The 60,948-nt window shown below is 52.6% G+C and overlaps 4 protein-coding genes across 5 annotated transcripts; 3 read left to right on the top strand and 1 right to left on the bottom strand.

Moving 5' to 3' along the window:
* Positions 1-341: 341 nt before the first annotated feature.
* LOC103124169 (opsin 1, long wave sensitive) lies at positions 342-5,791 on the top strand. The gene is made up of 5 exons (XM_007534857.2): positions 342-638; positions 1,935-2,103; positions 2,979-3,144; positions 3,927-4,166; positions 5,669-5,791. The coding sequence occupies exons 1-5, from the start codon at positions 407-409 to the stop codon at positions 5,777-5,779; spliced, it is 918 nt and encodes a 305-aa protein (XP_007534919.2). The 5' UTR covers positions 342-406; the 3' UTR covers positions 5,780-5,791.
* Positions 5,792-6,003: 212 nt separating this feature from the next.
* Positions 6,004-23,467, bottom strand: TEX28 (testis expressed 28). The gene is given in 12 exon segments (XM_060182886.1): positions 6,004-6,203; positions 6,206-6,277; positions 6,280-6,327; positions 6,375-6,402; positions 6,704-6,741; positions 6,744-6,838; positions 10,769-10,892; positions 20,536-20,541; positions 21,418-21,559; positions 21,995-22,409; positions 22,411-22,601; positions 23,450-23,467. Coding segments are annotated over 12 exon segments (1,377 nt in total).
* Positions 23,468-23,693: 226 nt separating this feature from the next.
* Positions 23,694-25,526, top strand: LOC103124168 (protein CDV3 homolog). Of its 2 annotated transcripts, XM_060183451.1 has the most exons (3): positions 23,694-23,937; positions 24,222-24,450; positions 25,373-25,526. In XM_060183451.1, the coding sequence occupies exons 1-3, from the start codon at positions 23,694-23,696 to the stop codon at positions 25,524-25,526; spliced, it is 627 nt and encodes a 208-aa protein (XP_060039434.1). The 2 variants fall into 2 exon arrangements, with proteins under 2 accessions (XP_060039434.1, XP_060039435.1); XM_060183452.1 differs by lacking the exon at positions 25,373-25,526 and having other exon boundaries at positions 24,222-24,553.
* A 15,631-nt stretch (positions 25,527-41,157) lies between these two features.
* TKTL1 (transketolase like 1) lies at positions 41,158-57,111 on the top strand. Its single transcript, XM_060182575.1, has 13 exons — positions 41,158-41,312; positions 45,296-45,413; positions 46,200-46,297; positions 47,403-47,594; positions 47,680-47,807; positions 48,447-48,640; positions 50,898-51,062; positions 52,933-53,089; positions 53,682-53,812; positions 54,292-54,375; positions 54,894-54,990; positions 55,106-55,225; positions 56,413-57,111. Exons 1-13 carry the CDS (start codon positions 41,161-41,163, stop codon positions 56,586-56,588), a joined length of 1,812 nt encoding a protein of 603 aa, XP_060038558.1. The 5' UTR covers positions 41,158-41,160; the 3' UTR covers positions 56,589-57,111.
* The last annotated feature ends 3,837 nt before the right edge of the window (positions 57,112-60,948 follow it).

Raw genomic sequence — 60,948 nt, 5'->3', positions numbered from 1 at the left:
CATCACAACACGCTGAACCCAAGGGGCTGTACTGATTCTTGCTGGGGCTTCTGGGAAAGCTCCTGGAAGGCAAGAACATCTGAGCCGAATTTCCAGTGCAGGAGGGAAGAGGCTCCGGGGACAGGAAGATAGTAAGCCGAGATCCTGAGACAGAAAGGGGTGGGGGCAAGGTGGGAGCCTCTCCAAGAAGCATGGATCGCTCAGACAGTGGACCTCCACTCTGCTCAGTTTAAGAATGACGGGAGGATGGCGTGGATGGACAAGGCTGGTGGACGGCTGGGCAGAAGGTTGAAGGAGGGCAGCCCACCCCCAGCACCTCCTCATTCTGTGCCCCACTCCAGGCCCCTTTGAAGGCCCCAATTACCACATCACCCCCAGATGGGCGTTCCACCTCGCCAGCGCCTGGATGGTCTTTGTAGTCTTTGCGTCCGTCTTCACCAACGGGCTGGTGCTAGCTGCCACCATGAGGTTCAAGAAGCTGCGCCACCCACTGAACTGGATACTGGTGAACTTGGCGGTGGCTGACCTGGCCGAGACTGTCATCGCCAGCACCATCAGCTTGGTGAACCAGATGTTCGGCTACTTCGTGTTAGGCTACCCTGTGTGCGTGCTGGAAGGCTACACTGTGTCCCTGTGTGGTAAGTCACCCAGGCAGGGCTTGGGGGCACCGGCGGACACCTACCCCCACGTGTGTCCTGTACAGTGCCGAGTACCGTCTTCAAGAAGTGGGTCCATGGGGGAAGCTGGGCAGCTGATCGTGACAGCTGAGGTTTCTCTAAGGGTTCTGGAGGCTTCTATGTGGGCTTCAATTTGGTTTGCTTGGGTACAAATGCCCTGAGCACCTACTCCAAAATGGTATCTTCCTGGGACAGCCAGCATGGGGCCACACAGAAAAATCTGGAAGCTGAGGGCACAGGCCTCGGAGGCGGGGAGGTTTCCGCCGGGGGATGAAAATGGGCCCGGGGTCCTAGTCCCCAGTCCCCAGCTTGTCACAGCCCACAGCTGCACCCAGGTGCTAGGCTGCGCTGTGTGCCTTGGGTCCATCTCAATCGGGGTTGTGTCACTGCAGTCTGAAGTGGCCTTGTCGACACTGAAGGGGTAGGTGGCAGAGAAGACGCAGACGGAGCGTGGGCAGGGAGTCTGGCCCGAGTCCTGCGACTCGGAGTGTGCACCCTCCTCAGCTTGCAAGGAGGAGCCACAAGGGCCCTGGTGGCAAGGCGACTCTTTAGCGGAAGCCCTCCGGCATGGCCCTGGCTCCAATCCCATGCCACCTAGAAGGGCCAGTTATGCTCTGGTCTCTCAGAACTGGAGATGAAAATGAAAGTTGCAGAAGAATGAGGGGTGCGGCTCTTACTGAAAACCAGGTGGTCTGACAGGTGCCGACACTGCTGGGGTGGTGGCCACGGTCACAGAGGAGACGCCAGGCACCAGTCGGGTGTCTGTGGGCACAAAGGAATTTTTCTCCATCCTGTGTCACTGGTCCTGGGCTCTCGTCTGAGAAGCTCAGAGAGACCCCGTCTGCCTAGAGGACAGTGGGGAGCAGTGGTCTGGGACTGGGTGGGCGTGCGGCTCCATGGGCAGCTGTGTGTGTTGCCAGACTTCCTCGGGGAGTGGGGCAGGGCCAGCGGCCTCCGGGGCTCGCTCAGGACTTTCACGTGGTGCAGAGCGCTGCGTGAGGGCCCCAGCTTCATGAGTCCATGCTGGATGGTCAAGAAAGAGGGGAAGACACTGAGACGATGAAGAGGTAGGAGCCAGGGGCCAGGGAGAGGCGGGTACAGCCCCCACATTCTCTCTGGAGATCAGGTTTCACAGGCAGGCGGGAGAAGCCTGTTGACTGACTGACAACTGCCGCTGGTCCCGGACCAGTGGGACAAGTGCTGTGGAGGGCTCTCGTGGGTCCGCTCCAAGCCCTCTTGTCTGCTCTGCTCCCCCAGGCATCACAGGGCTCTGGTCCCTGGCCATCATCTCTTGGGAGCGGTGGCTGGTGGTTTGCAAGCCCTTTGGCAGCCTGCGGTTTGATGCCAAGATGGCCATCCTGGGCATCGCCTTCTCTTGGATCTGGTCGGCAGTGTGGACTGCCCCGCCCATCTTCGGCTGGAGCCGGTGAGGATGCCAGGGGTCCTTGGGATGGGGGCAGTCCTTGAGATGACACCGTGACCCAGGGGGCAAATTGCCTCCAGTCCTCTAGCCTCTGTGTGCCCACAAGGCAAGCAAGGAGGCCTGGATCTCCCTGGGCACCCTAGGGTGGGCGATGTCTGCCTGGAGGCGTTGGCCTGGTCTCCACCAGGGGAAGCAGCCTGGGCTTTGCCAGCCTGTGAAAAGCAGGTTCTCTGGGCTGGGCAGCAGCTTTGGATGGGGGCATGGCTGGAAGCAAAAACCACACACTTGCAGACTCCAGGCTCCTCTCACCTACTCTGCTCCAGGCCTCTTTCTGGAACGTTCTGAGGAGAGTCCCTGTCAGAAGTAGTTTGGGATACAGATGATCTGTCCTGAATAGGTCACATTTTGAGGGGATGGAAGACCCTGTTTCTGAGCTATTGGGGAGGGGTGGGACCAGGCGCTGTATGTCTGTGCTCTCACAGAAAGTGCTCAAGTAAGTCTGCATGGTGTTTGGGGCAAAGGTCTTGGGAGGAACTTCCATCATCCTGGAAAAGCATGCTTGCAAAAAAGCCTCTGTCTCATGCCCCTCACTGCACAGCACCATCCCCTAGCCAACACAAGCAGGTGTCATCAGGCAGGCTCATGTGAAACCCACAGAGTCCATCCATTAACAGGTGACCCCGTGTGAGCCCAAGGCTGTGCACCAAGCTCCTTCACGCAGTGGCAGTGAGATGCCCCCAACCAGCCAGGTAGTCACAGTCGTCCACAGGCTCAGAGACAACATCCTCATCACTTGGGAGAAGGGCTGTGGTGGGGGGCTGCACTGAATGCCACCCCAACCTGAACCTGGCCAACGGCCCTCGCTGTCTCCCCCCCAGGTACTGGCCCCATGGCCTGAAGACCTCCTGCGGCCCCGATGTGTTCAGCGGCAGCTCAGACCCGGGCGTGCAGTCGTACATGATGGTGCTCATGGTCACGTGCTGCATTATCCCACTCAGTATCATCGTGTTCTGCTACCTGCACGTGTGGCTGGCCATCCGTGCAGTGAGTGTGCCCACCATCCTCATCCCATGGGAAGAGGTGCTGCCCACCGAGTCCAGCCCAGAAAAGATCCACAAGGGAAACCCATCTCTTCCTGGGACCACCGGCAGAGCCGGGGCTGCTTGGCTTCTGTGTGGCATAATCCTTTCCTCCCTGGAAGGGATGCTGGGCACAGCCAAACCCCCCCCCCCCACAATGCAGAGCGGGTTTCCACTGGGAGCCCCTGAGAGCAATCGGAGCTCCCCCTTGTGGCCCCTGCACACAGTTCGCAAATGCACTTGGCCATCAGATCCTGCTGAGCCCAGCATGGCACAGGCACCAGCCTGCCTACTTTGCCCTCACAGCCGGGGCTCACAAGCGCGTCACTGTGCACCTAAGCTCCCTGACAGGAGGACACAGTGGGCGGTCAGCTCCGAGCTCCTCCCTACCTGCAGCCTGTAACACACACCCCCAGGAGGCCCAGGAGCAGAATGGACTGAGGGATTTGGGCCCTCAGCTTCCTCCTTCCCCCAGCAGCCATGTCTGGGAGCTGCACAGCCCCTCCCACCTGAGCACAGGGAGAGGCTCCTCCAACCTCTGAGGGGCATCCACATGCCACCTCCAATGGCCCCAGGCCCAGGGCTGCTGGAGGCAGGGGCCCTTCTTCCCCGACCACCTGCCTGAGAGCCAGCCTCCGTTTGCCACCACCTTGCTGAGGGCTGTCCAAGCAGTGACACGTGGAGAAACAGCCCCAGGGACACCCCCTAGCAGCACCTGGTGCCCCACTGACTCTCTGTCTCCCCCAGGTGGCGAAGCAGCAGAAAGAGTCTGAGTCTACCCAGAAGGCGGAGAAGGAGGTGACGCGCATGGTGGTGGTGATGGTGCTGGCCTACTGTGTGTGCTGGGGGCCTTATACCTTCTCCGCCAGTTTCGCCGCCGCCCACCCTGGCTACACCTTCCACCCTTTGCTGGCCACCCTGCCGTCCTACTTTGCCAAGAGCGCCACTATCTATAACCCAGTCATCTATGTGTTCATGAACCGGCAGGTAAGTCGCACAGCTACTGACGGGGAAGGCAGTCGACCCTCGAAGAGCCTAGTGGTGGCTGCCACCCGGAAATGTTGGAACACACGATGGGACAGTAAAAGCAGGCACCCACGCCAGTGGTCTCCCGGGTACTGTTTCAGCTTCAGCCCGCGGGCAGCACTCCAGGGTGGCCCAGTGCCAGAAGCGGGCCTAGAGCTCCAGCCCCTGGGCCTCCCCAGCCCCACCCCCCGGCCATATCTTCCCCTCCACAAGCCCCCTGCAACAGGGCGACAGAGACAGCTGCGATGCCACTGGATAGTGCCTGGAGGGTCAGGCCTGACCTATCCCTTCTGAGCTCCTTCGCCTCTGCTCTCCCAAGTCACTGAGGCCCTGGGACCCCTGTGGCCCACCTGACTCCATCCCTTTGGCTCAATGAATTAACCAGAGGGCCAGTCTGCTCAGGGTCTCCAGAGAGTGTGCTTCCACCAGCCCAGCCTGTGCCCACTCCCCCCTCCAGGACACTCTGCTCACGTAGCTGTCGCACTTGAAGGCCTCGCCAACCTTCCCAGCATGGCTCTCGGCCTCCCCCACACTATTAACCCTTCCTACTGTGTTCTGAAGGAATGTCCTAGAGTGCGGCTCCAGGAAGACAGGGACTTGTGCAGCCTGGCAAAGAGCGGGTATTGGATGGGCTGCTGCTGAGTGAACGTGCAGGGCACAGCCCAGCCTCACATGCACGCTGCGCGGAGTCTGTCCAGCTACCCCGCTAGTCGCTTATTAATTGCTCTCAGAGGGTCAGAGGGTGTTTCTTCTTGGTGTCAGTTCTGACGGTGGAAGGAGCTGGAGGCAGTGAGGGTCTTCGATCATCTCAGTGATGAGACCACATATGATGAGTAATGAACACAGCTCCGCGCTGGGGGGGAGGGACCAAAGAGTAAGACACCCCCCCCCCCAGTACCAAACACACTCTTACCCGAAGAACTGTAGTAACAGCTACGCTATAGCCAACCTAGTCTGAGTCCTGGAACTAGAGCAGAAACAAGGTGACCATCTCTTCCTGAACATTCTGGAGTCAGGGCAGGGCCCTTCAGCTCTGTGCTCACCAGGCCTGTGCTGTCCTCTGGCCTGCAGGCCATAAGTCCTCAACTCAGGCTGCCCCAGAGGCCGGGAGAGAGGCCTGGGACACACCCACCCTCCCTGTGAGCCTGCAGCCCTGGGGACCCTCATCTGGAGTCACCTCCCCAGCCCACTCTTCTGTGCTGGCCCACTCTCCCGGCTTTCCCAGTGCTGGCTGTGGCCATTGGCTCTAGACAGGTCTCAGGGCAATGTGTAACTCAGTCACAGCCTTGAGGCTGCAGCCTCGAACCCTTGGTTGGGAGCTGAGCTCCTCTTTGGGGGGATATGGCCTGGCCTGCAGACATCAGCGCCTGCTAGCAGGTGGAAGTCTCCGAAGGGTCTGGGGATGGCAGGGGGCACCCCACCTTGCCACCTCCTAAGCAGCGCTTTGCTCTTCTCTCCTGCAGTTTCGAAACTGCATCCTGCAGCTTTTTGGGAAAAAGGTGGACGACAGCTCAGAACTCTCCACTGTCTCCAAAACAGAGGCTTCATCTGTCTCTTCAGTGTCCCCTGCTTGAGTCTACCCTGGAGGACAGCTGTGAGGCCTGCCTCCTCAGATTACCCCTCCCTTCTCCCTTGTCCCTGCCCACCCTGCCCCGCTTTCTCCAGCCCCGTGGAACCCGTGGAACTTTCTCTTGGCCTTGGGCACCCACCCGAGCCTGCTGTGTTCACATACTTGGGCTGTGGGGGACTGGAAGGGGAGGGCAGGAGCAGGCAGCGCCGGCAGCTAGAGGGCCAGGCTTCACGGCCCCTCGGGTGGAGACTTGGCGTCCTTGGAGTGGAGCCTCCACCTGAAGGGGAGCCAGGCCTGCCAGTTGGTGGCAGGGAGGGCGTGCCGCCTCTGCCAGGCCAGAGCCCCCAGCAGCACCAACAGGAGTGCAGTGCAGATGTGCAGGCGTGAGCCCAGGAGCAGCGGGGGCCAGGCGCAGGCAGCAGACACAGCAGCAGCAGGACGGTGGTGAGCGAAAGCAGCAGGCTGGTGAAGCGCAGCAGCAGGGCTCGTGGCTGCGGGCATGGGCTGCCAGGATCTGCAGCTGGTGGCTCCGCTGAGCGCTCTCTAGCTTGTCTACATGCAGCCGACAGACACAGGTCACCAGGCAGTGTGGCACCTACCCAGTCCCAAAGCCTGCAGCGTGCAGGGCTGGGAAAGGGGACAGAGGGAGCTGGTGGCCAGCCCAGGCCATCTCCAACTCGCCAAGAACAAGGCTAGGAGGGCAGGGGCTGGGAGACAGCATGGCTAGTGTTGCCAGAAGCCCGGGCCAGAATCAGAGGTCTCTAGGGACCTAGGTGCCCCTAAACTGTGACCCGCAAGGGAGGCAGAACGCAATCAGCAGAGGGGCAGGGCCACGTGCCACGTGAGTGAGGAGAGCCCAGGGTGTGACTGTGGCTGAGCCCCAATGCTCCTCCCAGCTCCCCGCCCTTCAGCATCTGGCCGTGCTCACCCAGATCTCTGCGGTGCACTCATAGGACAGGTAGACCACTTCTCCTTCGTGCAGGCCGGGTCCTGCTTGAGGAGGGACAGCTTGTCCAGTTGCCACTGCAGGTGCATGTCCACCTGGTTCTCCGGTGATGCTTGTCTAGTGAGCAGAAGGGAAAGTCAGCCTCCCTCAGAACCCCACCCTGAGCTCCTGCCGACATCTAGACCACACTGGGGTTCAGATGCCGCCTTCCTCAAGCCTACTCCAGGCCTGCCTGCGGACAGCCCACATGCACATCACTCTGGAATCACTCGTCATTCTTCCTAGAGATAGACTAAGAGCTGTAGAAATCAGAAGCTGCGTCATTTCCAGCACACATTCGCATAGCCAGCGGCTGGCAAGCAGGCAGGCAGGCAGGCAGGCAGGAGTCTTCCAGAAAAACCTGTTAATTACTGGGATGGAGCAGTCACAAAAGACCACGTGCTGCAGGCATCCACTTCCATGAACTACTCTGACTAGCTAGTCCCGAAGACAGATGGGTGGGTTCAGGGGTGGGGGGGGACTGCTAATAGGAGTGGCTTTCTATTTCGGTGGCGACAGTGTTCCGAGATCAGTGCCAAGGGTCCTGCAACTCTGTGAACACACCCCAAGACACTGAATTGGTCGAGTTGGAGTGCTGTGACTGGTTCTCTATAAAGCTGTTGTGAAGGCCGCAGCACGGTGCGGGAGTCCCCTCCCGCTCGGCACACTAGCTCGCCTCACCATGCCGTGTGACTGCGCAGCAGGGGGAGGGGGTCGAGACGCTCTCACAACGGTCACAGCAGAGGACAGCAAGGTGCTGGGCCGCTCCTCCTTGGCAGACCTCGTGCCCCCATCCTTCAAAAGCTTCAGGCAGGTTTGTTGGGTGTGATTTCTCAACAAAACAATAAACCGGATGCAGTACCCTTTAGGATCTGAGAAAGCTGCAGTGGTTACAGCACTGGTTACCTTGCCAGTCTCTGGTATCCGCCCTGGCTTTGAGATGGGACATGCTGTTAAAACCGTGGGCAGCCCAGGAGGCGGTGCAGTGGCTAGAGCAGTGGCTGGATGAGGTCTGAAGCTCAGTCTCCACACTGCCACGCGTGTCAGGGGTGCTCTGCTTCTCTCTCACTGATTTTGATTCTGTCAGGTGGTCCTTTGTAGGTTACTGTGTCAAAGGTGTTCAGCTAGATATTCTTTTTGTTTTTTAACGAGTTTTCCTTTTTAGAGTTTTATTTATGCTTTTTCAGATACAGAGAGACTCTGAGAGGTGAGGGGGAGATCGAGAGAGGCAAAGAGACACCTGCAGCACTGCTTCACTGCTGGTGAAGCCTCCCCACTGCAGGTGGCGACTGGGGGCATGAACCTTGGCCCTGTGCCTAGTAATATGTGTGCCCTCTATCAAGTGCGTCACCACCTAGCCCCAAGATTCCCATAAGGCTGCTTTGTGCCTCCCTTCCCTTTGGCCCCTGGGCAGAGTCTTGGCAACGCCACAGCTGCTACCATCTCTCTTGCCCTTGGAAAAGGGCCCCTCTCCGGCCAGCTCCTCCAGGCACAGTGGCAAGTAGACCATTCTGGAAACTGACAGTATGACAGCCAGCCAGTCAGCCCATGCACCTCCCGGTCTCGTGAAGCTACTAAGGCCCCTGTCCAGGACTTGTCCTAAACCGTACTGTGCTTCCAAAGAGAAATCTTGCCATTTCTGAGGACTGACGGTGACAAACTGAGCTGGAGGCTGAAGGGCTGGTCCTCAAGGATGGCTGGGAGGTAGAAACAGCCAGGAGAAAACAGCAGGCCGGGGATGGGGGAAGCCCACTCCAGACAACAGCCCTGGGCCAGACCTCCATGAAGGGGCCCAATGTGGCAGAGAAGGTCCTAGAGGAGTCATCAGGGATCCAGGGTGAGGAAGTATCTGCAGGCTTCAGGTTGAGAAAAGGAAGGCCCCTACAGGACCTGGCCCTCAATGTGGATCAACAATGCTAAGGACTGCCCCACTCTCTGAAGGGAGGTTTGATCAACATCCTCTCCCGCTCGAGGAAGATGGGTCTGGAAATGAGTGCAGCCTAGAACGTTCCCAGCTATGACCACAGAATAGGAGCTCAGATCTACAGGGATGCAGAGGTTACACAGGCTTCTGCACTGAATATGGGCCCCAGACCAAATCGATGGGTTAATGTTACAGTTACAGTTCATGGTATTTATACATTTTCCCCATGTTTGAGAGCTACTCTCTTTCCTGATTTAGCTTCCTAGTCCTGTTTCCAACTCTGACACCATCTCCCCAGATAATACCTTTGGTCCACCTGCTTGTTAGCTGCCAGGCTCAGGCAAAAACTAGTAAAGTCCTGGGCCCCTTAAGAATAGACCTAAAGTAGACTTCCTAGCTTCTTCCAACATGAAGACCCCAAATCTCATCTGCTCTATTCTTGCCTTTAGGTTCCTGATTATTAAACAGTTTGTCCTGCTTTATATCGTAATGCTTTTCAGCCACCAGCTTGCAGCAGCTACCATGACCCCAACCTGACTTCCCTGGGCAGACAACCCCACCAATGTACCCTGGAACCTCACCTCCCAAGAGCCCTAGCCCAGTAGGGAAAGGTAGAGACAGGCTGGGGGTATGGATCGACCTGCCAGTGCCCATGTCCAGCGGAGAAGCAATTACAGAAGGCAGAATGCCTACCTTCTGCATCCTTTAATGACCCTGGGTCCATGCTCCCAGAGGGATAAAGAATAGGAAAGCTCTCAAGGGAGGGGGTGGTGGGAATTGTATGGAGTCGTACCCTTCCTGTCCTATGGTCTTGCTGATATTTTTATTTTATAAATAATTTTAAAAAGAGAGAGAGAGAGAGCCCAAGGAGCCAGGTGGTGGCACACCCACTTGAAAGCACATATTCCCATGCACAAGGACCCAGGTTCAAGCTGCTGGTCCCCACCTGCAGGGGGGAAGCTTCATGGATAGTGAAACGGGGCTGCAGGTGTCTCTCCCTCTCTATCTCCCCGTCTCTCTCAGTTTCTCTGTCTCTATCCAATAAATAAATGACAAAATATTAAAATAAAGAAAGAAGGAGAGCCCTCCAGGGACAGGAAGGAGGCGATGAGACGGCAGGCAGGATCGGGCATGTGAAGCAGAAGTGGAGGCTGGTCAGTGGGAAGGGTTTCCAAGAAGGCGGGCTTGAGGGGCCTGAGCGACTCTGCAGGGTTGGGGGGAGCACAGGAGAGTGACAGGATGGGGAGCAGCAAGGAGGCCAGGGTATAGGGTGAGGGTGAAAGCTGCGGGGACTGCCAGGCCCTGCTTCCCGTAAGTCAGGCACAGCCTGTGGAAGCTGCTGGCAAGAGGGCCTTTGCAGCCAGGACGGAGGAGAGGTCGTGGAAGGACACAGGACATGAGGCTCAGAGGAGGGGCTGGAGGTCAAGTCGCCCCAGCCCCAAGTGTCCTGACAGACTCAGTAGGAAAGCCATATGACTTGTCCATACCAGAATAGGAACGTCAGTGAGAAAGCCCCTCAGGCTAGAAACTGCCAAGCACTGCCACAGAGCTGCCTGCTATGTGACAGCTGCCGCCACACTGATCCGCAGCAGCAAGGCCAAAGGTCTGAGCACCTCAGGGAGAGCCAAGGCGCGGGCAGGGCAGACAAGCGCTGTGGCTGCAAGTGCAGGGGTGGGGGATCGCAGAGCAAACAGCAGGCGCGGGGGGATGCTCAGCGAGTAGGCGAGTGAATGCAGAGGAAGGCAACACACTGGGCTGAGCGCCCACAGTGCTGGCTGCAGCCCGCACCCTTCAGAACCACCTGGATCTGGACAGCATTTGCAGACGGGTTAGGCGACCGCCTTTGGTCCCCACAACAGTGTTCCGCGTGGCTTGACAGCAGCAGGGAGACTACAGTCTCAGACACCCAGAGGTGCTCATTTCAGGACAGGTGCAGACCAAAGCCCCTCCTGTCAGCCCGAAGCAGTCATCTCAGCAAGGTGACTGGTCGTGGGGACAAGGAACAGAGACAGAAGGCATGCAAAGAGAGAGGGAGAACAGGACTCTCTCCCAGGCTGCTGGCATGGGCAACTGCTCCCACTCACTGCGGTGACAAAGACCAGAAGGTGTGCAAGGCGGGCAGGGAAGCGAGCAGAGCTGCCCCTGCGTCTGGGCCGGGGGAACTCGAGATGCCGGAGCACTTGCCGGCCTGAGCAGTGGACGGCGAGACTGCGGCATGCAGGTGGCGGTCACGGGGCCAGAGCGTCACACCCACAGGCACGGGCTGGCCAGGGGAGGAGAAATGGGTAGGGATCTGAGCAAACCAGGGATCGTGGAGCCACGATTCACAGATGCGGAGCAGGGCTTTTTGCCAGGCAGCTCAGCTGAGCTGAAAGTTCCTGAGAAGTGACAGAGAAACTCACTGCTCACTCTGTCTCTGGGGAAAAGCAGATTCCAACTGCTCTGGCTGCCCAGCCGCCACACCTCAGGCACTCTTAGTGGGGCTGGCAGTTGGTGCAGTAACTGTGGAAAATGTTGTGGAGACTCCCCCACAGCCCACCCCCAAATTGTACAGAGAAACATCACGTGACCTGGGCAAAGAGGGCAACAAGAAGAGTGTCTCAACACGGGGAGACACCCCGACATCCGAGGCAGCATCGTGTGCAGTCAGCCGGGCATGGGAGCATCACGCTTCTTAGCAGGCGAATAGTAAGCGCACAGCCACGCGCCACACAATGCCGGCCCCGGGGCATGACAGAGGTGCTTTCTCAAAGCTGAGGTGCACCGTCACATTCTCTGAGGCTCACACGGTGGTGGGCTGCCCAGTGGCGCATATCCCAGAATGCACCCCCACGGTCTGGTGGCACACGACTACACAGTGGGAGATTACTCTCTCTGCCTTAGAAGGACTAGAGCCTTGAGTGGGCATCGAGGGCAGGGCAGACAGGGCAAGTACTGCATGGTTTCACTGTCCCGTGGTATCTAGCCAGCTGAGTCCACAGCACAGGGGAGCACTGCGGCTGCCAGGGCCTGGGATGTGGTCACAGGGTGTGGACCCCGGCTCCCGGGCGGACCAGTCCTGGGGCATCATGTCCAGCACCGGGACTGTGCTTCACAGCGCTGTGCGCCAGGCACTCGGAAGGTGCTGTGATGGTCAGCCATACAGACGCCCGGCACAGAGACAAGACAGTCATTCCAGGAGGCGAGGGATGGTACCTGAACTTATCGTGGTGATCATTTTGCAGTGCATACAGGTGTCAGACCCGGGAGGTGGCGCACTGAGTAGAGGGCTGAACTTGGAAGCGTGAGGTCCTGGGTTTGATCCCTGGGATCCCATGTGGTTCATACTCTCCCAGCACTCTCACTGATAAATGAACCTTTTAAATGAGTAAATAGGAAGTGTACACAGATGTCACTCCACAGCGCCCTATATCTGAAATCTCCACACTGTCTGTCAATCATGTCTCACTAAAATTAGGAAAGTAGACAGGAATGAATGAAAGGGTGGCTGTTTCTCTCCCACACAGAGAGGCCGGGGTATGTGGGCCGCCGAGTACAGGGCCCATGGCTGGTGGCAGGTGGAGGTCTAAGGGTGACTTTCTGATTTCTTCTCTTTCTTGTTAAGATGGAAGATGTCCCAAAATTTTGGCAAGAAACTAGGCATTCTGGGGCAGATCAAATGGATAGTAGAGAACGGAAAAGCAGTCAGCTGAAATTCAAAGTCAGGGACAGGCTCAGGAGCAGTGAGACACAAGTAAATAAAGGCTCAGTGACAGGGCCGGGTGGTGGCGCACATGTCAGAACGCACAAGGACCAGGGTTCAAGTTCCTGGTCCCCACCTGCAGGGGGAAAGCTTTGCAAGTGGTGAAGCAGTGCTACAAGTGTCTCTCTGTCTCTCTCCTCTATCACTCCCCTCCCCTTGATTTCTGGCTGTCTCTACCCAATAAATAAATCAAGATACTAAATAAACAAACAGACAAACAAGGCTTAGTTATGTGGAAGGCAGTCGGGAGGAAAAGACTTGAGGCAGAGGCTGAGAGACAGGAGGCGGCAGGGCACTGGGGGAGGGGGGGACAGGGTGGGCAGAGGAAAGACCCCAGAAGGCATTGAGAAATCCCAATTCTGACAAAAGACAAAAGACACTTGAAGCCACGAAGTCAAGAAGCGGGAGTTGGGCGGTGGCGCAGTGGGTTAAGCGCAGGTGGCGCAAAGCGCAGGGACCGGCGTAAGGATCCCGGTTCGAGCCCCCGGCTCCCCACCTGCAGGGGAGTCACTTCACAGGCCAGACGGTGAAGCAGGTCTGCAGGTGTCTGTCTTTTTCTCCCCCTCTCTGTCTTCCCCTCCCCTCTCCATTTATCTCTATCCTGTCTAAAAATGATGACATCAATAACAACAATAACTCTAACGACAATAAAAAATAAGGGCAACAAAAGGGAAAATAAATAAACTTAAAAAATTCTAAAAATTAAAACAAAAAAAGAAGTCAAGAAGTAGTAAGAAATAGTGCGGCCCCGGCAGGATAAATGCAAATGTCCGACCTCACAGCAGAGCCACTCAGCCAGGAAAGGAGGGGGTGGAGAGGGCGGAGAGGGCAGGGGAGAGGAGGGGAAGGGAAGGGGAGGGCAGGGGTGGAGACAGGTGGGGAGGGGAGGCATGAGTGGGGAGGACTGGGGAGAGCTGGGGAGCGGAGGAGAGGGGGGGACTGGTGTCAGTCAAAGGAGCCACACCCAAACGGACAGGCCTGTGTGTACGAATCACGGTATCTATTCAGAGAGGGACACCCTCCGTCCCTTCCTCTGGGGACTCAGGGTGGGTGTGGAGACACCCTTTGGGCTAGGGAGCAGGAACCCAGGGAAAAGAAAGGAGAGCCCCAGGGGGCCAGGGCCGTAGGGGCCCAGCTGACCGGCCAGTGCCGCTGGCCTGGCACCTGCCTGGGGCGAGACAAACCTCCCCCAAGCCAGACCCCCAGGAATGAGCCTGGGGACGTGGGGGAACTTGCTGGAAGGAAATGTGGGCCTTGCCCTCTGACTAGCCAGGTTGCTCTCAGCACACCCCCAAACGCCTTCCCCCAGGACTCCCTGCCTGCGCTTGGTGCCTGGAGCACCGGGCGACAAGAGGGCTTTGTGATGGCGCCTCCCTTGATCTGCCACACCTGTCACTTCTCCCCCAACAGCCGCCTGCACACAGCCCGAGCCCACAGCTCTTGGAATGTCTGGGGAGCAGAACCCATAAAATGAAGCCCCGCTGTGGGGCAGCTTGCAGTCTGAAGCGGCCGGGAACAGCCAGCTGCGGCCCCTGCTGTCAGAGATGAGAGGACCAAATCTGCCCCCACCCCAGCCTGGACACCTGCAGCTCCTTGGGAGGCTCGGTCTCTGACACCGTCCAACATCAGCCCCTCTGCCAGCCATTTCCGTGGCTTCGGCCGTGTGGGCACCATGGAGACAGGCGCATGGGTCTGTGCAGGACACAGTTTGGCAGGGCGTCCTGCAGCTGACATCCCCCCCCCACCCCCACGCAGGGTCAGGTCTACACCATGGGCCACGGGGAGGCAAGCCACTGTGTGCCTCAACCAAGCCAGGGCACAGGAGTCCCCTAACTGACGGCGCTACAGATAACTTCAGAGGACTCAAATGCCATGGGGTTGGGCAGCCGTCCTGGAGAGGCGTTGAAAACAACAGTTAGAACAAGAGCAAATGAAGCCAGAGACACAGTGAAGAAACAAAAGGAGATGAATAGCTAGGAGAGAAAAACTAAAAGCCTTCAAATAGCAATCGTAGACATGAAACACGCTAGCCGACATAAAGACACGGCAGGGGAAGACACAGCCGCGAGGTGGGAAGCACAGTGGTGGAAACACCCCCAGACACCCAGACGAGCAGCAAATGGAACAGGTAACACCATGCTGAGCCCCGCGGGGCCGCCTCCAAAAGAACAACAGCTGCATTCGCAGACTTTCAGAAGAAGAGAGGGAACGGAGAAGTCCTTTGTGAAGAAAGTGAAGTGTATCTCCCAACTACTAGGAGGAACTGAACAACTGAACATCCAAATACGGAAGACTCAAGGGGTCCTGAACAAAATAAGCCGCACCCTAAGAAGACACACCCTAAGACATTCGGATTACTGCGTTCAAAACAAAAACTAGGACTAGAATCCGCCACCACCGTGGGGACTGACACACAGGATAAGACCGCCAAAGCCACACAGGACAGGAGGAAACGGCAAGCTGGCCAACACTCTGAAGGAAAAGGGTTCTCCAGCAAGAGCACGTGAGTCTGTCAGCGTCTCGTCTGGGGTAGAAGGAAGGATACAGAGTCTTTACAGATGGGCCGTAAGGCATTTGTTATCCCCAAGCCTGCCTCCCCAGAAGTCATAAGTTACTGAGTCTCCACAAGGAGGGAGCAGAGGAAATAGCAAAGACGTGCGGCGCCAGAACGAAGCTGGCGTCAGTCCACAAGAAAAAGCTCGCGCGTAGAGAGCAGCTATTTCTCGCAGGTGTCGCTCCCCTCTTCTCCTTCTACCTCTTATAAAAAATCGCCACTGGGGAGAGTGGAGTCATACAGGCACTGAGCCCCAAGAGAGAGCCCTGGTGGGAAAACAACACTCGATTCACCTAGAAGGCCACAGGGATAGGACTTTACATGTAAACCTCAGGACAATCTTAAAGCAAAATCTATGTGGGGCCGGGCCGTAGCACAGTGGGTTAAGCGCACATGGCGTGAAGCACAGGACCAGTGTAAGGAACCCGATTCGAGCCCCCGGCTCCTCACCTGCAGGGGGGGTCGCTTCACAAGCGGTGAAGCAGGTCTGCAGGTGTCTGTCTTTCTCTCCCCCTCTCTGTCTTCCCCTCCTCTCTCCATTTCTCTCTGTCCTAGCCAACAATAGCAATAACAACAACAACAACATAACAACAACAGCAACAAACTGGAAAAAAATATGGCCTCCAGGAGCAGTAGATTTGTAGTGCAGGCACTGAGGCCCATTGATAACCCTAGAAGCAAAAAAAAAAAAAAAAAAAATATATATATATATATATATATATATATATATATGATGGAAAAATATATGCAACCAAAGGAAAAACTCAGACAGAATACAAAAGGATCAAGAACACACCTGAGTTCCAATAGTAATAGTACATACTGGTAGCCTGATAATCTTTTCAAATGTCAGTGGCTTGATTTCACCAATTAACAGAAACAAAGTGGCAGAATAGATCAAGAAACAAAATCCAACACATCTCATGAGATGCTTGCAAGATAAATACAGGTTCAAAACATAAAGTCAGAAAACAATCCTAAGAGCTAATGATACTTTTAAAAGACAGGTACAGCTGTATTTATAGCCGATAACAGCAACTCCTGGCTAAGGTGATAATGTAGAGCCAGGGATAGCTATCACGTAGTGTACTACATGCTTGACACAATAAGATTCGAAGCATGTGTGCGTGTTTGCCAAGTAAAGGAGCACAGAAATGCATTAAGTCATTGTTAGTAGAAAGGGTTATGTCAGGGACAAGGCGGTGGAACAGATTACAGCGTGCAAGGACCCAGGTTTGAGCCCCCGCTCCTCACCTACAGGGGGGAAGCTTCACAAGTAATGAAGCAAATACTACAAGCACACCTCTCTCTCTCTCTCTCTCTCTCTCTCTTCCCCTCCCTCCCCTCCCCCTCCCTCCCCCTCCTTCCCCTTCCCCTCTCAATTTCTCTCTGTCCTGTCAAATAAAGAAAAAAAGGGGGTGGCAGATTTGTCATGTAGATACTGAGCTCCAGAGACCACCCTAGTAGAAGAAGGAGAAGAAGAATTGAGGAGGAGGAGAAGGAGGAAGAGGAGAAGAGAGAGTGAGAGAGGGAGAAGGAGTGATATCAACAGTAACATAAAATGAGAGGTTTTAAAATAATTTTATCCGTGTATTTTAACATATTTGAAACATCATTTTAAGATTTGAGAAGAGAGCATGAGAAAATTGGAGCAGAGGACTTCCACAGCGGCAATAGAAGGGATTTTTAGCAAACCCACCTACAATCATGGCTAGATCCACTAAACTGAGAATAATTAAGGAAATAACAGCTTTAAATCATGAACTAGAACAAACAGTCTTATCACACATCCATAGAACATTTCAACCCACGACAGCAGAAGTCACATTTTACTCAAGCGCACATGGTGTGTATGCTTAAGAACAGGCTACACGCTGGGACACAAAACAGGTATCAAGAAACTCGTGCAGACGGAAACCATACCAGATGCTTTTACCAATCACAGTGTTGTCCAATTAGAAGATCAACTACGAAAAGAAAAGCTCAAAAAAAAAATCTCAAACATGTGGAGACTACACAGCATGTGTCTCAGTAGCCACTGAGTCAAGGAGGAAACTGCGACAGAAACTGAAAACCCCGGAGGCTAATGAGGACAAAGATGCAAGTCCTGAGGCTTCACGGAAAGCAGCCAAAGTGGTGAAGAGGGGGCAGCAGTGACACTGGTTTCACAGAGAAACAAGAAAAGCACAGACAATTGCACCCTACAGCTAAACTAAGTGTAGGAAGAGCAACACGTAAACTCAGAAGTTAGCACGGGAAGGCAATCAGCAAATCAGAGTGGGAATAAATAAACTGGAAACAACAAAATATCAGTGGACTGGGAGGGAGCTTTTTTCTTTTTTTTTTTTCATTAGTGATTTAATATTGATTTACAAAATTATAAGATCACAGGGGAGCAGACAATTCCACCCCATTCCCACCACAGGAATGCTGTATCCCCATTCCCTCCACTGGAAACTGCAGTAGTCCGCCCAAGGTTACAGATAGGGGTTGACTTTCAAAATAAATAAAATCAATAAGCCTTTAGGTAGGTTTATGAAGAAAAAAGAGAGAAAACGCCAAATTTCTCAGAAACGGAAGAGGAGAAATTAGAACAGAGAGCATGGAAATACAAAGGGTAGTGGTCCGGGGGCAGCGCAGCGGGTAAAGCCCCGGAATCTCCAGCAAAGGAGTATAAGAAGCTATGTGCCCACAGGACTGGGTACATTTTACATGAATATGACCAAGACTGAAACGGGAGAAACAGCAAGCTGCCTCCACTGACCCTAAGTCGGGACATTTCAACAGTAATTAAAGAATACTCCATGGGGGCATTTCACCCAGCCCGTTCTTGGACTTCAGTACTGACGTGACATAAAAACTCATTACATGGGGGCCAGGCGGTGGCGCACAGGGTTAAGCGCACATAGCGCGAAGCACAAGGGTCCTCACCTGCAGGGAGTCAATGCGCAAGTGGTGACGCAGACCTGCAGGTGTCTGTCTTTCTCTCCCCCTCTGTCTTCCCTTCCTCTTTCCATTTCGCTGTGCTGTCCGACAACAGCAGCAGCAGCAACAACAATGGAAAAATAAAAGAATACCCCTAAAAAGCAAAAGTCCTCGACTGGAAGCCTTTACCAGTGAACTGTGCCTGGAAAGAGGAACTCGAGCCATTTTCCCTGAACCCCTCCATAAACTCAACCAAAGTGCCCGTTAACAGGCGATTAGAAGCAGAGGGTGCGGTACACTGCAGCCGTTCAGGCATCAAAAAGGCAACGAGGAGATTTTGCTGTCAGCAGTGAGGAGGAAGGAGCTGAAGACGCTGAAGCCAAGTAAGGCACGTGGGGGGGGGGGGTAAGTGTTGGGCGGTGTCCCCCAAGGGCCGTCTAAGGACGTCAAACAGACGAAACAGAATAGAAAGACAAATCAGTGCAAAGGACCGGACCGAGAACCAGGGCAGGGAGGGTAGAGCACTGCTACGGGAGCAGAAGCGCGGGGGACAGGGTTGCCACCACCAAGAGCAGGACAAAGGACGACAGCAGCTCGGCCACTGCGCCTCGTCAGAACTCCCTGTGATGTCACGGCTGCGGTTCTTCGTATCTCACTCACTGTCCGTGAGAGGGAGCACTTGCCATTGCTGAATCAGTGTGCATCCTTGCAGTCCACTTTGCCTCCTCATACAACAATGGTCCCTTAGTGCTGGTCCTCCATTTTAATCCTGTTTACATGATCAACATTGGAATTCAACATTTCTCCTAGGCCCTCACTTAGAAAAAGAATTCAATATGCAACTCAGGGGTCGGGTGGTGGCGCACCCAGTAGAGTGCACACGCGTTTCCACGCTCAAGGACCCAGTTCGAGCTGCCAGTCCTCACCTGCAGTGGGAAAGCTTCACAAGCAGTGACGTAGTGCGCAGTTCTTGTTCTCTTTCCCCACCTCCATCACTCTCTACCCCCTCCCTCTCAACTTTTCTCTGCCTTATCAAATTAAATCGTTTTAAAAATCTAAAAAAAGGGGGGGGGGGCGGTAGCACAGCGGGTTAAGCACACATGGCTTAAAGTGCAAGGACCAGTGCAAGGACCCTAGTTCGAGCCCCCTGGCTCCCCACCTGCAGGGGGGTTGCTTCACAGGCGGTGAAGCAGATCTGTGGGTGTCTCTTTCTCTCCCCCTCTCTGCCTTCCCCTCCTCTCTCCATTTCTCTCTGTCCTATCCAATAACAGCAATAACAACTATAACAAGGACAACAAAATGGAACAAATGGCCTCCAGGAGCAGTGGATTCACAGTGCAGGCACCGAGCCCCGGCAATAATCCTGGAGGGTACATATATTTGCAAACTTCACTTTCTTCCTTTGTGGCAACTCTTCTCAGAAAACATACTGGGCCAGCAGAACAGCTCACTTGGATAGTGCACTGCTTTGCCAGGCTTGATCCCAGCTCCCACCACACTGGAGGGAGAGTCACTGCTATAGGATCCTTCACTCTCTCTGCTTCTCTGGTGCAAAGAAAGAAGGAGGGAGGAGAGGGAGGTGGAGGAGGAGAGAGGAGGAGGGAGGAGAGGGGGAGGAGGAAGGAGGCAAGGGAAGGGAGAGAAGAGGAGGGAGGAGGAGGGAGGAGAAGAGAGGAGGAGGGAGGCAGAGAGAGGAGGAGAGAAGAGAGGGAGGGGAGGAGGAGAGAGGAGGAGGGAGGAGAGGGGGAGGAGGAAGGAGGCAAGGGAAGGGAGAGAAGAGGAGGGAGGAGGGAGGAGAAGAGAGGAGGAGGGAGGCAGAGAGAGGAGGAGAGGGAGGAGAGGGAGGAGGAGAGGGAGAAGGAGAGAGACGGAGAGGGAGAGAGAGGAGGAGAGAGAAGGAGGAGGAGAAGAACCTGATGAATATGCACACTGTTTCTGATCTTCTGCCTTTCAAACAGTGAGATGGCAGTCAGGCAGTGGTGCAGCGGGTTAAGCACACGTGGCACAAAGCGCAAGGACCGGCATAAGGATCCTGGTTCGAGCTCCCGGCTCTCCACCTGCAGGGGAGTCGCTTCACAGGTGGTGAGGCAGGTCTGCAGGTGTCTGTCTTTCTCTCCCCCTCTCTGTCTTCCCCTCCTCTCTCCATTTCTCTCTGTCCTAGCCAACAATGATGACATCAATAACAACTACAACAACAATAAAAACAAGGGCAACAAAAGGGAAAATAAATATATTTTTGAAAACAACAGTGAGACAAGAGTCAAAAGGCTCTGAAACCTCTCTAAGCAGGAATTTCAGCAAACACTTTCTAAAGGGCGACTATGGAATTCCTGTAAATCCAAAGGACTTGTGTGTGACTTTTAAAATCAAATATATTTATTTGTTTGCTTTTAGTAAATATTCTTTATTTTACCAGAGTACTGCTCAGCTCTGGCTTGGGGTGATGCTGGGGACCAAACCTGGGATCGCAAGCATGAAAGCCTTTTGCATCACCATTATGCTGTCTCCTCAGCCCCTGTATGTGTGAGTTTGAGAGGTTCTTCAAGTCTTTCTTCTGCAAGAGGGGAGGTGTGCCATTCTGACACACCGTTACTGTGATGTGATTTTTAGGAACCAGAGCAAAGACGCACCTGGATCTGCGCATTCAACGGTCACTCAGAGAACAGCCCTCGCAGGCCAGAGAGTCTTGGGCGGGGTTTCAGAGAAGCAGATCAGATGGTCTGTGGCAGCAAGATCACACGAATGAGGCCTCCACTAGTGGGCACCTTCTAGACAGACAGGAGTGCCTGGAAAGGCAGCATGGGGTGAAGAGAAGGAGCCCAAATAAACAAAGAGTTCTGAGAAGTCAACAGTGAAAAGACAGGCAACTCAGCTGGAGCACGAGAAGCCTCAGCTCTACAAAGGGAGACATGGGAGAGCTTGTCACCTCCCTAGTCAGCGCACCATGCCCAGTCAGACCTGGGGTGCCACCCACCACACCTGCCTGTATCCTGGGGCTAAGACAGTGGTGCCAAGCAGGGCAATCTGCCCTTCAGTAGACAGTGGACAGAGTCTGGAGATATTTGGGGTTGTCACAGAGGGGGTGGAAGGATAAAGATGCCCCCCAGAAGATCCACACCCCAATCCCTAGAGCCTGGGAATGACCTCGTGTGGGAGAATGCCGTGCAGGTGCCTACTGCTACTACTACTGCTGAGGGGCCTCTGCAGAAGCAACCCTTTCAGAGGTATGGAGAAGCAGGGCCTCCCCCAGCCCAGCAGGCAGCCCTAAGCGCCCCACACACCTCCTCAAAAAAGGGAAGCGGGACACCCAAGCACAGAGGGAAGGTCAAAAGAAGACAGCAAGCAGATCCATGTGAGCACAGGGTCTCAAGGTTCGGCCTCAAGCTACCTGAGGCCCCCACATTAGGGTGCTCTGCTAGGTGCCGGCAAGTGCCCTCGGAAATATCACTTCCCCAGAGGGGTGTGGAAGAGTCCCCGGATGTTGGATTTGCTTGCACACGCTATGAAATCACCACCCAGAGAGCCAGCGTTCTGTGGGGCTCTCTTCCCTGACTCCAGGTTGGCCCTGATGTTCTTGCAACGCTCTGTGGACAGGTCTGGCAGGAGCGGGCTGGAGGGAGCTCCCTGGAGGAGGACAAAGTGGGCCCCATCCTCCTGCCACCAGACAGTGAGGACTGAGGGGACAGCAGAGCTCTGCCATCAGGAAAGGGCTGAGGAGCTTGCCCCTCTGCTCAGAGCCCTTCCTCCAGGAGTGGAAGGTCAGGGGAAGGACTGGAGTTCAAGGCCACGGTAAGCAGCAGTGGGGCCTGGGCAAGCAGGCAGGGGACAGGGTGCTAGGCACGTGCACGGTGCTGCATGTGCAGAGGCACCTGTGAAGGTGTGAGCCTGCCCCAGGCAGAGGGATCTCCCCAGCAGGCCTTTTCTGGAGCCCCCGAGCTGGGCCTCAGTTTTGGATGGGCTGCTTCCAGGCCCCACACACCATCCCAGCTCCCTGACTGACCCTGGGCTGGCTGTGTTCTAAGAGCCAGAGTAGGGCCATGGTAGAGGGGAGCCCAGCTGGAGCCCCCTGCCAGCACAGCCCCTGCTCACCTGTATTTCTTCTCTTGCAGTGTCTCCAGCGCCTCCTGCGGGTCTGCCAGATGCCTGGCCCTGTGGCTCTGGTGGCCCTGAGGCCACTTCACTGAGTCCCAGGGGAGCCTGGGTCACCTTGCACAGCAGTGGGGCTCCATGCTGGCTCCCCCACTCTGACTCTGAGGATGGGCCTACGCAGGAGCTATTGGAAGGGCAGCGCCTGGGGCTGGGAGCCGGCTCAGGGGCCAAGGCTGGTGTGGGGGGCTCACAGCAGTGCAGACCACTGTCCACCTTTAGCTTGAAGGCCTGGGGCCTGCCACCCCACTCCAGATCCTACAGCTGCCGGTGGCACAGGCAGAGCCCGTACTCGATCTGCTCCATGGTGGCCGACGCGCGCTGGTTGAACTTCCCAAAGGCCTGGCGGATGTGGGGCCTGATGGAGGTCGGCTCTGGACACCAGCTTGAAGTAGCCCGCAGTGTTCTTGGCCCGGATGGCCCTCTCCACATGTAGCTGCTCCAAAAGGTAGTGCATGCTATGTCTGACTCTGTCTTGCAGGCTGCAGGCCAGCTCCCTCTCGGGCAGGCAGGGGTGGCCGCTGGAACTGTCCTTGCTGGCTGCCAGGGCCTGCTAAAGGCGATGGTGTTGGGGGCGTGGGGCACAGGCTCCTGGCCTGCACCGGCTGCAGGAGGAGAGTGGACGTCACCAGCCGCAACTCAGCGAGCTGCAAGGGGAAGGGTCGGGTGAGTGCCTCTCTCCACAAGATCTGTGCACCAACCCAGCATCACTGCACCAGGACCCCAGGAGGTAAGCTCCACTCCACACCTGCCCTATCTACCCGAGAATGGCCAACCGTGGGTCTCAGTTGATAAAGACTCTTCCAGTAAAGTCTGGATGAGACATTCTGTGAGCCCGAGAGGCTTCCACTCCAGGACAGATTCAAGAGGCAGGCACAGCTCGGGGAGATAGTTCACCTGGCAGAGCACATACTTTGCTGTGGAAAAGGACCTGGCTTCTAGCCCCTGGTCTCACATGGGAGCACCAAGCTCAGGGCAAGCTATATGGGTGGTGGGTGCTGGTGTCTCTCCTCTCCTTGTCTCTCTCCCTCTGTTTTGCTCTGAGATTGAAAGAAAATGAAAATCAGCCATAAATGGTAGAATTGCACAAGTGTAGAGTCAAGGCAGAAAAAAAAATAAAAATAGGCAAAAAAAATAAGTTTAAAAAAAAAACAAACAGAGTGGTGCAGGAGATGGCGCAGTGACTAAAGCGTTGGATTCTCAAGCATAAGGTCCTGAGTTCGGTCCCTGGCAGCACATGTACCAGAGTGATATCTGGTTCTTTCTCTCTCTCCTATCTTTCTCATGAATAAATAAATAAAATCTTTAAAAAAAAAAAAAAAAAGCCAGAGCTGAGTAGTGCTCTGGGGAAAACAGAAAAAACCAAAAGGAGCGCCGCCACCGCCTGGAGTCCCACACTCCCTCCGGAGCGTCCATCCAGTTCGTGCAGTGCCGAGGAGCGGGCGGGATCCTGCGAGGCAGCAGCGGCAGCGGTGGTCTCCCCGGCCGCACCCCTTCCCGACACGGGGGGGGGGGGGGGGGGGAACCTCCAGTGCCTCGAAGACCCGCGGGACTGAGGAGCCGGCGCGACGGGCAGCGTGAGCGCGGAGCCCGTCCAGCCGCCCGGCCCCAGCCTAGCGGGCGGGCCACGGAGGCGGCGGCCATGGCCAAGACGGAGAAGCGCAGCCTGGACGACTTCTTTGCCAAGAGGGACAAGAAGAAGAAGGAGCAGAGCGGCCGGGCGGCCAGGAAGGATGAAGATGAGTGGAAAGAATTTGAGCAGAAAAAGGAGGATTATAGTGGCCTTGGGGTTCAGGCGATGCAAATAAGTGAAAAGGAAGAAGAAGATAATGAAAAAAGAGAAGATCCAAGTGACAATTGGGAAGAAGGAGGAGGTTGTGGTGGTAGTATAGAAAAATCTTCAAGGAGTCGGGCAGTAGCACAGTGGGTTAAGCGCACGCGGCACAAAGCGCAAGGACCGGCCTAAGGATCCGGGTTCGAGCCCCCGGCTCCCCACCTGCAGGGGAGTCCCTTCACAGGCGGTGAAGCAGGTCTGCAGGTGTCTGTCTTTCTCTCCTCCCCTCTGTCTTCCCCTCCTCTCTCCATTTATCTCTGTCCTATCCAATGACAACAACAACAATAAAAACAAGGGCAACAAAAAGAAAATAAATAAATATTTTTTAAAAAGAAGAAAAAGAAAAATTTTCAGGTCCCTGGAATAAAACAGCTCCGGTACAAGCACCTCCTACTCCAGTAGTTGTTACAGAGACCCGGGAACCGGCAATGACTAGTGGTGTGTATAGGCCTCATGGGGCCAGGTTAACTACAAGGAAAGCGCCACAAAGACCACCAGAAATATACAGCGACACACAGTTCCCATCCCTCCAGGCCACTGCCAAGCATGTAGAAAGCCAGGACAGGTACTTAAAATGAATGCCAACTGGAGTTAAGTGACCACATATGGCACATACACATCTTTTTAAAGGGACTTTAAGTAAATAAAATGGAAAGAAATACAAATGACATCAGATGGAAATATTTTCTTGGGGTGACTTTTAAAGTGAATCCCTGTCTTTGCCTCTTGGAGAGGACAGCTGGCTTGAATTTAATCCTCCACTTGGACTTGCTCCTCTGCTCTTTCCTATAAAATAAGGGGCCTCTGGGGGACAGTGATTCATCACCACACTCAGTTCTGTTTGTCTGATCTACTTCCATAAAATAGAAGTGAGAAATCACTGAATAATAATTAAAACTCTTGAATGAAAATGGTTTCCTTATTTATGCATAAAGCAAGAATTATTTGTCTGATTTGCTGAAGCAAATAAGTCTTAGAAGAAAACACAAAGTCATCAGACAGCTTTTAGATTTTCCTGTTGTATTTAAGTTCCTGAAATCGGTCTACACTTTGTAGGTTTGCTACCACAAAACAGGAGTGTTGAATTTCAGTCTTGTGTGCTTTCTATTCAGCTAAAGCCTTAAAATGGTTTGATAAGGATTTTCTTTACCGGTTTTCCCCGTCTGGCCTTCCCTCAAGATGATTCTTCTATGGGTAGATTTTTTTTTTTAATTCTAGGAAAAAATATTTTCAAAACAACCCTAGTAGGCAAAATGTTTACTGATTACATTTCTTTTCCCTTAGGGGGTGGGATCGACCTTTGGATTTTTTGCATTGGATCGACCTTCTCGTGGTGCATCCCGTGAGTCCCCATTCATTGGGGGAACTGATGATCCTTCCTAGCCGACTGAATCCACATGGATCCCAGTCACTTTCAAAGCCAGCAACAAGCAGCTCAACCTGACACTGTTGACTGGCTACGGAAGAAGGGCAAACGCTAGAAGAAGAAGGGCTAAAGAAATGGAGAAGAGCTTTGAAGTAGTAAGGTACAAAAATAGAGGTAGGGTTGAGGCTTCAAAAAACCAGGCCCTTAAACTTCAGCCAGACAACCAATATGCTGTGCTTGAAAATCAGAAAAGCAGCCACACACGGTACAATTAAGGAATGAATGGTCTTTGTTAGTCCCTCTAAGGTAACGAGGCCACAGCTACCCACCACCAACAGCCATTCATCATCTGATCTGTGCAGGATCTACAGCAGCTGACGCAGACCACTCAATCTAAGTGATCGATCCCATTGCACTGTGGAAGTTTACAGTGTCGCAACTGCTCATGTACATTGGATTTAGGGGAATTTCGTTGTTATATCAATTTGAGAACTAGGTTCTGCAGTGTTCTTGCATAATTACTTTGCAAATTCAAAACCTGCAGCCAGTGGTCATTTCAAAAATCTTTTTATGTTCCGATACTGAGCCTTCAGAAGGGAAGGGTTGACTACCTCAGATTTGCTGCACTCATTGTGGACTTCTTGTGGATCACAACTTCTGGATAAGAAGGTTACTGCTATTACTAAGTGGCAGGTGTGAAACTTGAAACCAGCTCTACTGGATTCCTATCAGAAATCCTACAGAATGTCAGCCTTGTAGGTTCTGATCAGGAAGTGATCAGGAAGTGTGGGGCACAGGACAGGTTAATTAAGGCCACTCAAATCTTCGGTCTTTAACAGCAGATCAGAACCTACATGGTGGGTTGTAGTTGTGTTAGACTTCCTGGAACATGCCGCTCAAAAGTACTGATGTGTTAAGATAATTTGTGTAGGGCTGTGATTTCTAATTTGAATTTTGAGTTGTATTCTGAGGTGACTACAAACTTGGATTTGCCAAGTGAGAAAGGGGGTGGGGGGAGGGTGGGGAAAAATCTAATTTCTTTAGTTTTTTTTTTTTTTTTCTGGGGGGCAGGGTAGTGTTTTCCTTGTGTTCCACATTATGGCCTTTCCGCTTTGACTTGGAATAAGTTCTTTGACAGAGTGAGCATATTGCTTGGTTGATTGAATAACCGGAAATAGAAATTTGGGTTGCAAAATGTCTGGTGACTTTACCAATCCCCAGAGTGGAAGCAAATAGCCTTTTGTCAGGGGCAGTGGATGCAGGGGGCTCTACTTCCAGTGCTGCTAAGACCTTGAGTCAGGTCTAAATTGTAGTAAGCTGCAGTGGAAAGTGTACCGTGTTTGCTTCGGCCAAGGGAATTACTGACATGTCTATGAAACAAAAACCACGAGCAGAACTTCACCCTAAATCTCGTTTTGAGTTTCTTACAGCTCACACACTCTTTGACAGGGTTTTCAGATACTCTGCCCAGAATTGTGTTGTGTTAAACATACTATAGATGCAGTGTAGCTCTGTTACCAACTTCGCACTGTGTCTTTGCCTCACATTTGAAGAGCTGGGGGCAAAAGAAAGATGGTGTAGCATTTGTGTTTTTAAAAACTACACATAAAATATCCAGTAATGTTTAATACTTAACAAGGAGTCAAGGGAGTTACCCAGGCTTGCTGAAAAATTAAGACAGTCTGGAAATTTACTAGTTTTCTGTCTTTGGTTAAAGTATTTGCAAGTGGTACGTAACCACTTGATGCAAGTCTGGCTGATTCTCGGTTAAACTGAAGATCTCACTTGAGAAGCAAAAATCCCAACAAATAACCTTTTGGACCGTGAGCCACACGTTGCCCCTGAAAAGCGCATGTTTAGCAAAGGCTTGAGGAATGAACTGGAATGAGTATGTGGAAGTGTTATTTAATGGCATAGCGTACTAGACATCTGAAGGCCTGTAGCAGATTTAAAATTCCGACTTGTTAAAACTTTTTAAAGGATTGTGAAATTTTCAAAATGCATATGAATCAGGTTTTAATATACTGGATAATGGGTGGATGCGGCTGTCCATTGTACCATTTCTTTCTCTGAATTTTTGGGCATGGTTTGGCAGTGCAAGAACTCTGTAACATTAACAAATCCTATAAAATAAATACACACACAAAAAAAGATTGGTATATTGCACCAAAGTAAAAGATTCTGGGATGGGTGAGGGGAAGAGTACAGGTCCAAAAAGGATGACAGAGAACCTAGTGGGGGTTGTATTGTTATGTGGAAAACTGAGAAATGTTATGCATGTACAAACTATTATATTTACTGTCAAATGTAAAACATCAATCCCCCAATAAAGAAATTAAAATAAATAAATAAATAAATTTTAAAAAATTAAAAAACAAAAAGAGGGGCTGAGTGGTAACGCACTGGAGTAAGCACACCAGGTTAAGTGCATATAGTGTGAAATGCAAGGATCCGAGTTCGAGCCCCCGGCTCCCCACCTGCAAGGGGGTCACTTCACAAGTGGTGAAGCAGGTCTGCAGGTGTCTATCTTTCTCTCCCCCTCTCTGTCTTCCCCTCCTCTCTCCATTTCTCTCTGTCCTATCCAACCACAACAATAACAGCAACAACAACAACAATGGAAAAAGGATGGCCTCCAGGAGCACTGGATTCATAATATAGGCACCCCGAGCCCCAGAAATAACCCTGGAGGCAAAAAAAAAGAGAGACGTGGGCAGGGAGATTCACACCCCACCAGGCTCGTCCTTCCCACTCAGTCATGGCTTCTGCAGTGTAAAGGTTAGCAGCTGACTCCCGAGTGCCTACCTGCTGCTGCAAAACAGACACATTCCTTGCCCCCACAGAAGTGAGGAGCCCAGAGCAAAGTACTATACTAGCACAAACAGACGTGTCTTCACTGCAAACATTGTCATGGATGGCAAAAAGAGCACTGCTTGAGGTAGTGTCCATCTTGACGTAGCTCCCAGGTCACTTCCCAACTCAGCCAGCCTGGGCTCTTGGGTGAGTGATGAACCACTCAACTCTGAAGGTCAGATTTTTCATTTGTGAAATAAACATGACCACAAGAAGATGGCATTTCACATCGGTTAGAATAAACTGCATCAGAATGACTGGAAACAGATGTTGGCAAGGATGTGGAGAAAAAGGAACTCTGCTCCACTGTTGGCGGGAATGCAGACTGGTGCAGCCCCTGTGGAGACCTGTATGCCCTCAAACAAACCAAATGCAACTTGCAGGGGCCAGGCAGTGGCACACCTGGTTGAGCGCACACATTACAGTGTGCCAGGACTCAGGTTCAAGCCCCTAGTCCCCACCTGCAGGGGGAAAGCTTCACGAGTGCTGACGCAGGGCTGCAGGCATCTCTCTGTCTCTCTCCCTCTCAATTTCTGACAGTCTCTATCCAATAAATAAAAAGATAATAAAAGGGAGTCGGTGGTAGCGCAGCGGGTTAAGTGCACGTGGCGCAAAGCACAAGGGCCGGCGTAAGGATCCCGGGTTGAGCCCTGGTTCCCCACCTGTAGGAGAGTCGCTTCACAAGTGGTGAAGCAGGTCTGCAGGTGTCTGTCTTTCGCTCCCTCTCTCTGTCTTCCCCTCCTCTCTCCATTAACTCTCTGTTCTATCCAACAACTACGACATCAACAACAACAACAAACAATAACTACAACAATAAAACAAGGGCAACAAAAGGGAATAAATAAAATATGAATATATATAAGATAATAAAAATTAAAAAAATATATTTTAAAAATGCAATTTGCTTATGACCCAGAAATCCCGCTCCTAAGCATATATCCAGAGGATTTGGAAACACTTATTTAAAAGGATATATGTGGGGGCCAGGTGGTGGCACACCTGGTTGAGCACACACATTACAGTGCGCAAGGACCCAGGTTCAAGCCCCTGGTCCCCACCTGCAGGGGAAAAGCTTCACGAGTAGTGAAGCAGGGCTGCAGGTGTCTCTCTGTCTGTTTCTTTCTCTATCTTCCCCTCCCCCCATCAAGTTCTCTCTGTCTCTACCCAATAATAAAATATTTTTTTTTAAAAAGGAGATATGTGGGCTGGGGAGACAGCATAATGGTTCTGCAAAAAAAAAAAAAAAAAACCTCCCATGACTGAGGTTCTGAACCCCCAGGTTGAACCCTCAGCACCACCATCAGCGAGAGCTGAGAAGGGCTCTGCTCTCAGTAGGCATGTGTGTATCTGTCTGTCTAGCCATCTCTCATTAAAATAAAATAAATGAAAAAATTTAAGTTTATAATAAAGAAATAAAAGGATATATGCACCTCTATATTCACAGCTGCATGATTCCCAGTAACAAAAATACTGAAACAACCTAAATAGCCATCAACAAACTATAAAGTCACTGCTCCTGGTGGCCAATTTTTCCTCTTTTTTACTTCTTACTTTTTTTCTGAATAGAACACAATAGAGAGATATCAAGAGAGAAGGGGAAGACAGAGGGTGTGGAGAAATATAGACACCTGCAGAAAGATCTGCTTCACCATTTGTGAAGCAACCCCCCTGCAGGTGGGTTTCAGGGGCTCGAACCCAGGTCCCTGCACTTGGTGATATGTGTGCTTCACTCAGTGTGCCACCACCTAGCCTCCAACAAACTTGTAGATTTGAGATGGAATACTACTCAGTCATTAAAAATGATGGCATCTTGGGCCAGAGAAATAATTCTCCAGGTATGACTTGTGCCTTGCCATTCGTGCAGCTCATGCCTGAGCCCAGGCACCACACAGGAAATGCTATGGCACCCGAGGAGGCTTCGGTGCTGTGGTGTCTGCCCCTTTCTGTCTCTCTCCTTCTGACTCTTATTCTGACTACCTGAATGATGAAGACAGGAACAGTGAAATCACACAAGTGTGAGACTCTGGCTCTGCCAAAAATAAAGGTGACACGATGCCTTTAGGGATAAAGTGAATGGCTTTTGAGGTAACTGTGTTAAATGAAATTAAGTAAAAAGGTAGCGGAGCTGGGGGTGTCACAGTAGCTAGAGTACTGGACTTGGGGGGGTTGGGTTCCCAAGTTCAATTCCCAGTATCACATGCACTGGAGTGATGTTCTGGTTCTCTCTTGTGTTGATAAACAAGTCTTGAAAAAATAAACGGTGAAAGACAACTACCAGATGGTTTCATTAGAATGTGCAATATAAATAACTGAAACAAGGAAACTGGCAAAAAAAAAAAAAAAAAAGAAAGAAAAGAAAAAGACAACAGAACTCTTCAACTCTGTGAAAACTGGTAGTTACTGGAGGGAGAGAAGGGCTGGGAAGAATGACTAGAGGTATCTTTGGGGCAGTGAAGTGAGTCTCAAACATGTGGAGAGGCGAAGCATGTTTTCAGGTGTCTATCTTTCTCTCTCTTTTTAAAAAAACATTTTAATTAATTTATTATTATATAGAGACAGAGAGAAATTGAGAGGGAAGGGAGAGATCGAGAGGAAGGACACCTGCAGCCCTGCTTCACTACTCATGAAGCTTTCCCCATGCAGGTGGGGACCAGGGACTTGAACCTAGGTCCCTGTGCACTTAATGTGAGCGCTTAACCAGGTGCGCCACCACCTGGACCCCGCTCTCCCTTTTTATCTCCGTTCCCCTCTCAATTTCTCTCGGTCCTGTCAAAAATAACAAGAAAGGGGGGGGATAGAAAAAATGGCTGCCAGTGGTAATAATAAATAATAATAAATCAAATAAATCAGGTTCCTCGAGAGACCACAGCAAGAAGCAAGTGAAATAGTAGACATCTCTACTAGACTTGGGGGGAGCTGACAGGGATAAGCAGGAAAGTGCAAGGTGTCAACTCTAGGGAACAGAAAAGGTTGGGAGAGAGAAAAAACGAAATCAGAATGGTCACCAGTGTGTCTGCAGACTTGGTAACATAAATGGTCAGGAAGGATGGAAAGGGGGCACTTTCTATACTGAGAGGCCCACTGCTAGGCCCTGCAACACAGAAAGAACCAGCAGTATCAACTGTCTGGAGAACTGGAGGCAAATGCCAACAGAAACAACCAAGAAGGTGGATAGCTGAGTGGGAGGAAGCCTGAACTTGCTTTTGCTCCATCATAAGTCTTGGAGAGCCACTTCACCTGGAGCCAGGAGTCGGCAACCTTATATAGGGCGTGCACGAAGAACGCTGTCTCAATCTCCATTTATTGAGAGAAGGACTAGATCACTACTCGCCATTCTGTGTTCTGCTGGGATGAACCCCGGGCCCGGCTCATGCCGGGAAAGCACTCTACCGCTGAGCTGGTTCCCAGGCCCTACACTTCCAGATGGCTGGAAGATAAAACAGCTGCTGGGAGGGGTTTACTGGGTAGAGTGCATTCCTCCTATACACGAGGCCTTGCTCCATTCCTGGCACTGCATATGCCAGAGTGGTGTTCTGGTCTCTCTCTCTCCTTTTCTTAAATATATAAATCATTGTTGTTGTTTTTTTTTTTTTTTTAAAAAAAGCATAAAACTCAAATCACTTCCTGACACTTGGAAATTCCATGAGACTCACAGTTCCATCCCCACTAACTGCTGAGTGAGGCAGCCACGGCCCTGGGGCACAGAGGGCCTACAGCAGACTTGGTGGCAGCAAAGGCCACGCTGCACAGCTGCCATGGGGACGACTCGGGCTCAAACACTGATTATCTGACCCTTGACAGAAACAGCCAGCTGCCTCCCCCACACACAGCTCTCATAGATACCCAGTGATCAAAGAAGTCAGTCACCGTGTCAACAGGAAGCGTGGAGTGAGGGAAACTAGGCCAATGTTCCGTGAGGCTGGGGAAACTGATGAGTGCAACATAAAATTCAAACACAGAAGAATATGGTGGCTAAAAAAATCAAAGGTAGGGAGTCGGACGGTAGCGCGGCAGGTTAAACGCAGGTGGCGCAAAGCACAAGGACCGCATAAGAATCCCGGTTCGAAGTCTGGAGAACTCTCCGAAGGCTAGAAATGGACCTACCCTATGACCCTGCAATTCCTCTCCTGGGGATAGATCCTAAGGAACCCAACATATCCATCCCAAAAGATCTGTGGACACATATGTTCTTGGCAGCACAATTTGTAATAGCCAAAACCTGGAAGCAACCCCGGTGTCCAACAACAGATGAGTGGCTGAGCAAGTTGTGGTCTAGATACACAATGGAATACTACTCAGCTGTAAAAAATGGTGACTTCACCGTTTTCAGCCGATCTTGGATAGACCTTGAAAAATTCATGTTATGTGAAATAAGTCAGAAACAGAAGGATGAATATGGGATGATCTCACTCTCAGGCAGAAGTTAAAAAACAAGATCAGAAACGAAAACACAAGTGGAACCTGAAATGGAATTTTCTTATCGCACCAAAGTAAAAGACTCTGGGGTGGATGGGTGGGTGGGGAGAATACAGGTCCATGAAGGATGATGAATGACATAGTGGGGGTTGTATTGTTAAATGGGAAACTGGGGAATGTCATGCATGAACAAACTATTGTATTTACTGTTGAATGTAAAACATTAGTTCCCCAATAAAGAAATAAATTTAAAAAAAGAAGAAGAATCCAGGTTCGAGCCCCCGGCTCCCCACCTGCAGGGGGTCTCTTCCCAGGCGGTGAAGCAGGTCTGCAAGTGTCTGTCTTTCTTTCCCCCTCTCTGTCTTCCCCTCCTCTCTCCATTTCTCTCTGTCCTATCCAACAACGACAACATCAATAACAACAATAATAACTACAACAATAAAACAAGGGCAACAAAAAGGAATAAGTAAATAAATAAAAATTAATTAAAAATCAAAGGTAAACGAGAGGGCCAAATCAAGTGCATACTATTACAATAGGAAGCAAGGGACGAGAAAGTGGAAATGATTTAAAAAAAAAGGAAAAGGGAGTCAGGCGGTATAGCACAGTGGGTTAAGCCTACGTGGCACAGAGCATAAGGACCGGTGTAAGGATGCCAGTTCCAGCCCCAGGCTCCCCACCCGCAGGGGAGTCGCTTCACAGGCAGTGAAGCAGGTCTGCAGGTGTCTATCTTTCTCTCCCCCTCTCTGTCTTCCCCTCCTCTCTCCATTTCTCTCTGTCCTAGCCAACAACAATGACATCAATAACAACATCAATAACTACAACAACAATAAAAAAAAAACGACTTTGCACCAAAGTAAAAGACTCTGGGATGGATGGGGGGGGTTACAGGCCCAAGAAGGATGACAGAGGACCTAGTGGGGGTTGTATTGTTATGTGGAAAACTGAGAAATGTCATGCATGTACAAACTATTGTATTTACTGTCAAATGTAAACTATTAATCCCCCAATAAAGAAATTAAAATAAATTTTTTAAAAAAGGGCAACAAAAGGGAAAATAAATTTTAAAAAAGGAAGGAAGGAAAAGTGGGACAGTCTGTTCATATCAACTTGTAGATTCAATGAAATCCAACATGAAAACCCATGAGATGCCCTTCCAGGGTGGAGCTATGGCCACTTCGCCTCCAGAAGTTGGCTCTCCCTGGGAAAAAACAAACATCACAACAAAATAATACAGTGAATTTCTTCAGAGTACAACTGAGGTTTCTGGTAAAGAAAAGAACGTCACTACCTGAAGGTGGGTGACTGTGCCTGGACAGCCAGCGCAGGAGGCGAGGGAGAGAAGATTCAGGCAGAAAGAAAGCATAGTGTGGCCGCCATGTTTGCTATCGCTTTGGATGCACACGGTGTTTAAAGGGCCTGCACAGAACCGCTCAGTCACCTAGCTCAGGACTGGCATTTAGAAGTTACAGGCTCAGGGGGTCGGGCGGTAGCGCAGCGGGTTAAGCGCAGGTGGCGCAAAGCGCAAGGATCCGCGTAAGGATCCCGGTTCGAGTCCCCCGCTCCCCACCTGCAGGGGAGTTGCTTCACGGGCGGTGAAGCAGATCTGCAGGTGTCTATCTCCCGCCCCCCCCCCCGCGTCTTCCCCTGCCTATCCAACAACGAACGACATCAACAACAATAATAACGACATCAACAATAATAACCACAACAAGGCTACAACAACAAGGGCAACAAAGGGCGAAAAATGGCCTCCAGGAGCAGTGGATTCATGATGCAGGCACTGAGCCCCAGCAATAACCCTGGAGGCAACAAAAAAAAAAAAAAAAAAAGAGGAAGAACAAGTTACAGGCTCCTGAGCAAATCCGGGGGATTGTTCAGAGGCGCCAGTGAGTGAACACTAGCCCCTTGTGGCATCAAGGATGTCTACTAAACTCTAAGATGTGTCCCAGATACCATAGAAACCCTGATGATCAGGGTCCCCCCGCCCTGAAGGCAAGAAAAGTGACTCTGACATCATAGAAGAGTTCCTACTTTCAGGAATCAGTCTGGAAAGTTAAGGAGGTCTGGGATGTCTCCCTCTCACTCCTCAAGACTAGGGCTCTGTTTACAGGACAGCAGGTGTCTAATAAAATATCACTTATTTAAAGCTCCTTCCCTCCTTCTGCAAAGCACCTACAAAGCAGAACCCAGCACCACCTGTGACCAAAACCAGAAACCAAAACAGACGAGGAAACTAGGAAAATGCTGGTTCTGCAAAACCAGGGTAAGGGCCAGAAACCTAATGGTGCAAACCCACAAGAGCCATCAGAGAAATAATTTAGGAAATATGTTGTCGGGAAATTTGAACAAATACAGACAAAGCTCTCGACTTAATATGGAGAAGGGGCTTAAGAAAGAAATCAAGGTGGGGGAGATAGCATAATGGTTCCATGGGCCCAAGTTCAATCCCCTGAACCACCATAAACCAGAGCTGAGTAGTGCTCTGATAAAAATAAATAAGGGGGCCAGGCAGTGGAGCAGCAGGGTAAGCACACATGGCACAAAGCGCAAGGATTGACGTAAGGATCCCAGTTCCAGCCCCCAGCTTCCCACCTACAGGGGGGTCGCTTCACAAATGGTGAAGCAGGTCTGCAGGTGTCTATCTTTCTCTCCCCCTCTCTGTCTTCCCCTCCTCTCTCCATTTCTTTCTGTCCTATCCAAAAACAACGACAGCAATAACAGAAATATCAATAACAACAAGGGCAACAAAATGGGAAAAATGGTCTCCAGGAGCAGTGGATTCATAGTGCAGGTACCAAGCCCCAGCAAAAACCCTGGAGGCAATAAATAAATAAGAAGCTGATAAAATCAAAGAGTCACTTGGTAGGAAAATGGAAAACTTGAAAACAGTTACAACAACAATTTTTTAAAAAGGCGACAAAAGGTAAAATAAATAAATAAAAAATAAATAAATACATTTTAAAAAGAAAAGAAAAGAAAAGAAAAGAAAAGAAAAGAAAAGCTAATTAGGAAACCAGGCAGTGGCACACCTAGCTAAGCGCAAGGACTGAGGTTCAAGCCCCGGTCCCCACCTGCAAGGGGAAAGCTTCACGAGTGGTGAAGCAGATGCCTCTTTCTAGCTCTTTCCCTCTCTATCCCCCTCCCCTCTAAGTTTCTCTCTGTATCTATCTAGTAAAATAAATAAAAATTAAATTAAATTTTAAAATAAAAGAATGGGGAGTCGGGCGGTAGCGCAGCGGGTTAAGTGCACGTGGCGCAAAGCGCAAGAACCGGCATAAGGATCCCGGTTCGAGCCCCCGGCTCCCCACCCGCAGGGGAGTCGCTTCACAGGCGGTGAAGCAGGTCTGCAGGTGTCTTTCTCTCCCCCTCTGTCTTCCCCTCCTCTCTCAATTTCTCTCTGTCCTATCCAACAACAACAATAACCACAACAATAAAACAACAAGGGCAACAAAAGGGAAAATAAATAAAGTTTAAAATAAAATAAAATAAAATAAAATAAAATAATGGGTAGCGGATGTCCAAGCAAAGAATGGTGAGACAAGAATGATATAAAGGCTCACATGTACTTATATTGGTCTGATTAGAAATGATTTATATAGAACTTTAATGTATAACACATCTCTACAATACAGTCCTCTATGTGGCTTTTTATTTTAGTTAATTAATTATTTATCTAATTTACCAGAGCACTGCTCAGCTCTGGCTTATGGTGGTGCGGGGGATTGAACCTGGGACTTTGGAACCTCAAGCATGAGAGTCTCTGCGTAACCATAGTGCTTGAGAGTCCGATGCTTTATCCACTGCACCACCTCCTGGACCAAGTAACCATAATGCTATCTACCCCTGCCCGCTCCAGGTAGTTATAATTTTTTATTATCTTTATTTATTTGAAAAAAACAGTCAGAAATTAAGAGGGGAGAGATAGAAAGGAAGAGAGACAGAGAGACACCTGCAGCCCTGCTTCACCATTTATGAAGCTTTCCCCCTGCAGGTGGGGACCGGGGTCCTTACGCATTGCAATGTGTGCACTTAACCAGGTGCACCCCCACCTGGCCCCTTCTATGTATTTTGAAATGATGTCATTTTTCTCCCCAGTTCTTTTTAATCTTTCTCATCATTTTTCTGTTTTGTTTTGTTTTCCTCGTCCTTACCACAAATCCTTGAGGCTCTTTAGTTTGGTCTCGTGTTACGATGGCGTCTGTCTGTCACCAAATGGCCTGGGTTTCACTGAAAGGCAACTACTGCGTGGCTGCACTCAAATTTGCACTAGAAAGAATGGAAACCGGCGCTCTCTGGCTCCCTCCCAGTCAGCTCTGTGCCCACTGCTCTTCGCCTGCTCCCTTTTCCCCAGAAGCTGCACTGCGCCTCGAACATGTGGATCTGAACACTGGTAACTAGTTAAAGGACTCACAGCCCCATGCCACATGGCTAGCCAGTGGTATCCCTTTGCTTGTTCTGCTACCTCAGTGCCATGTACCTGCGTAACTCGTGTTGTAATAAACCTCCCGCTTGTTACCCACCACCACCCAAAAAACCTTTAGTCCATGAGGTGGCGCAGTGGCTAAAGCACAGGGCTCTCAAGCATGAGGTCCCGAGTTCCATCCCTGGCAGCACATGTACCGGAATGTGTCTCATTCTTCCCCTCCCCGCCCCCACTCTGCCTATTTTCTCCATAAATAGATAAATTTTTTAAAAATCAACAAAACTTTAAAAAATAACTGAAACAGGGGGCCAGGTGGTGGTGCACCTGGTTAAGCGCACACATTACCACGCACAAGGACCCAGGTTCAAGCCCCAGCTCCCCACCCGTAGGAGGGAAGCTTCATTTGTGGGTGAAGCGAATACTGCACATATTGGCCTTTTTTTTTTTTTTTTTTTTTTTTGCCTCCAGGGTTATCGCTGGGGCTCGGTGCCTGCACCACGAATCCCCTGCTCCCGGAGGCCATTTCTTCCATTCTTGTTCTTGCTATTATTGTTGTTGTGTTGGTGCTGCCATTGTTGTTGACTAGGAGAGAAATGGAGAGAGGAGGGGAAGACAGAGAGGGGGAGGGAAAGACAGACACCTGCAGACCTCAGTGAAGCGACTCCCCTGCAGGTGGGAAGCGGGGGTCTCCAACCGAGATCCTTACACTAGTCCTTGTGCTTTGCACCACCTGCGCTTATCCCGCTGCGCTACCGCCTGACTCCCTCTGCTTTATATCTTAACTCTTCTTTCAGCCAGCAGGTTCCAGATGCTACCATGATGCCAACTGGACTTCCCTGGGCAGACGACACCACCAATGTGTCCTGGATCCCTGCTTCCCCAGAGCCCTGCCCCATTAGGGAAAGAGAGAGGCAGGCTGGGAGTATGGATCCACCTGCCAACGCCCATATTCAGCGGGGAAGCAATGACAGAAGCCAGACCTTCCACCTTCTGCATCCCATAATGACCCTGGGTCCATGCTCCCAGAGGGATAGAGAGTGGGAAAGCTATCAGGGGAGGGGGTGGGATAGGGAGTTCTGCTGGTGGGAACTGTGTGGAGTTGTACCTCTCTTATCCTATGGTTTTGCCGGTGTTTCCTTTTTATAAATGAAATGAAATGAAATGAACATAGTAGGGATCCAGAACATAACTCACCCTGTATATTGCACTTGACTTTGCACAAAGACCTGGGTTCGGGCCCCCAGAAGCCACATGCAAGTATCTGCCCAGGGGAAGCTTCCTGAATGAAGTGATGCTATGCTGCCTGTCCTCTTCTCCGTGTGTCTCTCCCTTCCTGTCTCTTACCTTCTAAGGACAGAAACCAAGAGTCCATTGGAAGCAGTGGAATTGTACAGCCAAAACCAAGATGCAAAAGGAACCCGGTTAATCCAAACTACAAAAAGGATAAAGTTCACAATGTCACGTCTGCCTTAGCGAGTGAGACTCAGACCAAAATAATGAAAGCGATTCACAAATTCTACTATGGTAAAAAAAAAAAAAAAAAAAAGACGGGAGTCGGGTGGTGGCACAGTGGGTTAAGCGCATGTGGCGCAAGCACAAGGACCGGCGTAAGGATCCCGGTTCGAACCCCCGGCTCCCCACCTGCTGGGGAGTCGCTTCCCAGGCGGTGAAGCAGGTCTGCAGGTGTCTATCTTTCTCTCCCCTTCTCTGTCTTCCCCTCCTCTCTCCATTTCTCTCTGTCCTATCCAACAACAACAAAGACATCAATAACCACAACAAGGGCAGCAAAAGGGAAAATAAATAAATATTAAAAAAAAAAAAAAGACAAAGGGATGCAGAGGAAAGCTTAAGGAAAAGCAAATGACTCCTATGTTTTGGCTCAAAAAAACCCTGCTACTTCTTACAAATTAGGTTAGCTGGGGTAAGGGCAGGGGTAGATAGCATGACAGCTCTGCAAAGAGACTCTCATGCCTGAGGCTCCAAAGTCCCAGGTTCAATCCCCTGTACCACCATCAGCCAGAGCTGAACAGTGCTCTGGTTAAAAAAAAAAAATTGGGAGTCCGGTGGTAGCGAAGCCGGTTAAGCACACATGCATGAAGGGCAACGACTGGCCTAAGGATCCCGGTTCGAGCCCCCGGCTCCCCACCTGCAGGGGAGTCGCTTCCCAGGCGGGCGGTGAAGCAGGTCTGCAGGTGTCTGTCTTTCTCTCCCCCTCTCCGTCTTCCCCTCCTCTCTCCATTTTTCTCTGCCCTATGCAACAACGACGACATCAATAAAAACAATGATAATAACTACAACAATAAAACAATGGCAACAAAAGGGAATAAATAAATATCAAAAAAAATTTTAAGTTAGCTGGCGGGGGCACACACAGTACTATGCACAAGGACTGGGGTTCGAGCCCCCACTCCCCCACCTGTAGGGGGTGCTTTAGTAGCGGTGAAGCAGGTCTCCAGGTGTCTCTCTCGCTCTATCTCCCCTCCCCTCTCAACTTCTCTCTTTCCTATAGAATAAAATAAAATAAAATCAGTGAATGAATGAATTTAAAAATAAATAAAGTGGGGAATCGGGCGGTAGCGCAGCGGGTTAAGCGCAGATGGCATAAAGCACAAGGACCCGCGTAAGGATCCCGGTTCGAGCCCCCGGCTCCCCACCTGCAGGGGAGTCGCTTCACGGGCCAGGCAGCAGGTCTGCAGGTGTCTGTCTTTCTCGCCCCCTCTCTGTCTTCCCCTCCTCTCTCCATTTCTCTCTGTCCTAGCCAACAACGACGACATCAATAACAACAGCAATAATTACTACAACAAAAAAGAGCAACAAAAGGGAAAATAGAAAAATCTTTGAAAAAAATTTAAATAAATAAATCAAGTTTTCCCGTTAGCATTTTCATCGCATTTACTACAGACTGATGCATGCACGTCGGAGAGGGCCAGGGAGCGAGCAGGAGCGAAGCAGAGCAGCAGTGGGCAGCGGAGACACTGGAGCACACGCACACACGCGCACACACACGCACACACTCACACGCACACACACGCACACACGGACACACACACGCTGCCCAGGCCTGCTCCACCGCCAGCCACCTCCACGCCAGCACCGGCCTCAGTAAAGGAACGCGCATGAAAGCATTCAGCATTCTTCCTTCCTGAACAAGCGCTAAGCCGCGAGCCAGCAAAAGCTACAGATCGGACCCGTGAAGCCGAAGCCGCCCGGGCTGCAGGGCCGACCCCGCGCTCCACCAGACGCGGGGACCGTGACTGCGAGGGACCGGGAAGCCGGAAGCACGGCGCCTGGGGAGGGCGCGGACGTTGCCTCGCGGCCCCGCACCCCGCTCAGAAAGTGTGGACGGACCGACGGACCGAGGGCGCGGCCGGGGGCTCTCACCCACTCTGCCAGCGGGCGTCCGCGGAGGCCGGCTGCTTACTGGGGCTCTGCGGCTCTCTGAGGCGCGCGGGTCTTCCGCCCCCCCCCCCCCCCCCCCGGTAACGGAGGTCGGGGTGCAGTGGTGTGGGAATGGCGGCACGGGAGCCATACTGGCTCTGGGAAGCCCTGCGCTCATCAGAGGGCCGGCACACGCTGCTTTGTGCCCAGGGAGGAGGCTGTCCCACAAGGAGAGTCCGGGGGCATCTCCGGAGTGGGGTCCCGGGGAATTCCTTCCCAGCATACTGCCCTCGGCTTGGTACACCTCAACACAGCCTCCGGGCTGGCCGCTGGGAAGGTTCTAGAAAGAGAAGGTTGGGCCTACAGCCGCCACTGCTGTGCGGCGCGCAAGTGCCGCCCACCGGCGGCGGCAGCCTCGTGACAGCCGCGATAAAAAAGGCGCCAAGCGCACGCTAGCCGTTGGGACTACTTTGTTGCCTGTGCTGCTGGGACTACTTTGCTGGGTGCGCTGCGGCACGACTTCCGCGCGGCACGTGCACAAACCGCCATTCCCGCACTTTTTTCTCAGGGCAGGGGGGAGTCGTGAGTCCCGAGCAAAGGACGCCACCTGGACACGGGGGGCGGGGAGCATTCGGGATGCGTAGGGTGGAGCTATCGCGGGAAGGCACATCCAACGCGCGAGCGTACACACTGCACAGACACGTGTGGTAGAAGGCTGCGCGGAAGGAACTCAGTCGCAGTAGGGAGTCCTGCGACCGCGCGGAGGGAGCCGCCAGGTTATAAATCGGCGCCCCACCGCACGCTGCGCACTTGCTTCCGACGGCGGACCAGACGGACGGATGGAGGAACCTGTGGACATGGCGGAGGCTGAGGCGAGCTCGGCTGCAGCCCAAGAGGCCAAGCCCGACGCGAAGACTTTGCAGATCCTCCGAGACATGGCCAACCGCCTGCGCATCCGCTCCATCAGAGCCTCATGCGCTTCGAGCTCCGGGTGAGCGCTCCCCCTGGCCACACGAGGCCCAGGCGTCTGAGGGGACGGGCCTCGGGGCGCGGCGCGGTCCTCCTCCCGCCGCCGTTCGGGCTGTGGGGCTCAGTGGGCCCCTGCCCGTTTCCGTGGGCGCCTCGAGTGGGTGGGTGACCGGGGCGTCGAGGCGGGTCAGGAGCGGGACGAGCGCGGCAGGGCCGGGCCCGAGTGGGCGCGGACGGCGCCTCCCGGCGGTTGGAGGGAGGGAGTGTGCGGGGCGCGGAGCCCGGGGCCAGGCGGGGTCGTCTCCCTTTGCTCCCCGTCAGTTTTCTGGTTTTTTTCGGGGGGGGGGGTGAGCCTGCCTCGAAACAGACTCGCCCCCGAAAAAAAGAGTTGCGGTGCGAGTGGCGCTCGGCCTGCGTGGTCGGCCGTCAAGGTGGCGTCCGGAGGGCCCCCGGGTGGTGGTGCTCCCCTGCTCCGCCTCGCCCCTCCCCGTTTGCTGCGCGTGGTCCCAGACCGGGGCTCGGCTCGCGGCGGCCGTTTCCCTCCCCCCCCTTCCTTTGTCTGGAGCCCAGGGCCCGGGTTCTAGTCCCCAGGCGCTCCCCGCGAGGAGGACGTCTATGGCGGCGGGGCGGGGCGGGGCCCGAGGAGGCCCGAGCAGGGTGGGAAAAGCCGGGTTCGGAGGCTCCCCCCCCCCCCCCCGCTTTTTCTCCCGGTCAAGCTTCGCCGGCTCTTCGCGAGCTGGCGCCGCCGCGGACCCGCCTTCGGCCGGCCGCTGAGGGGGAGGGGTGCCGGCGCGGGGCGCCCCCGTGTGGCGGAGAGCGAGCGGGTGCACGCGGCGCGGCGTGCGCTTCCCCGGCTGGGGGCGGGTCTCCGGGAGGCCATCTTGCTCCGCTCCTGCTTGGGGGGACGCGCCACCGCGCGGGGGGGGGGGGGCGCCGCCTGGGGGAGGGGCCGCCGTGCGGGGGAGGGGGGGCGCCGCCTGGGGGCGGGGCGGGGGGGGGACACCGCCTGGAGGGGGGGGCGCCGCCTGGGGGAGGGGCCGCCGCGCGGGGGAGGGGCCCCGCCCCGGAGCACGGCCCACCTGCCCTCTTGGTTTCTCTCTGCCTGTCAAATAAAACGGGGGGGGGGTGGGGGGCTAGCCGACACCGGCCCCCAGCGATTATCCTGGCGGCTCTGAAAAGAGAGCAAGGGGGGGCTGGGCGGTGGCGCAAAGCGCAAGGACCTGCGTAAGGATCCCGGTTCGAGCCCCCGCTCCCCACCTGCAGGGGAGTCGCTTCCCAGGCGGTGAAGCAGGTCTGCAGGTGTCTGTCTTTCTCTCTCCCTCTCTGTCTTCCCCTCCTCTCTCCATTTCTCTCGGTCCTAGCCAACAACGACATCAATAACAACAACAATAATAACTACAACAATGAAAAAACAAGGGCAACAAAAGGAAAAAATAAATCTTATTTTTTAAAAAGAAAGAGGAAGGCTCCTGCGTCCCTGCATCACCATCTGCGGGGCGCCGCCCTCCAGCGGAGGCCAGGGGCTTGGCGTGATCCTAGCCAAGGTGGTGGTTTGGTTTGGTTTTGTCTCTTTTCAGATGACCGCTTTAGTTGGTTTTGTTCCCCATGCCACCTCGTTTTGTGCTGTGCTCATCTTGATTTTGTTGTTGAGTTCACCACAAATGAGCACACTGTAAACTCCCTTTTTTTGAGAGTGCGCCAAAAGTTGGACCTGGCCTCCTGTGTACCTGTTCCCGGGGACCCATCCCCCTGCTCGGCTTGTTGCTGGGGCTTTGGTTTTGTTCGGGAGGTGCACCACACCATGTCTGGAGTTCTGGCTGCCCCCACTTACTGCCAGGGATCAGACCCCCCCACACCCCACTGAGCCATGACCCAGGAATCTCCTTTTCTGATGTCAGCTTTTACGAGCTGTGTCTTTTCCTCCACACTGCTTTTGCTGCATTCCATGATTTCTGTGATCTTCACTTAAAAAAAAAATTAACATTTATTTTTATTTACTTATTGGATAGAGAGAGAAATTGAGAGGGAGGGGGAAATAGACGGAAATAGACATCTGCAGCCCTGCCTCACCACTTGTAAAGCTTTCCCCCTGCAGGTGGGGACCAGGGGATTTGAACCCCGGTCTTTGCACACTGTAATGTGTGCACTTAACGAGGTACACCACCTCCTGGTCCCTACCATAGTCGGTGTTTTTTTGTTTGGTTTTTTTACCAGAGCTCTGTTCAGCTCTGGTTTGTGGTGGTGGTGGTGCAGGGGATTGAACCTGGGACTCTGGAGCCTCAGGCATGAGAGTCTCTTTGCAGAACCATCATGCTGCCCATCTTCCTTGTCTTCACTTTTTGTATGTTCCATTTCCAGTTCTGCTTTGTGATTTGTTGCTCTAGAGTGTCTTTTTTACCACCAGTTTGTGGATTTTCCTGTTTGCTTTCTGTTACTGATTTACAGCTTCACTCTGTTTGGACAGGGACGGTGTTTTCAGCCTGGGCTGTGTCATTAAAAGGATTCTGTGCATCCATTTAAGACTCGAATATGGGGTCTGGGTGGTGGCACACCTGGCTGAGTGCACATGTTACAATGCACGAGGACCTGGGTTCAAGCCCCCATTCCCCACCTGCAGGGGGAAAGCTTTGTGAGTGGTAAAGCAGGGCTGCAGGTGTCTCTCTGTCTCTCTCCCTCTCCATCTCTCCCTTCTCAATTTCTGGCTGTCTCTATCCAATAAATAGAATTTATTTTCTTAAAGACCTGCACATGTTTGCAGGGTTTTTTTTTCAGAATTTTTTTCTTGCCATGCAGGCTTTTTTATTGTCTTTACTTATTGGATAGACAGCCAGAAATTGGGAGAGAAGAGGGAAATAGAGATGGAGGGAGACTAGAGACACCTGCAGCCCTGTTCCACTATTCTTTAAGCTTTCCCCTGCAGGTGGGAACCCGGGGCTCGAAGCCGGGTCCCTGTGCACTATAACATGTGTGCTCAATCGGGTGCACCACCTCCTGGCCCCATTTGCAGTTCTTTACTTGTTTTGCTTCCTTCTTCAAAGTTAATGATGGCTTGCATCTTCCCGAGAGCCCTTGAACAACTCTTCAATCTAAATCACGCTGGGAGGGGATACACTTAAGGCGAGAGCGAGTTCTACGTCTTCATTCTCTTGTGAAACTAGAAAATCAAGGTTGTGAATACACATTAGTTGGGCCTAACCACTTTCTCTCCTCATCATAGGTGCAGGGTTGTGGGACTTGAGTTTGTACCCTTCCTTCCATGATTAATGAAGGGTTGGCTAGGGTTCACACAGACTAAGAATGGCAGGTATTATTTCATCATTCAGCAAGGACTTTGAATTATTCTACCAGGAACAGCTTGTCCCCTCGCCCCTTCCTCTGCTAACCACAAATTTGTTTGTCTGTTGTTGTTTGTTTTGGGGAATTAAAAAAATTTTTTTCTTACTTACTATTGCATAGAGACAAAAGAGAAATTGAGAGGGGAGGGGGAGATAGACCTACAGCCCTACTTCTCCACTCACAAAGCTTCCCCCCCGCAGGTGGGGACCAGGGGCTTGAACCCGGGTCCTTGCGCACCTTAATGTGTGCGCTCAACCAGGTGCGCCACCACCTGGCCCCTGCGGTTGTCTTTTTGTTTGGTTTCTTTTTGATTTTACATTTAAGTGAGATTAAGCAGTCCGTCTTTCTTTGTCTGCCTTGTTTCACTTGGTGGAACACCCTCAGCGTTGAATTGAAACAGGCGAGAGCAACATCTGGTCTTCCAGACTGGAGTCACTGGGTGAGCTTGCCCGGATTCTAGCACTCTGCAGTATGCTGCTGCTGCAGCAGCAGAGGGCCCTCTTAGGAGTCTTGATCGCCAAAAAGGAGGGAGGGGAGGCTGTGAGGATGAGCATGGGGGCCACAGCCTTGCACAGCTTTCCCTCAGCTGGGCTCTTCCAAGCCGGGGTGAAGTGATTGCTGCCGACTCACTGGGCTGGGAGAATGACTTGTGCTGTCTCTGCCTTGCAGCCACCCCACATCGTGCAGCAGCGCTGCTGAGATCATGTCTGTGCTCTTCTTCCATGTCATGAGATACAAGCAGGCAGACCCGGAGAGCCCGGACAACGACCGATTCATCCTCTCCAAGGTGAGCCACCAATAGGAGCAGGGGGGTAACTCGGTGCCCGAGGGCATCCGTGAGGGTCTGATGGCGACAATAAGAGCGTCTGTGCCAGCAGAATAGTACTTTATGTTCGTGTGTGCGCGCACTCTCTCTGTCTCTCACACAGCTCGTGCGTGAGCCCCCAAGCTTGCTTCTGGCACTACGTCAAGAAATCATCTTGGGGGGCAGCGGTGGGACAACTGGTAGAGCACACAAATTGCCATGCACCCAGGTTCAAGCCCCCAGCCCCCACCTGCAGAAGAAGAGAGTGCTGCAGATGTCTCTTCTTCTTTTTCTCTCTGAGATCCCAAATTCAGTCCCAGCACCACTACAAGACAGAGCTGAGCGGTGCTCTGGTTGCCAAAAACCAGGCAAACTGAGCAAGTGTAGGTGCACAAGCCATGGCGCGAGTGTTTGGATCTCTGGTTTAAAGGAGGACAAGTGTGTCGACTGTCCCCTGACCACTCAGATAGCCTGACTCCTCAGCCATGGAGGGTGAGAGCGCTTCCTGACGTGCGCCACCTGCTGGGCACTACTTAGCGCCAGCGTGTGTGCAGAGACCAGGTTTAGGCAGCAGGTGCAATTGGGAGAGAGAAGGCACGCAGAATGGGTGGTTCTGACGGGGACGGAGTGAGGAGAGGCCCACGGAGATGGGACTGTGTGCCCTGGATCTACAGGGGTGGGGAGGGAAGGGCACTAGTTGGATCTGCCTGACAGCAGTGTCACCCTGAAGCTGTGCCAGCCCTCATTAACCCCTTGTCTCTTTTACAGAGACTGTCATTTGTTGAGGTGGCAACCAAATGGGTCGGACAAGGACTGGGAGTGGCATGCGGGATGGCATACACTGGCAAGTACTTTGACAAGGCCAGGTAAGGCACTTACCCAGAAACTACTTTCCCACCACACCCCTGGCACTTCATGAAGATGGTCGTTACTCTAAAAGGTCAGGTGTCCGTGGGTTTGAGTGGCCAAGAACTGGCTTTCTAGAAACTGCTCTCACAGCCCTGGCTGGGTGCTGAGTGCTGGCTGCAGTGCAGAAGCCGCTCTCTGGGGCCAGCGAGGAAGCTGTCTTGCATGGTTGGCCTGCTTTGCCATGTGTGTAACCCAGGTCCAAGCACAGGCCCCGCAGCACTGAAGGATTCTTCGGTGCTGTGGTATCTTTCTGCCTCTCGCACCATCTCAAAGAGCCAGCCTACAGCAGTGAAACCCCAATGACAAAAAACGGAAGGATCCTGGTTTCTGGGGCCTCAGATCCTTTCTATGAGAAGCTGCTTGCAGGCCCCATGCCCGTGAGCCTCGCTGTAGAGTAAGCAAAGACACTGACAGCCAAAGCTCACGGACAGGTGGCACCTTGCTGGCACACAGTACAGTGCCGGCGGGCTGGAGAGCCAGTGGCTTGGCCTTGGTGTGCGTGTTTGACTCCGTAACTCCCCACATGGTGCTGCGTGCGCTGCTCGGCGCCTGTTCTCTCTGAGCTTGACGGCTTTCCTGCTCTTGGCTCCAGTAGCTTATGTCCCGTGGCTGGTCGTCGTGCCTGAAGCTCTGCTTCAGCTTGGCCGCGAGGCCCGGGTGGTGTTCAGTTGATATGCGTGTCTCATGCTTCTGCTGCGGAGGAGTTGACTGTTTACAGCAGACCAGGTGCTGCTCCGGTGGGCTGTTTGGATGTGTGGCTATTGTTACATCTGTAAGGCCAGAAATGGAAGACACTGATGCTTAGTGAGTTACGGAGCTTCCCAAGAGACGGAATGTAAGAAGCACTTGGGTGCTCTTGGTGGTCAGCCTAGACGCCCCTTTCCAGCTGGACCTGGAGTGCAGGTGCTTCCTCTGTTGGTGGGGCTTGGGCTGAAGTGACCAGCACCACAGTCTTGGGGAGCAGGGGCTCTAGCAGTCTGTGCCTCTTGCCTCTGTGTCACTCTGTAAAATGCGCCTGCGCAAGGCCCAGGTGCAGGGTTCTAACCTCTGGGCTTGCCGCAGCTACCGCGTGTACTGCCTCATGGGAGATGTGGAGTCCTCAGAGGGCTCCGTCTGGGAGGCCCTGGCCTTTGCCTCCTACTACAATCTGGACAACCTGGTAGCCATCTTCGATGTGAACCGCCTGGGCCACAGCTGCACTTTGCCCCTCGAGCACTGCATTGAACTCTACCAGAAGCGCTGTGAAGCCTTTGGGTATGTGGGGCTGCACCGGGAGCGTTGCTGTCTTTCTGTTCCCTCCTCCCTCCGCCTGGTAACCTGGGGCCCTCCTCACGTGCAGGTGGAACACTTACGTGGTGGACGGCCGCGATGTGGAAGCACTGTGCGAGGTGTTCTGGCAGGCAACCCAGGTGAAGAACAAGCCCACTGCCGTGGTGGCCAAGACCTTCAAGGGCCGAGGCCTCCCAAGTAAGCAGGGACAACTGACGCTGGGGCGGGCACCAGAGCTGCCCCACAGAGTTGCCGGGGCCTCTACTCGGGCCAGAGGTACCTGCTCAGGGTGGGGAGTGGGGGTGCTCCTAGTGCAGGAGAGCAATCCCAGCAGCCCCAGAGGGCGCTGTGCAGGGGGGCTGGGGCAGCAGGGACTGGGGGTGGGGCCTCCTGCACTTTGGGTCTGACAGAGCTGTCTGTCTCAGGAGAAATGGTGGCAGGCGTTGCGTTGCCACTTTAGCTAAGACTGCCTCCTCCCTGAAGCAGTCCGAAGACTGAAGGCTGTGGTGACCAATGTGCCCCTGCCTTTCCGACAGACACCCTCCCGCCACCACAGAGCCATCCGTAGTCAGTGGCTCCCTAACTGGGCGCCGCCTCCCAGCCAGTCTCCACATGGCTCCTGTGGTACAGGGGCAAGGGTCTCGGGCCCCTGCCTCCCCCACAGTCGGTGGGCACCAACTCCTCTCGTAAGCCTGTGTCCAGGCTGTCGGGATTGCAGTGGCACCTCAGGTTTCCCGAGCCAGGGTCTTGCTTCCGTGAGTCCTCAGCCAACATCGTTGCCATAGAATGTCTTGCTGGTGAGCTACATCTGGAGTGGTCTGGCTGGCTTTGTTGCAGGTGTTGAGGATTCAGAGAACTGGCACGGAAAGCCTATGCCAAAAGAGAGAGCAGATGCGATCATCAAGCTGATTGAGAGCCAGATCGAAACCAACCGCAATCTGGATCCAAAGCCTCCTATTGAGGATTCACCAGTTGTCAACATCACTGACATAGAAATGACCTCTGCGCCTGCTTACAATGTTGGCGACAAGGTATGCCGAGGGTGCGTGATGGGGGCGGTCCGGCATCCGCTGCCTAGCTGCAGGCCTCTTCCCTTCATCCCTGCTCCACAAATGAAGCAGCTAGGTCTGTGACACTGAGCGGAAGGTTGTGAGCAGTAAAGATGGGTCTACTACCTTCTCTCTCTGCCACCTTGATATCTCCTCGCCTTACACTGCAGCATCCACTGTGTGAGTACAACGAATACCTTGGCAGTGCAGTACACAGTAACACTTTAGCTGTTCACAGCCTTCAGATGAGCAGTGTGACTCCGAGGATCGGAGCCTACAGAAACAGCTGTGCAAGCAGGCAGAGAGGGATATCGGAAGGAATGGTGACTGCCAGTGGTGACCTAATGAAGGCACGGAGCAGGAGACGGCATGCGTGGGGTCCTAGGTTCAGTCCCTGGTGGTGCTAGAGCTTAGAGCAGTCGCCTGGGCGTGGGTGTGGGCGCGGGTGTGTATGTATGGATGTATGTATGAGAGAGAGAAACAAGTTTAGAAGTAAATCTTAAAAAATAAACTTAAAAATAACATAGATTATATTACTACTTGTGTGTAGGAAATCTTGTGGGAAATAATAGATTATTTAAAAGCACTGAAGAGCATATTTGGAGAAATTACACCAAATTGAAGTACTTCTTTCTAGAGAATGCCATGGAACTCAGTTTTTCAAGAGAGGCTTTTTGTTTTTGTTTTTCTTTCCATAAATAGGAAAACCTTGATAAAGCAGGTCAGTTCATAAAAATGTAATGAGGTTTTTTTGGTTTTCTTTTGCCTCCAGGATTATCACTGGGGCTCAATGCCTACACTATGCATCCACTGCTCCTGGTAGCCATTTTTCCATTTGTTGTTCTTGCTGCTGTTGGATAGGACAGAGAGGGGGAGAGAAAGACAGACACCTGCAGACCTGCTTTACCACTTGTGAAGCGACCCCCCTGCAGGTGGGGACCCAGGGGCTTGAACCGGGAGCCTTGCACTGGTCCTTGTGCTTTGTACTATGTGCATTTAGCCCAGTGTGCCACTGCCTGGCCTCCACGTAATGAGTTTTTATTTATTTTATTTTATTTTACCAGGGCACTACTCAGCTCTGGTTTATGGTGGTGTGGGGGATTGAACCTGAGACTTGGGAGCCTCAGCAGGAGAGTCTGCATTGCATAACTGTTACGTTGTCTACCCCTTGTAATGAGTTTTTATGTCGGATCGCGTTAATACTGAAGTCCAAGAATTGGCTGTGTGAAATGCTAATGCAGTCATAGACAAGCTGTAAGCTAGTGGCTTAAACAATAAATGTAAATTAGCCATCAGAAGAGATGAACACAGACACAGAGAACCTTCAGGGGATTCGGAGAAGACTGCAGATGTATGCTAACAGGCATGACAACCTGTAAAAGGAAATGGATGTTAACTGGGGCATTCATGAGATACCAAGTGTGACTTGAAAAGAAAACAGAAAACTCAGGTTAATCAACAGCCATAGAAGAACTTGAGAAAACTGGCCAGGAAGTGTACCACCAAAGGGCTAGACTGACTATATTGCAGGAGCGAATTATTTTACTTGTCCAAACCTTGAATGAAAATGACAAAAGTGTCATTTTAGTTTGCTTACAGAGCCAATAGTTTGTGTGTCTTTCTCTCTCTTCTCTCTCCTTGTATCTCTGTCATATTGACTTATTTAAAGTAGTTTTTGTTTTTTAAAAATGTTTTGTCTTATATTATTTTTTATTTATTTTCCCTTTTGTTGCCCTTGTTGTTTTTTGTTGTAGTAGTTATTGTTATTAATGTCATTGTTGGATAGGACAGAGAGAAATGGAGAGAGGAAGGGAAGATGGGGAGAGAAAGATAAGACACCTCCAGACCTGCTTCACCGCCTGGGAAGTGATTCCCCTGCAGGTGGGGAGCCGGGGGCTCAAACTGGGATCCTTACAACCGGTCCTTGCACTTTGCCTGCTGTGCTACTGCCCAACTCCCAGTAAAAGGTTTTTTTTTTTTTTTAAGATTGTTAGTTCAGGGCCAGAAAAATAGCTCACTCAGATAGTGTGCTTTGCCGTACTGGATAGTTTGATGCTAGTTCAAGCCCAGACCCTGTTGCACTTGAAGTTTTGGTTCTTTCCCTCTTTGTCTGTCTCTGAAAACATTGGCTCAGCAGTGACACTCTAGCGGCAACAGTTAAAGGGAGAGCTAGTTAGTGGTTCTATAAAACGTCCTCTCAGAAATCCTTTCTAACAGTCTGCTGTTTGGGCTCTTGTAGATAGCTACTCGAAAAGCGTGTGGCTTGGCTCTGGTTAAATTGGGCCATGCCAACGACAGAGTTGTGGTGCTGGATGGCGACACCAAGAACTCCACCTTCTCCGAGTTGTTCAAGAAGGAGCACCCTGAGCGCTTCATTGAGTGTTTCATTGCTGAGCAAAACATGGTATGTGCTTTGGGGGTGACCCTCTTGGCTTTTCTCAGCTGCCTGGGCCTGGCCCACTACACCAGAGGACTGCCCCCCTTTGCAAAACTATAGAAGGTAACTCCAGGGAAACACATGGAAAGGAGTCAGGCTTCTAGGGCTGCTGAGAGGGTTGTGGTAGAGAGAGAGGGCAGTGGTCTAGAGCTGGGGAGCACAGCCACCTAACACCAGAACTCTGGGCCTGAAGCACTTGAATTCCCTGGTCTCCAGGAGGTCCACAACTAGGCACTGGCATGGCCCTCTGGGGGCTGAGAGGCTAGGAGATCTACAAGAGAGTGCTTTTTTTCCTCTCTTCTTGGGATGCTTTGGGCTAGTCACCACAGTAGTAACCAAGCATAGCGCCATGGCCTGGGCCAGAGCACCCAGGTTGAAGGTGCCACTTCCTGAGACAAAACTGATGGGGACCGCTGGCAACAAGACAGATGATGCCAGCTAGATTATCTGTCCCCAAAGATGTATACTCTCTCAGCCCCTGATTGGCTTTTTGGTGCCAGGGATCAAACCAAGGACCTCACACAGGCCAAGCATGGAGTCTGTCACTGACTTATATCCCCAGCCTGACTTCTTTTTTCTAAACTACATATCCTGCTTAGATTCAAGTTAATGTTAGAATTTGAATAATTGTAAAGGATGTAATTTCCTGTATTTTGAAGTTTTTGACATTTTAAATTAATCCTCAACTCATGCAATTAGCGATCTTGTGGTGGAGGTCTTTATTTGGCAGGAGTTAAGTTATGTGGTTTCTTGTTTCCATTTCATTTCCTAAGCACCGATAGCCATAAAACCCCTGAACATTTTATTGGTGTGTACTACAAAACTACCTACACACTCACGCATTGCATTTTTTCTTAAGCCTATATGCCTTCGAACACTACAAGTTTTTCTTCTGGGTTAAGCTGTGGTTATAATTGCTAGGCTGTTTATTAATAGATAAATATAACTTAAATGAAACAATATTCAGGACAAAGTCTATTCCTATCTTCATGTTGTAAGTGCTTAAGACCTTACCCATATAAGTAAGCAGGCAAGAAGGAGAAAAGTTTTGTTGTAGGGACATCATTTGATTCTTTGAAGTCCTTCCTAGTTGTAAGCAAATATCACACTGATCTTTCTTCTAAACTAGCTCATTTGTGAAAAATCACTGAGAGATTATAGTTCCACTAGGTTTTCAATTTTACTGGGAAAAAATGGTGAAATATCTGACCCACAAAATCTGAGTTTGTGGCTTTCTGTGATTACTTCAGTTGTCTTTGTGTTTCTGTCTGGAGACTTTAGCTCTGAGATGTTTCCTGATTGTAATCCCAGTAGGGGGAGGGTAGCTAGAAGGTACTGTTTAGGGAACTCCCTGGCAGACTTTGACATCAGTCACAGCCCTGTCCCTCTGGAAGGTCATTTAGGAGGTGTTCGCATTCTGGCTTATGTGTGGCCGGCCGTGGGAAGGAGCGTCATTAGCACAGTGCACTCAGTGGTGCCCACGGGCCCTGCGACCCACCCGCATTTGCATGGGGAAGAGGAGATAGGTGAGCTGGGCACATTGGGCCAGTGACCCTTGGGTAGATGCTGCAGGCACCACTCTTTACATCCTATCCCTCAGGAGGATAAGGGGGAAGGGAGTGCAAAAGGTTCAGGGAGATTGGTATGGAAGGAGGACCCAGCATTCCAAGCTGCCTGAGTGGCGTTTAAAGGTGCCAGTCAGCAGGTGAGTCCTGTTTCTGCCTGGTTTGCCAGGTTGAGTCTCCAGGTAAGCACGAGTGGGGAGAGGCCAGGTGCTTCTCTCCCCCGGGTGGGAGGGTATGGGAGCTGGGTGCTAGCTACCTTTCTTGCGTTACAGGTGAGTGTGGCACTGGGTTGCACCACCCGTGGGCGAACCGTCGCTTTTGCCAGCTCCTTCTCTGCTTTTCTGACCCGAGCATTCGATCAGCTCCGCATGGGTGCTCTCTCGGAATCCAATGTCAACCTCATTGGCTCCCACTGCGGGGTGTCCATAGGTATGAGTCTCCTGCGCCTCGCCTCTGCAGCCCTTTGCTGGGCAGTGCTGAGGGGGTGTGCCCCCAGTGCATTTGAGTCCAGAGCATCCCCTTGTCACTAAATTGCTGAGAGGCCAGATTGCTCTACAAGCTCCGCCGGCTCTGAGCAACAAAGGAGCGAGTCTTGGAGTTACTCCACAGTACCCCTCCATTAGTGGGGAACACATCCCAGAATCCCTTTCTGCCTTGGTCATGGGCACACGGCAGTGAGGGCCCCAACACTGGGTCCCAGGCGAGGCAGCCTGCTAGGCCACACTCCCTTCCTACTGGAAGAGCTAGGCTGCCCCCAGGCTCTGCGGGGCTTTTCTTATCCTGTGGTGTTGGCTCACCAGAAGCTAACCATACCCGAGTTACAACAGTGTACGTCAAGAGGTCCCGGGATGTCTGTTAGTCAGCTGCTTTGAGAGGGCAGTGGGGGTGACTCCGACTGTAACTAGAATGGTGGTCTTGGCCTCTGAGCAGGACAATAGGGCAGGAATTGCTGCTACTCCTTCACAGAGAGCGCTCCCTGTTGGGTCCTGCTGATGTTTGTGCTGCCACTGTATTGTCTCAGGTGAAGACGGCCCCTCCCAGATGGCCCTGGAGGACCTGGCCATGTTCCGAGCTATTCCTAACTGCACCATCTTCTACCCGAGTGACGCGGTGTCCACTGAGTATGCTGTCTTCCTGGCAGCCAAGACCAAGGTATTTGCAACGGGTTCGAGTTCTGACGAAAAAGCCTTCTGGGCTTAGCCACTAGCTCAGTCCCGATGTTTACGGTTTTGTTTGTTTTCTCAGCACAGAGGTACCAAATATTCATTATAGCTTTGGTTACAAGATGGAGATGGGGGAAGAAAGAGAAAGTGACAAGAGGGAGAGAGACACCCTCCCCTTCTCCGCCTCTCTATATAGAGATAGATACACATCCAAAATAAGTACTAGGACAATAATGATAAAATATATTACTCAAAGGATTGAACAGGATGGCCTGGTCAGCTTGACAGTGGGAACAGCACCAGGCTCCGCAGCGTGCTCTAGGCTGACTTGGTGCTGCCTGGGCTGTCTGCCACTGGTGCTTCTGTCTCTGCTGGGACCTCTTCGCTACCACTTGTGCTTTGGAGGTTTTTGTTGGAATCTGTCATCTGGTTCTCTTATGGTTGCTCTGGTTTCCACTTGCGCTCTAGGGGATGTGCTTCATTAGAACCAGCCGTCCAGAAACTGCGGTTCTTTACACCCCACAGGATAGCTTCGCAGTTGGGCAGGCCAAGGTAAGACTTCGGCTTCCTGGGAGTCGGGCTGTAGCGCAACGGGTTAAGCGCAGGTGGCGCAAAGCACAAGGACCGGCAGAAGGATCCCGGTTCGAACCCCGGCTCCCCACCTGCAGGGGAGTCGCTTCACAGGCGGTGAAGCAGGTCTGCAGGTGTCTGTCTTTCTCTCCCCCTCTCTGTCTTCCCCTCCTCTCTCCATTTCTCTCTGTCCTATCCAACAACGACAACAACAATAATAACTACAACAATAAAACAACAAGGGCAACAAAAGGGAATAAATAAATAAAATAAATATTTAAAAAAAAAAAAAAAAAAAAAAGACTTCGGCTTCCCAGGGGTGTCCCGTATCCCTACCCGAGATGGAATGCGTGAGGACAAGTGTGTCCTTGTCTGTCAGTGTTCCGTCACACCTTTCTCACGGTGACCTGTTGAGGAAGCAGAGGGACAATGCCTGCCGCCCAGATGTGCTCTGGAGGTGGAAAGCACACATTTTTTTTGTCTTTTGGGTACGATACCAGATTGTGCGCCACAGTGTCGACGACAAGGTCACGGTTATTGCAGCTGGAGTGACTCTCCATGAAGCCTTGCTAGCCGCTGACGAACTCGCCAGGAAAGGTCAGTTATTGCCGAACACAGGTGTCTGGTCTAGGGTGGGGGAGGGCCAGGACTGCTTTATGTCCCCAGACAGCCTTCTGTCCAGCTGACTCTGGTCACTGCTGCTGTCCTCTAGATATCGCTATTCGTGTCATCGACCTGTTCACAGTCAAACCTCTGGATGTGATCACCATTATCACCAGTGCCAAAGCCACAGGCGGACGTGTTGTCACCGTGGAGGACCACCACCCAGAAGGTGTGGGTCTGTGCCAGTGCACATTGGGCCCTTCAATTGCTGTCATGGGTAGGGAGGGGTTGTGAAAAGCTTCAGTTTTGAGAAGTTAGCAGTTTGCACACACCTCCCAAAGAAAGGTGGGATTCTTACCTGTCATAATTGGACAACCTACCAAGTGTGAAAAGGTGTGTGCACCGGGAGAAGGTTATCTTGGTAAATTGGATGGGCATTTTCTTTTTTTAAAAAATATATTTATTTATTCCCTTTTTTGCCCTTGTTTTTATTGTAGTTGTTGTTGTCATCGTTGTTGGATAGGACAGAGAGAAATGGAGAGAGGAGGGGTGGCAGGGGTAGACAAAGACAGACACCTGCAGACCTGCTTCACCGCCTGTGAAGCGACTCCCCTGCAGGTGGGGAGCTGGGGGCTCGAACTGGGATCCTTACCCTGTCCTTGTGCTTTGCGCCACCTGCACTTAACTTATTGCACTACCGCCTGACTCCCTGGATGGGCAGTTGCAAGGGTTCCAGGTTAGAGGGACCCTGGGCACATCTCACATGTCCACAGCCCTTTCCCAGCACCCCCAAGGAGCACTGTGTCTAGGGGTAATGCCAGGAAAAGGGCAAAACCCAGACCCTTGAGGACAAAAGGCACAGACTAGACGTCAGGAACCTTGACTTCTTTTGCTCCCTCCGAGGGGCCCAAGTGCCCCCTTCTCCAGCAGCAAGAAATCCCTCTTAGACTCAGTGCTCTCTACGATGCCAATCCTCTGTCAGCATTCCATCAAACTTCCCACCTGCCCCAGGGGGTGGAAATTAAGCTGTTCCTACCTGCAGTCCTAGCCCTTTTGAGATGGGAGGGGCCACTGGCCACCACCATGCACCAGCCGAGAACCACGCTGCAAGCTGACTGTCCTGAAACACAGGGCCTTGACTGACATTCTTTCCTGGGTCGTTGGGGGGTTCTTTATTTGATGTGTGAATTCATAGGCCTCCAGACTCACGGAGCCGTGGTTGGGAGTGCCCCTGCTGTGGGGGACAGAGCAGTTTGGAGATCAGCTTCCAAGGAACACTCTGGGCCACTGGGAAATGATTGTTCACCGAAGCAATACGGAGTGAGAGTGACTGGAAACCAGCAGGTTCAAGAGACTCTTAGGCCAAGTAGCCACTTGGAGACAGAGAGAGCCTCCTGTCCTTTGCTTCTTCCGCAGGTGGCATCGGAGAAGCCGTCTGTGCAGCTGTCGCCATGGAGCCTGACATTGTGGTTGAACAGCTGGCAGTGGTAGGAGTGCCTCGGAGCGGAAGGTCAAGTGAACTGCTGAATATGTTTGGGATCGGTGCCAGTCAGATCATACAGGCTGTGGAGAACCTTCTGGAGATGGACTAGAGAGCTTTTCAGCCCACAATGGAGGCTGCTGTCAGGCCGGCGCTAAGGCCTGCATTGTTTTACTGCTGTTCTTTTAAAAGTTAATGATCTTTCTATTCAGTCATAACTCCACACAGAGTTTGGAGGGAAGAAGTGAGTGTGCCATCTTAAGTGACAAGAGTTAACAAGAGCACTGTTGCTGGAATGTTAAGGTGCAGAAAATTGGGCTGGCAGGCAGCAGCAGGCCACAGCTTTGGGGTCAAGTGAGTTAGGGTGAAGTCGGTGGGCTGCGTGGCCAGGGTGTGTCACCCTGCGTGCTGTGAGTGGAGTGGGCCTGGAGATGCCCGCAATGTTTGCCTGCTTGAAGCATCAGTGAAAGCTTTTGAGGGGTCCTGTGCTGCATGTGAAGGGAGGACACGTTGACTCTAGTCCCCACACTGCCCTTGGGAAAGGGTCAAGTATCTGGTTTGCCCAGCCACCATACCAGCCTGCGAGCTACTGAGGATACTGGTTGAAGTTCATGTTAATAAAGCATTCAAAAGCAGCTGCTTTCGTTGGTGCCTTTCTTACATGGTTTGCTTCTCCCCTGACGAAACCTCTGTCCAGGGAAGTCTGGTCGCATCCTCCTAGCATCTGGAACCTGGTGGTTAACATACAAAGCCAAACAAATGGTTGAACAATCATGGACTTAAAGGCTGGAATAGTGCAGATGAAGAGTTGGGGGGGGGGGGGTTCCTCCATTTTGTAGATAGCTACTGTGCTTTATGCTGTGTGAGAACCCAGCTCCACTCATCAGGAAGCACCTAAGAGCCATCCCCACTCCCCAGTAGTCCCTGGCAGCAGCCAACCTGGGGTGGGCACTGCCAGTGGGTGCTCTGCACAGAAGTCATGTGGCAGATTGGAAGAAGAATGTCAGCAGGTGGCTCAGCTGGAGAGCCGGGGGTGAGGGGGCACGTGTTGCTTGCTTTGCCCTCGTTAGGCTGACAGGGCTCGTTCTAGCCTGGTCGCTCACTTCCAGTCGCTGCTTTCCTGGCCTGGGGAGACGTGGGCACTGCTGGCTGTTTCAGCACCCATACAGCTCGGCCAGTGGCTGCACAGTGGAGCGGGTCAGGGGGCTGCGCGCCCCTATGACCACATCTCCCAAAGGGACCCTGACCCTGAGAAGGCACTGCCTGCCCACCCTTCAGCCCCTGGCAGTGGCTCATCTATTATCTGGGGGTTCCTGCCTAGCCTCTGAATCAGACCCAGTAGTGGTCTCCGGGTCTAGCTGCACGGCGCATTGCCCTGGAGGGTCCTCACATGACGGCGGGAGCAGTGTCCATTCCTCTGGCGGTGAGAAGCCCACATCTTCTCCATCTCATCCACATTTGGGTCTCAGAAAATGTTAATGCGAATAAAGCTAAGATCTGCGGCCCCGCAGAGCTGAGATTGAAGCCTAAGGTGAACTGGTGCCAATCACTGATCTTATCTGCGAGGGGAGATGGCCAAGAACCTGAGCGAACGGCAGGAGGCACGGCCCTGGCTGGCTGGGTGACAGCGTGCAGGCTCTGCAGGACATTCGGACACACCCGGCTTGGGAGCCTGCGGGTCGATGCGGGCTGGCTGCTGATGCCCTGGCCTAGAGAGGCGGCCGCAGCCCTGCTTCACTGTGTTGGTTGGGGGAGGGGCACTGGGCAGGGTGACCAGGGGACAGATGCCGCCTGTCTCTTAAGCTGTGAAAAGCGGTCACAAGTGCTGGTGGTAATAGCATCTGTCTCACAAGGCTAGGGCCGGGCTGCTAACATGCCCCGACATGTCGCCCCAGGGTCACTGCCATCCAGGGCATGGGAGGGAACACACTGCCAAAGCCTCCTTGGCCACCTGCCCCTCCTCTGCAGTCCAGCTGCCTGAGGTACCCACCTGGACACTGCCTCGTGCCTCCAGTGCCCAGCCACCCGGCAGGGCCCTCTTCAGGCCTTGCCCCTGCCAATCCGCCCACGAATACTAGGGCGAGGGTCAAGTCTTTAGGTTTTGTCACTCAACAGCCCGCAGCTGATCAGCATTGCCTGCAGCAGGGATGGGGAGGCCAGGGCCCCTGTGGGAAGCTGGCTCCTGCAGGAAAGCCAGGACAGTGGTAGCTACCCCGGGGCGACTGAGCTGCGGGCACTGTAGTGTGGCATGGGTGGGGGTGTGATGGCAGCGTTTGGAGAGCGCAGGGATGCAGAGGGGGCATGTGACTGGGGCCCAGCCCTGGTATCGCGCACCCCTAAAGGCAGCAAAGTGCTGCTGCGCCAAGTGCCTCCTCAGAACCAATCTGAGCAGCGGGTGGGATAGGCTGGTAGCCTGAACAAGCAAGTGCTGGCCCTCAGTCCTCACTGAAGGCCGGGCAGGCCGGTACCTGCACGCCCTGTGCTGAGGGGTCTCTGAACCAGAGGGAACCAAGGTCCTCCTGGTGCTGCCACATCTGCCAGGCGTGCTGGAGTTCAAGAAACTGCCACACAGGGCCTTTGCTCAACTGCCCCTTGTGCACCAACTTTGGCACCTGATACCAGGCTGCTTCTGCGCCTGTGCTCCAGGGCCTCGAGCTGGGCCTTGGGAATGGACCTCTAGAGGCTCTGCAGCCCCAGCGGATCTCTGGAATGAGGCCAACTCACTGTGGGGAAGACATAGGAGAGGGGACAACTTGTCCCACGAAAGCAAGGGCAGGAGCCTCTCAGGGGCAGCCCCGCCACAGTGCGGAGCCCGGGTGTAGACAAGCACTATGGGAAGCCTGTCCCCTAGAGTCTGCAGAGTGCAGATTCCATTACTATCATCATTATCACCAGCGGCAGAGCACTGCGCAGCTCTGCCTCATGCTGGTGCCGGGTATTGAACCTGGGACGTTGGAGCCCCAGGCAGGAAAGTCTCTTTGCAGAACCATCATGCTGTCTCTCCCGCCCGCCCATAATCCTCTTGCCCACTGTTTGTGGGCCTAGGCCCTCCAGCTGTCCCGCTCCGCTGACATAGCTCACCTGCACAGTGCCCTGCTTCGACACGGCTGCTCAATCTGCCGCTCTCACAAAAACGTAAGAAAGAAACCGAGTGCAGAGACAGAGAGATGGAGACACACCAATACACACGGGAGCTTCCTCGGGGGCCATAGGACCTCCCCTGTGGTGCCTGGGCTCTGAACCGGGCCACAGACTTGGCATGCATGGCAGGCGGCCCGCCAGGGGAACCATCCCGCAAGGTCGCGCAGTGCTTTTAAGCCGGGAAAGCTCCCGGAGGCGACTTCCTCGAGCGATGTGACGCCTGTGCTGTGCTGCTTGCTGGTTGTGGCACTGAAAGGAGGAGCGCCCCCGATGGAAGGGCAACCCCAGGGGACCGGGGATGGAAATCTCGGGCCCTCGGGTTGGAGAGCAGCATGGGGAGAGCACCAAAGCCAAGAGCAGGTGCCTTGGACCCTCGGCCCGAAAGGGGAATGGGCATGGGAGACTACCCTGCGATCACAAGACTGTGTCCCTTGGGACGGAAGGCGTGTGGGATTGGCGGTGACGATGCTTGGCGACATAAGCCGAGAGCTGAAAGACAACGAGCAGGTGGCTTCACTCAGAGGAGGAATCCAGAGATCAGGTGCGTATGAAATTGAATGGTCACATCAATAAGGAGAAGCACGCAAACTGTCGGCAAGACCTGTGAGAACTCCGGTGCTTTTCTTCGGGAGGTGGGAGGGTGAGAACACAGAATCTGCTGGTGGGTGTGGTGTGGAGCTCTGCGCCGCAATCCGACACTCCCGTCACACACAATTAAGAGCAAATGAAAAACTTAAAAGGGAGGGGCCGGGCGGTGGCGCACTCGGGTAAGCGTGCAGCTCACATCACAGTGCGTGAGGATCCAGGTTCAAGCCCCTGGTCCCCACCTGCAGGGGGAGAGCTTCACGAGTGGTGAAGCAGGGCTGCAGGTGTCTCTGTCTCTCTCCCTCTCTATCTCTCCCTCTCAATTTCTTTCTGTCTCTGTAAGTAATAAATAAATAGAACATTAAAAAATTTTTTAAAAACATTAAAGAAAGCTTAAAAGGGGAGGCTATGAAGTCGGGCCTGCAAGCGATATGCTGGGAGAAAATGATCAAATACGGACATTCGTTGCTTCTCCGGCAACCTTTAGGAGTCACCCAACAAGTCAGTGCAGGAGAACGCAAGGTCAGCTGAGACCCCACTCAGATCCTAGCTGTGTTTCCGCCCCGACTTGAGGCCAGACCCCGTAAACCTACCACCGGATTGGATACGACAGGTGACACGCAACACCTCAACTGGGAGAAAGCCTACGTTTGTCTGGTGAAGAAGGCACTACCAAGGCTGCAAAAGGGCAAGAGACTGGCTCACTTCATGAGGGCCTCTTCGGTCACTGCCAGGCCGGCCCAGTC

Source organism: Erinaceus europaeus, chromosome X (assembly GCF_950295315.1).
Source record: "Erinaceus europaeus chromosome X, mEriEur2.1, whole genome shotgun sequence".
In the NCBI taxonomy this organism is placed as follows: Eukaryota; Metazoa; Chordata; class Mammalia; order Eulipotyphla; family Erinaceidae; genus Erinaceus; species Erinaceus europaeus.
This window is presented reverse-complemented; position numbering and strand designations above follow the sequence as displayed.

What these genes read in the sequence shown, in the direction of transcription:
- LOC103124168 (XM_060183451.1), top strand. Translation starts at nt 23,694, where the DNA reads ATGGCCAAGACGGAGAAGCGCAGCCTGGACGACTTCTTTGCCAAGAGG. An exon ending in AGGAGGAGGTTGTGGTGGTA is followed by an intron (nt 23,938 to 24,221) that starts GTATAGAAAAAT and finishes TTTAAAAAGAAG; the next exon opens with AAAAAGAAAAATTTTCAGGT. An exon ending in CATGTAGAAAGCCAGGACAG is followed by an intron (nt 24,451 to 25,372) that starts GTACTTAAAATG and finishes CGCTAGAAGAAG; the next exon opens with AAGGGCTAAAGAAATGGAGA.
- TKTL1 (XM_060182575.1), top strand. Translation starts at nt 41,161, where the DNA reads ATGGAGGAACCTGTGGACATGGCGGAGGCTGAGGCGAGCTCGGCTGCA. An exon ending in CCACTGCGGGGTGTCCATAG is followed by an intron (nt 53,090 to 53,681) that starts GTATGAGTCTCC and finishes GTATTGTCTCAG; the next exon opens with GTGAAGACGGCCCCTCCCAG. An exon ending in GGAGGACCACCACCCAGAAG is followed by an intron (nt 55,226 to 56,412) that starts GTGTGGGTCTGT and finishes CTTCTTCCGCAG; the next exon opens with GTGGCATCGGAGAAGCCGTC.
- LOC103124169 (XM_007534857.2), top strand. Translation starts at nt 407, where the DNA reads ATGGTCTTTGTAGTCTTTGCGTCCGTCTTCACCAACGGGCTGGTGCTA. An exon ending in TGTGGCTGGCCATCCGTGCA is followed by an intron (nt 3,145 to 3,926) that starts GTGAGTGTGCCC and finishes TGTCTCCCCCAG; the next exon opens with GTGGCGAAGCAGCAGAAAGA. An exon ending in ATGTGTTCATGAACCGGCAG is followed by an intron (nt 4,167 to 5,668) that starts GTAAGTCGCACA and finishes TCTCTCCTGCAG; the next exon opens with TTTCGAAACTGCATCCTGCA.